Here is a 72,089-nt window from a genome sequence, read left to right on the forward strand (position 1 = left end):
AAACGTGCACCTGAAATGCAGCGAACCTGAAACTAGCCAATAGTGTGGAATTAAACATTTCGTTTCCAACAAATTTACTGCTTCAGCAGACAAGATTAATAAAAAGCATATTTCTTTAGCAAACCGACAAAAATAACTTCATTGTTCTGCAAAGCGATTAATGCTTGACTGTCAGAAAGGTGAAAATAAAATAAAATCAGAAACTAATAACATATTTTAGCCTTCCGTAATTATATGAATGTATTTTAATTCACTTCATAGCTCCCGGCCACATAAATCCGTTTTGTTTCCATTTGACGTGAGAGCAATAAACGAAGAGGAAACAGCAAACTCACTAAACGTAAACACAGATCACGTCGAGACTACCCACCTCCCCACTACAACTCAGACTGCTCTGTGCATCAGCCCGGATTTGCGGTATTTCCGAACCGGGGAAATACTAGGAAGTGCCCCCCCCCCCCACCCCCCACCCCTCGAACGTTTGACGTAGGACGCCAGAAATAAAAAATAAAACTACTTTTCAAAAGTAGTGATACATAAAACATTTGTGTTCGAGGAAATGTAAGACATGTTATTTTGTCATAAGTGTGCCAAAGCGCAGTGCCACGCCTCTTCACACAGCATCATTCTATCGCACGTCACTGTATTTCACTCTGTGGAATTGAAACGCGTATATTTTGTAATGGATGCCATCCAACTATATTCAGGACAGTGGAAATTAAAATGTCCTGTGGTGCCTCTCCTGCTCTCAATCGGCCCATTTGACATCCTGTCCCTCGTTTTTATATGAAAAAAAAACCCTCGCTATTAATACTGGATGGGATTATTTGTAACCGGTAGAACAAGAACTCTTCAGAAAATTTGCACTCTTTATTGACTATCAGCTAGTAAGTTGCTGTTTTGTTTAACATAAAATAAATTATAGGATACATAAAACTAGTAAAGACAAGAGACAAGCAAGACAGTACACATTTTTTTCAATCCTTTAAGTCCTAGCATTTTTTTCTCTCTAATCTTGCTACAGCTTTGCATGACGTGCTTTCCTTTCTGGCAAAAAATCGATTACCTCACCAAAGTTCAACATGCTACATGAAAAAACGAAATGTCATTGTCCAACACTGAAAAAGCTGTTGATACAAATAGTACGCAAGACTGGTGTGGTTTCTCAATCTGATTAAGCGTATTTTGTCACTGTCCGCTAGAAAAAACGAAATAGGACTGCCTAATATATGGCAATTGTAACACACCAAATAAACGAGGGTGGTTTGGCACAAATGGTTGTTTTAATAACGCAATAGAATATAATTCACAAAGTACCTATATCAAATGCCTGTTAGGCCTACTACAACCAAAAAGCTTTATGTTAGGAAATAGTTTCATATTTCATTCATACGCTCCAGGTTCTCAAGCATGAGATCGAAAAGCATTTGTACGAAATTTTTATATAAATTGGGAATCGTCATATTCGTCCATAATTTGTGTGATGTCCCCATTTCTTCTCATTCCTCGTTCTGACAATCATGTCATCAATTCTGTAACTATTTCTGCCAGTGTCAAAACTTACTCTCCGGTTAACTTCATTAACCCTGCCACAATCACCGGTTTAGTTACCACGCATTTATTCTCCGGTTAGGCGTTATTACGTGTTCGTTCAACGTGTTTTCTGCGCTACTCCCAGAATAGAAGCGGCTGCTAGCCAGGGACTGAACAACTGGCCCTTACTAGTGTAGCAATCCAGATAAAAATTTTCAGTCAAAATTTCATTTTCTTGGATAGACCGTTAGTTGTTTATTTCCAGTCTGATAGTCTGAATCTATGGATTTCGCTAATAATTATAACAACGTGATTATTCGAAACCCGGTCAACCACATAAACAGCGACTGGCATTCGCCCTTTCGGCGTTATTCCGCTCAGCTCGTATAGTCCCGCCCCTTTTGTCTGCAGGAAAGTTTATTTCTAGATGCGATGGGGATTCCCCTGGTAGTGACATCACGTACACTATGCATGCATTAAAAAAAAATCAACTTAATATTCATCCAGAAATCAACTTAGAATAGGTTCAAAAACCAACAGGGATGCGTTTCAGAATCAGATGAATAATCGATAAGATCAACGTGCGCTGGATGATAGGCGCTTTTTCCTCAAGAACATTAATTTGGCGCCCCCCGAAATTGCCGCTCGCGGCACATATCCCGGTTAGATCCCGCCTCCTAGAGCCGGGCTTGTTGCGCATGCGTGAATCTTGCAGCCTGCTGCTACTGCTTATACACCTAACTGCCACACTTCTGCAGCCAGAAGCGGGAGAAGGTATACTCACACGAGACTCCACTACGCCTGCGCATGAGCTAGCTCGCACCTGCTCGAACGAATCTGAACAGTTGTGACGTCACGCTCATCGGCGGCAATTTATTGTTATAAAGCATTGCATAGACTTCCTAAAGCTTTTGACACATTTTGCTGTTGGCAGACGCTTGTATGAGCACTGTGTTTTGGTGTTGTAAAGGCGCATTTCCTTTGAAAGTTTTATTTTCGTTTTTTCTTCTCGCTCATGTTTTATTGCAGCAGTAGCGAGATACAGTAAAATCCCTAGTTAGAGTATTGGTTCCTACCAGTGAAAATTACAAAACTAACTGAAAACTAAAACAATGAAAAATTCCCGGAATTCCAAAAATTTCCCGGATCGTATACACCCTATGCCTCTGCAGCAGCAATTTGAGCGAAGTTGGCATCACAGTGGCACAATGAACTGTTACACACTGGTTACTTAAAGGGCAGCTCTGACCCATACACCCTGTAGTGTGCATTCCTCTGATCCCTAATCATCGCCATTTGCTACTTCAGTGGTGTCAAGCGAAAGCTCGTAGGTCAGTGTAGAGATCTGTTGTGTTTTCTTATGAAAGCTGGTTCTGCCTTAGGGCTAGTGATGGCTGTCCATTGGTTAGGAGGCGGCTAGTTGAGGGCCTGCAACCAGCCTGTCTGTGCGCTAGACACACTGGACCTACACCTGGAGTTACAGTCTGGGGTGCAATTTTGTATGGCAGCAGGAGCACTCTTTCGGTTATCCCACACAGCCTGACTGGAGCAATATGTACGTAAATCTTATAATTCAACCCACAGTGCTGCCACTCCTGAAGAGAACTCCACAGGGTGTTTTTCAACAGGATAATGCTCGGCCACACACAGTTGTTGTAACTCAACATGCTCTACAGTATGTTGACATGTTACTTTCATCTGCTTGATCACCAGATCTGTCTCCAATCGAGCACATATGAGATATCGAGTGACAAATCCAGTGTCATCCACAAATGGCATTAACCGCACCTGTACTGGCATGCAACAGGCATCAAACTCCATCCCACAGACAGACATCTGGCACCTGTTCAACACAATGTTCCCCATTTGCATGCTTGCATTCAACATTGTAGCAGTTACATCTATCATTAATGTGCCAGCATTTCACATTTGCAATAGCATATATCTCACTTACATTAAACTTTGTTCTTGCAATATTAATCACTTAAATATGTTACCTAGACAAATGTTTTCCCAATATTTCATTACTCTATTTTTTGATGTTGTGATTCTTTTCCCCGTCAATGCACTTTTAGTAAGGTGTGTGTTACCGGATGACAATTTTCATCATCAGTACACTCTCTTGAGAACATCACTTAACAATTCGTGTGGTTTCCCTAAAACTGTGTTGTGTGTACTTTCCACTGTCTTATAGAAGCAGCGAGACAGTTACGGGTGACTTACTGTGTCAGGAAGGTATCATCTTACCTAAGATTTCCTACTGTTGATCTAAAAATTGCACTATCATCCTGTGTATTGTTCATTGTGTCTTCTCTCTTCTTATCTGCAAAGTTGTTTAGGCAGAGTGTATATACAGAAGGAATTAGTATACTGCACCAGCACTTTTCTTCACTATGGTTAAGGGCTACAGTATTTAAGTCTATATGGTGTCTTCATGGTCAAGCATTTTTGATAAAAAATAAATAGCCATTACTGACATCAAAGCATGTGTTACTCCCACAGGTACTTCAGCCACTGCTGACAATATTTTAAAACCAAGTGTACCTGTCAGCCAATTTTCTCAATGTTATCACAATTTCTATTTAAATAATACCAGCACACACTGATCAAAACTCAGGTGGTGCCATGTGAGTAACACCTAGAAACGGAATCAGTTTGTTGTTTGCTTACCACTCATGAAAGCTTTGTTATAAAAATCTGTTGTATATGATACAGCAACATTTGGAAGTTGAACTTTAAAGTATCTATCACTTGCAAATGGGAAGTATTTGATTACAAACTGCAAGACTTTTCACAGATGGCTCAGTGTCAGAGCTGAAACTTAACATTCTTATTGTTCATGGCACCTAGGTAGGGTCTACCACTTTCAAGACTTCCGAATTGCTGTGACAGTGACAGGTCACAGTTAATTATCAATGCATAATAGAGCAATGGAAGGAGGGGGTCAAGTGTGTTTTGTAACATATTTTGACTGTTTCTTGTGAACTGTGATACTGCTTTTTGAAACCACACCACTCTTAACATGACAGATTTGTGATCTTGCTGCTATGAGTTTCTCCTACAGCAGAACTTTCTTCAGTATTATTTCATTTGCATGTGTATGTAATGATGGGCATGCATGTCACGCAGGATTTGTTGTGGACTGCCAGTCTTGTAACCATGCACCTCAAGTTGTGCACCATGCACACTGTTCTTGCTTTGTTTTTGTGTTGTCGAATATCTGGGCTAAGCTACATACATTATAAATTTTTATGTCTATTAAAATATGAGCATGCTGAAAAATAATGCCTCCGGATTTTTTTTTCTGAAAACTCTTAAACCTTTTCATATAAAAGGTCTGTTCAAAAAATTCCAGAACTGTCCACAAAATTTCTCTATGCTTAGTTTTAACTTATTGTGCATGGTATACTTTGAAATACTTTTCTCCACAATTGATACATCACTCCCAATGCCGTTTCCACTTCTGCAAGCAGTCTTGGTATGCCTCTTGCTGGACCACATGAAGTGCCGTCTGTGAATTTTCTTTTATCTCGTCTGTTGTTGCAAATCTTCATCCTTTCACTGGGGTTTTCAAATTTGGAAGTAAAAAAAGTCCACAGCGAGCAGGTCTGATCAGTACGGAGGCTGAGGCAGCAAACTGATTATTTTTTTTTTGGGCAATAGTCATGCACCAAGAGGAATAAATGAGCACCTGTGTTATCGCAATGCAAGAGCCATTATTTGTCTCACCACATTTCAGGCCGTTTCCTTCTCACATTTTCTCGCACGCATCACAACACGTCCCCATAGTACCATCGATTAATAGTTTGTCCCTGTGGCACGAATTCGTGATGAACTAATCCTTTAGTCAAAGAAAACTATCAGCATGGCTTTGACATTTTACCTGACCGGGCGAGTTTTTTTTTTTGTCATGGAGAACCTTTCCCGACCCATTGTGAAGACTGAACCTTGATCTCAACATCATAACCACAGACCCACATCTCATCACAGTTGTGATGCTCTTAACGATCATCTTGTTCTCACTTGCACGACCCAAAAGCCCTTCGTAGATTGCAAGGCGAAGGTCTTCCTGGTCTTGAATCTTGAGCTGTGGGACGAACTTGGCAGCAAGACGATGCATTCCAAGATGCTGTGTCAGCATTTCCTGACATGATCCAACTAAAATGTGACATTCCTATGCAGTCTCTCTGACAGTCAGTCTTCCATTTGCAGACAATTTTTTTGACATTCCTGACATGGACATCATCTTTTTAAACCATGTGAACCATTTGTAACCTCGAGTTCGGCGTAAGCACTCATCACCATAGACTTCCTGCATCATTTGGTGCGTGCCTAATAAGGGTTTCTTGAGTTTCACACAAAATTTAATGCAAACTCATTGCTCCTCTAATTCCACCATCTTGAAATTCGCAAACTAAGTGAGACAATGTTCTACTCAATACACCACTGAACAATAACTAACAGACATACAACAATGAAACTTCTGGCAGTTACACATTAAACAAGGGCATGTGGAGGGACATCAACCATACTTCGCTCTAACACACCACTGGCAAGAAATTACGAATGTTGAGGATTTTACTGAACAGACCTCGTACTACAAATCTTATTATTAACGTGCTCCATCATTACACTTCACTTTATGCCTACATGTTTGCAGCCCTCTGCCACAACAGGGTTTCAAATTGTAGTGTGTAACATGTCTGTATGTAACTTAACTATGTAGTTGCATGAAGAACAATATGCTGTGATCACGTATCGAATTCTAAGAGTTTGTCCACACATGGAGCATCTTCTTCAGCATGACAACACCAGACAAAACACGAGCACTGCGACACTTGCAACAATCTGACACCTTGGGTTCGCTGCCAATGATCATGCACCATACAGCCCCAACTTGACCCCATTCAATTTTCATCTGTTTCCAAAACTTAAAGAGCACCTTCGAGGACTTCAAATTGATAGCTATAAAGTGGTGCATGCAGAGGTGAGATTATGGCTCTGTCAACAAAGTGAAACATTCTACAGTGATTGTATCAACAAACTGGTGTCTCATTGGGAGAAATGTGTTTGTCGCCAGGGTGACTACATTGAGAAATAAATATGTAGACATGAAAAATAAAGGTGCAGAATGTTAAAAACATTTGTTTTATTTGAAAAGATTAAAGAGTTTTCACTTAAAAATTTGGAGGTGTTACTTTTCAGCATGCCCTCATAACTGGTTTATACAAATGCAGTATCACGTTAATAATAATATGAGAAATCATATTCAATATGTGTAAGATGTTAACTTCGACTAGATACCATTTATCCACAAGGTATGTAACCCAACTTGTGCATCACCACAGTTACCCCAAACAAAGTCTGTTCATCCATTATAATGTTAGGTATTTACATCACAAATCCATCTGACGATGCTGTTAAAGCTAAGAATTTAGTGACCAAGATAAGAGTACATTGTACCAAACATGACTGCAGACTCAATGAAAGACTATGCCCAAAGTAATGAAATTTAATAACATTCTCAGTAAAGCACTTCCAGACAAAGATTCTAAATCTATAAACTTTAATAACATCACTTCTTTTGTATAACACAAATTAATTACAAAAAACTTTGCTGCTTTTCATCCAATGATTACAACATCCATCTCCCCTGCATCTCACAATAGCACTAGGAAACATGTCAGTCAAAGCTCCTGTTTACTTGCTCACTGATAGGATCCACTAACTAGATATACTCCGAGTAAATGAGTGCCCGTCCACTAGCTCCAGCCATGATCATATTGTTCGAGAGCTCGCATGTTATTACAAGATATAATCTGGGGAGTGTACTCCCCTGAAACCTGACTCACCAGGAAACCAGACATTTTTTACATCTTCAGACATGCTCTGAGCATATGAATGTGCAGAAATGGCTCAATCTCATCGAAAGACATTGCTGATCAGCTATTTTTAAACTATGGAATACCATAAGACATAATGTCATTTGGATGGTATGTATTCTCTACGGATACTCCTGCAGGACACTAACTGAATATATACTGCTCTTTTTTTTTTCTTTCTTCATTTTTTTTCATACTGCTCTGTTGTTTCTAGTATCAATATTCCAGTTTGGTCACCAATATGCTTAATGTGCTTCTAGTGCATAAAACGCTTCCAGACAATATAAATAATAGAAGTTTAACACACTTTCCTTTGCTGCTGTTTAAGATCTACAAAGACTTGTTAAAATTATCTTGCTTTTATTAACAATGTTGTAAAGTGACAGTCACACTGTAATGACATCCACCTCTAGCACTACTTTTCCTCAACAGTAGTAGTTGATACCAGTATTATTTTTCGAAGTTTGGACATGTTAATATTATCTCAGTTGCTTTTCTGATGATTTTCATATAATTTCATACACAGTATGCTATATTTCAAGCTAAAATTTATAGAAAGGAATACCTTTATTAATCAATAAGTACTAGTTCTCAATGTACAGTTAATTTTTTTTTTAGAAACATTTGAAATTATGAATTATTTGCACACTAAAAATTTCTGTTATTGATTTCACAAACCTGTACTGTTTACTAAGTTTATTTCTGGATTCATGTCTGAAATAATCAGAATTAATAATGTAATGAAAACTAGTAGGAATTCATTTGTCCAGAAAAATCGTAAACTCTTTTGAATATTGTTATTTCTGCAGAGTGTGAGAGTCATAAGCTTGCCTCTGATATGATTGGACATATTTTTGTATAATAGATGCGAACAATGTAATTTCTGCTTTGTTAATGCGAAAATTCAAAATACTGTATGATATACTAAAATGTGAGAAAATTCTGTGCAAATTTACATAAAAATTTTGCAACAACAATATTCCAATTTATTTAGTTCAAACCAACTATGAGGACCTAATGTTAGATTTTCAGCTTTGAGAATCAGACCCCTAGACAAGAACTGGAGCCATCTCAACATGACAGGATAAGTAAACTTGAAAGTTTATTGTAATCTTTGCTCCTCTCAAATCTTCATATAAAAGACTTTGCTTATTAATTACTCGGACTGGGCACTGTTTAATGTGGACAGTACATGGAAGAAGGAAGGAGAGAGAAGATTACAACACATATACCAAAGCAGTCTCATGCAGATATGACAGCATTTCCAATTTGCATAACCATACTAGGAAACTAATACAACAAAATCATAATGCAAACAGCAGTTAACTTGAAGCTATGTACTGCAGCTGCACTGAATCACATATAATACAAACAGCAAGATCTTCTTGTTCTCGTGCCAAGAAGCGGAAGCACCAAGTTATAATCAAGCACCTGATTTATCCATCTACTTTAAGTAATTCAAATATTATGCTTGGGGTGGGGGGGGTGGGGGTCTGATGACTAAGATGATAAGAGCCATTAAACACAAAGTTGTTTCCTTATTAATTATGACTAATTGTATAACAGAATTTGTGTTTATTGTACATTTGCTAATATCTCCAAAATGAGTTATTCCATAACTGCCCATTTCCAACTGCACCTCCACAGATACTGAAATCACAAACACCAACATTTGTCAATCATCTGAGTTTGCTCGGAAACAAACCCTACTTACCATCTTTTTATGACTTCTGATTCTCCAGTCAGTTTAAATCTGCGTGAAGATTGGTGCACTGAGGCAGAATTTGGATAGAAAGGTTTATGTAAGAATAAATGTAATTCAAGCTTTCTACATCTATTTCTTACAACACTTAAAACCACTGATATTTAGTAAATATTACAAATCACAATATATTCCTGTTACTGTCGCTATTATTTTTCTTCTCATCTTCTTATTCACCTTACTTTACAGGCACAAAATGAACTGTTGGAGACTACATGATGAAAACACATACAAAATAAAACCAGAAGTGCTACATGTTAGGCCCACAAACATACTTGGCAAGCAGATAAATAAGGAAATATTTCAATTAAATTAATTTCTAGCTCTTACAATCTGCTAAGAAACCCAGTACAAAATAAAATATTAAATAAGGTTCAATAGAGAATGGTCTGATTCTTATGGAGAGAAATGGATTGGTAACCATTTATGTTTGTGCCGAGTGCTGCTGGCACATTAATAAAACCATTGCTACCTGGAACTAGCTTTCTTCCTGGTGGTGGTGCAACTACAACTTCTATTTCTTGAAAGTCTTTCAATCTCCGTATGTCTTTATCCTTACGAAGAACTGTGTCTGGAAGCTTACGTAACCTCAACACTTGGGTAGCATTCACACCCAATTCATCACAGCACACACGTAAAAGTTTGTTGTATGTTAGCTCACTGTGTGGCAGCTCAATTTCTATGAAATCCAGTTCACCACTATTTGCAACACGGGCTTTGAGCACCAATTCTGGAAAAGTAAATATGTAAATGCTTGTAATCATTAATTAAACAAGATTCTCATGTTTGAGGCACCACTTTATGTAAGCATATTGCATACAATCACCTTCAAAATGCACCTGTAACTTATTTTCACAACTTTCATCAATTTTCACACTTTTTAATCTGTATATCTAGCAAAATCACATTTTCTGTAAAAATAAAAATTTATAAAATTACCTAAAGATTTTACATTTATTGAAAGTTATACAGAACGTACCTCAGGCACTATTTTACAGGGGAGTTTAAATAAGATTGTCAATATGTTTACAGCTGCAACTGAATGAAAAAATAGTAACATGCAAATCATGGTCACAGCTTTCTTACAACTTTTGCATTTTAACTAATGGCCTCAATATTTAGAATACAAAACATCTTTTCTGGAAGTGTTTTCTTTTTTTCTCTCTTGGTGGCTTACTACTACCGTTCAACACTGAATGGACCCATAGTAAGAGGACTGCTTCTAAATTGTGTGTCCTTGTGGGAGCAGGGGTAGGAGCACATCAATTAGCCAATTTCAACATGTAGTCATTTTTTAGGACTTCTCTATGTAACACACTTGCACGTGTATGAGGGGGAGACAACCCCCCCCCCCCCCAAAAAAAAATAGAAATTCATCATATCTTCTTTATTTCTTAATATTTCAACACCAAATTTTGATCACCTTCAAAGTATTCTCCATTGACCACAATGCACTTCTTCAAATGATCCTATTTTTCAAAACAGTTTTTAAATTTACTTATCGGGATGTTCTTTATGCCTTCCAGAGATTTTTGTTTTACCTCCTCCACAGTGGCAATACACTTTCCTTTCATGTCCCTTTTGAGTCTGGGGAAGACAAAGAAATCACATGGGGCTAGATCTGATAAGTAGGTGGGAGGGAGGGCTGGGGTGGGGTGGTTTTTTGCTCAAAAACTGCTTCACACAGAAGGCAGTTTGGGCCAGCGTGCTGTCATGATGGAAGAACAACTCGCCTATGCGCCAAAGATCTGCCCTTTTCTTCTGAATACTATCCCTCAATCTTTTCAAAGCCTCCAGGTAGAACTCCTGGTTGACAGTTTGACCCAGGGAAACAAACTCCATGTGCACAACACCTCTGCAAACAAAGAAACAAATGAGCATTGTCTTGATGTTGACTTCACTTGGTGAGCTTTTTTGGCACGAGGAGAGCCACTTGTCTTCCTCTGGCTTGATTGCAGCTTTGTTTTGGGGTTGTATCCATAGCACAATGATTCATCACCAGTAATCACCACGGAAAAAAATTTCAGGGTCCTCGAGCTGATTTTGAAGCTCAAAACATGCCTGAAGTTGACAATCCCTTTGCTCATCTGTGAGAAGGTGAGGGACAAATTTGACTGCAACTCTTCTCATGTGAAGATCTTCAAATAAAATCTTCTGAATTGAGCTCCATTATATTTCAGATATCTCACAGAGTTCATCAGTGGTTCAGTGTCGGTCTTCTCGAACGAGGGCATTGATTTTGGCGACGTTTTCATCACTTCTTGATGTTGAGTGGGGTCCTGAATGGGGTTGGTCTTCAACTGACATTTCTGCATTTTTGAAATGTGAAAACCACTCATCGACTCTGGTCTTACTTAGGGCAGCATCTCCATAAGCAGTCTTATGCATTATGACAGTTTCCGCAGCAGATTTCCCCAATAGGAAACCAAGTTTCACAGCCACATTTTGCTCTTGACATTCTGCCAGCATGTTTTTGCCGAAATGGAAAAAGTTGTTTTACTAAAAAAAAACTCTTATGGGTGAACCAATGCACTCACAGTTGCCCACCTTCGCACACTGACTCAGTTGGTGTAACCATAATGGATACATGGTCGAACATTGGGTTCTCCCATGCCCCCCTCCCCACCGCAGCCCAATTCCCGTTTCTTCAACCCCCCCCCCCGCATCCCCCCCCCCTCGTACATATTTTCTCCAATCTTCTATGTAACATCCTTACATGTTTACTCATTTTCTCCACTTTTTCACAATGATGTACACCCTGTCATATGCCAAGATAGTAAAAAGTTTTCCATTCTAGCAACCAACATGCTATCACTGGAGAAATAATATCCTTGCGTGGTCCCTTTCACTTCCAAAAAGAAGAAGAAAGTCCTGGGTGCTAGATTTGGTGAATAAGAAGGCATATGTGGTACAATTTCTTAGCCTAAGTGTGAAAGTTCCTTGAGTGGAGTGAATGGATGCTTTGTAAGGCAGACCAAATGCAATCATTCCCGATTTCTTCTGCTTCATTTCAGGATCCATGAAACTTCCTGACAGATTAAAACTGTGTGCCGGACCGAGACTCGAACTCGGGACCTTTGCCTTTCGTGGGCAAGTGCTCTACCATTCTCATTCAGGATCAATGATCGGTCAGAATATTTGGCTGACACCAGAGTCCAAGTCAATGAGTTATGAAACTTGCACTGTTTTTCAGCAAGTTCACTACTGGACCACTGCCAAGCAGCTGGTGTGTATGAAGACCACTGAAAAAGAATTGTGTATTGAAGAGACTGAGGGAAAAAAAGCCAAAAGTTGCATAATGAAGGTTTATTAGCCCTTGACCTAGGTTTCAAAAAACTGGTTACAAAATTATTTTTACCAACATAACAAAATATTAGTAATAGAAAAAATGTGTGAATAATTTTTTACCCAGAGTATAACAGTAAATCTATTGCATTTTCGTAGCCTTGTAGATGAAGTTTCTTTCTTACTTTAATGTAAAATGCTTTTATGTAACACAAGCAAGGCACAGTTCTTGCCTGCAAGTATTTAGTGCCCTCTGCAGACCAGTTTTTCCTAGTTTCTTGAACCTGTATATTTGAAGAGTTGGCCTTTGTCTCTGGCATGATGTACACTTAACTTATGTAAATATTTTAATCTTTGACTCCTGTAATAATTTTGACAACAGCCTCTTGCAGTTGGCAATTATTCTGAAGGATGCCAAATGTAATCTGACAGCTATCTAAAGCCATGGCATGTAATAATTCTTGTTTTTATGTCAATTTTATGCATGACAAGGGCCACTCGGCTTCAACTAATCTACCACCATGTGAGTACGCTAACCTCACAAATATTTTTCTGTTATTAATAGTTCGTTACGTTTGTAAAAATAATTTTAGTAACCAGTTATATATACTTTTATGGCCCACTCATTCTGAAGAAGATATTTTTGGAAATATTGAAACCTATGTCAAGGGTTTTGCAACTGATTACCTGATTTTTTCAACGTCTTCAGATTTATACAGCTGCTGAATTGTAGCTATATTTAAGATTTTGAAATTGTGTATTGTGCATATGGAGTGGAGAAGCATATTCAAAATGCAAGTGAAGCTGTACTTTGGAGCTTATTGTTGGGCTATAAATATGGAAATGTGTTAGTAATGTGTAATGACATAAAATGTTTTTCTGTGTTTAGGCAGTGTGGTATCAATAAGACAGTTATGAAAGCACATTCTCTTCAAAGCAAATTAGAATAGTCTTTACTAACATGTTTGTACAGGAAGTCTAAATCAGGAAAAGTTCAAACAGATATCACAGCCAATAATTCCAAATGATCACATCATTTTATTGTCACCACTGATGTTTACTTGTTATGCAAAAAGGGAATCAGGAAACTGAAGGACTGCTGCTGCTGCTGTTGTTGTTGTTGTTGTTGTTGTTGTTGTTCGTCAAGGACAGAAAATTATCATAATGCAATTTACTGATGATTTAACAGTTTTAGGCAATGTGAAAAGGAACTGGGTTTTGTGCTAAATGTAATGGAACATGTTCTAGCTGTAGAGAGATCATTCATGAGAATTAGCCAGTAATGCCCAAGAATGTAAAACTCGTGCCTAGTTTTGAATGTATTAATACGGGTCTGAAATTTGTAAAGAAACTCACAAAAGAATTACAATTAACTCAAAGCACCACACAATACGGGGCAAGTATTCATATATGTTCTTAAGAAGTTCTTTTTGAACTTAACCACATCAGGTCACAATTCATTTCTCATGTTAAAACTGGAAAAAATCACCACTCCATTTAGTGACCCGGGGGAGGGGGGAGAACCAATTCCCATTTGATATCATGCTATCCTGCTGTCACTTTTTGAGTCCTAGTATTGCTGCTGCTGTCAAAAGGCTGCATTTTTTTTTTTTTGCCCTATAGTGTTTAGTTTTACAGTGTTTCATGACTATTTATAATAGAATGTGATAACACTGCCACAATGATCTGTCCCTTTCTTACATATTTAATAAGGATGGCATCTTGAATACCAAACGACAGACAGCATAACCTTCCCATAAAAGATGGGTGGGGGTGTTTGTATTTTCATAGTTTGTTCCAACATTTTCCCCACTGTGATAAGATGTCTGAAAAACTCTTCTTCCTTGAACTTACACATTTTCAACATCTCTTTTGCTGATGTCATGTTGCTCCCTTTGAATGGACATTATAAATTACGGATCCACTGGAGCAACATGTTTCTCATCTTTAGTTCAACATGCACAACCCTACACTAATATGAACTACTCCGTAAACTATCTTGATGGTAATATACCTGTCAGAAAACAGCAAAGTTTCTATCTTTGTGATGGTTCTTCGTTCCTCTATCATAGATGATCTGCTACTTTTCAGTGTGTTTTCCAAACCTGTGATAAGTTTTCCTCTTCATCACAGTCTCATAAGCTGGAACATTATCCACACACATTATCACTATTTCATTGTCAAATTTATGCCACCAGTTTCCCTTCAACCTTCCAAATGCATATGACGAGTCTTTTCATATGCCTTGCTTCTTTGTTCCAGCAATGTCACCAAGAAGTGCAACTCAGATAGAGTTGCGCAAACAAAAGAAAAACACACCGTGCTTCCCATGCATATTCAAGTACTCGCACCTATTCCCCAACATAGGTTGGAATTTTGTTAACACCTCTTGTATATATGGCTTTGAGATCAAGGATTTAAATATAGATTTGACACTAAGTGTGGTTGTCCAATATTATGAATTATTCACATTTTACTGGGATCTCAACTAATTCAATCACAGTATTACCAAACCAATGTTTAGAGCGTATGTGAATATTTGTTATCTGCAGAAATTTGTTCCATCTTGCATATTTAAACATACAAGAGTGGTTTAAAAAGTTCTCTGAATCATCATGAGAGGTCAGCACTAGTGCAACGAGTTGTTCACATGATATTCGTAGGACTGTTGCCTGTAAACACATGCCACGTGAGTTGTAAACACATGACACGTCAGTGCTCTTTGAAGAGAGCTGTGGTGGTGACGTGGCTCTGTTGTTCCTGCTTGGTGATTTGCAAAGATGGGGAGAGGAAAAAAAATAAATAAATAAATAAAAAATAATTCGGGCAGTGATTAAGTACTTCGTAAAGAAAGGTATGAAAGCAAAGGACATTCAAGCCAATTTCCAGAATACACTGGGGGACTCTGCTCCTTCATATTCAACTGTTCCCAAGTGGACAAATTAATTTAAATTTCGTTGGGAGAGCTTAGATGGTGACCTGCACAGTGGTCGGCCAAGATCTGTCACTCCTCCAGAAATCATTGCAAAAGTGCACAAAATGGTCATGGAGGATCATTGATTGAAAGTGCATGAAACTGCTCACACTTGTCAGATGTCATCTGAAAGGGTATCTCACATTTTAACTGAAGAATTAGAAATTAAAAAATTATCTGCAAGATGGGTGCCAAGGCTCTTGACGCTGAATCAAAAGCGCATGAGAATGGACATATGGGAACAATGTTTGGCCTGTTTTAGGAGAAATGAACACTATTTTTTGTGCTGGTTTATGACCATAGATGAAACTTGGGTTCACTACTATACCCTATAGACAAAACAACAGTCAAAGCAATGGAAACATGCTGATTCTCTGCGATCACAGAAAGCAAAGACAATTCCTTCAGTGGGAAAGGTCAAGGCATCATCAGAGTTCTGGGATGTGAACGGGATTCTGTTTGTAAATTATCTCCCCACTGGGCAAACAACTGATGGAGAATACTATGCTAACCTCCTGGACAAATTGCAACAAAATATACATTAAAAAAAAAAACAAAAAAAGCCAGGCTTAGGAAGGAAGAAAGTCATCTTCCATCAAGACAATGCATGCTCGCATACTTGTGCCATCGCCATGGCAAAATTCCACAAACTAAGGTATGAATTGCCGCCGCACCTAACTTATTCATCTCTCTTCCCAAAACTGAAAATTTTTCTTGGTGGACGAAGATTCACTTCAAAAGAAGAATTGATAGCCGGAGTTGACAACTATTTTGCAGGCTTGGAGGAAACTCATTTTCGAGATGGGATCAAGGCCCTGGAACGCCTTAACAAATCTGTATTTGCAATTCGAGTGTTAGCAGACATAGGCGACATAAAAATGAAAAAGCTTGCATACTTTGCCTACTTTCATTCCATAATGTCATATGGTATAATATTTTGGGGTAATTCTTCAAGTCAAACAAAAGTTTTCTGAGTCCAAAAGCGTGTAATACATATTATTTGTGGAGTAAATTCATGGACGTCCTATAGAAACCTCTTCAAAGAACTGGGTATACTAACTACTGCCTCTCAGTATATTTACTCCTTAATGAAATTTGTCCTAAATAATATACCTCTTTTTTCCAACAAACAGCTCAGTTCATACATACAATACCAGGAACAAAAATGATCTGCACAAGGACTTAAAAGCACTTACTTTAGTTCAAAAAGGGGTCACTACTCAGGAACACGCATCTTCAATAATTTGCCAGCAAGCATAAAAAATTTAGTTACAAATAAAGATCAGTTTAAAAGAAGCCTGAAAGACTTACTAGTGGCCAACTCCTACTCCATTGACGAATTTTTTAATAGAAACAAATGATGTATTGTATACACTCATAGTATTAGTATTGTTATTTCAGCTTAAAAAAAAGTGACATGTTCCACATCCATGAGGATCTACTCAGTACGGATAAATGGAACGAAAAACTAATCTAATCTAATCATTGGACCAAGTGCATTAATCTACAAGGAGACTACATTGAACAATAAAACAAGTTTCAGTGATTTAAGTATCTTTTTTCTACTGTGTTCCGAGAACTTTTGAACCATCTTAGCACATAAAAAGAATCTACATGCCATGTCTAAAAAGTAATGTAATTTTTAGTAACATGTCATCTTTGTTGATAAATGTGACATGTGACAAAAACAGCAAGATATGAAGAATCACACATGAGGCAGCTCAGGTCTCATCTAATGACACAGCAGTGGACGTGTCTTATGAGCTGTGTTCATAAATGTGTTGACCCGTCATCTTTCCCACATAAAGCCATGAAGTGCAAGAGACTTGCTTTGTTGGAGATGTGATGGGGCACATTCATGAGCAGCTGTGGATTTTTTTTCTGGACAGCAGAAAGCATCAGTCGCTGGCAGTCAGCCTACAAGTGGGGAAGTGTAAAGACTGCTCGTCTGATTCCAGTAAGCTGTAAAATGATGGAAAAAAACTGAGTAATGACATTGCATCACCTTTTGCCTAACCCTTTACAATAACAAAATGGAAACCATTTGCAAGATTCAACAGGTTTCAGGTACAATGCTAACTCACAGAAAGCAATAGTACAACCACTCTAAGACAGGTGCACATCAGTGGACAGTGAATTGGGTACAGGCAGACCCTCCATAAGTCGAAATGAGTGTCACTGAGCAAGTGTTGGCTGTGGTCATTGAAGTCCATCGTATTACAGTACAAGAACTTGCAAATGAAACAGAGGTAATCAACACCAACTGGAAATAATCTCAGGGCATACTGGATAATGGCAAAGTAACCCCAATTTTAAGAACATAATGATCACAGGCCATGTGACGTAGATTTATGGGCATGACACAGAAACCAAGATCCAGTCATCACAGTACACAAATCTGACATCCCCAAAGCCAAAGAAAGCAAAGCAGGTCCACAGCAATCTCAAGGTCATATTAATCATTTTCTTTGGCTTGCATGAGGTGGTGCATCCTAAGTATGGACCGAAAGGCCAAAGCATCACAACAGAATACTACAAGCAGGTCCTTTGTCCCCCGTGACACTACGCGGCGCTAACAATCTGATATGTGGACAGCAAAAACTTGGCAGTTCCATCACAACAACGCACTTTAACATTCTGTGCATGTGGTTCCGATTTTCTTCACCAAATGCATCATTACTGTGGTTAGTCAGACTTCCCATACCCCTGACATGGCTCCATATGACTCCTGCCTATTTTCCGAGCTGAAAATGCCTCTGAATGGAACACAATTCCAGTTAAGACATAATGTTTGTTTGTTTTGTTTTGTTTTGTTTTAGGGTGCAAAAACAACTAATGTCATTTGCGCCCATGTCAGAACTGTAGAACACCAAGACAAAAAAGGAGTTAAAACAATACATGAAGCCTAGTTGACAGAAGGAAAGAAAGCTAAAAACAGGGACTTCCTCTTGGAGAAAAGTCCATAAAATACACCATAGAGAAAACAAAGTTCTTGAACTAAAGATTAAATATCCTTCTCCATATTGCTACGACGGATAAAAAGTAAAATGTAGTTGACAGCCCACGCATTTTTCAATAAAATGGCCAATAACTCCGATGGCAAATAACTTAGAACGTAAGTTGTTAAAAAAAAGGCGTTCAGTCAGGAAACGGCAAACTGTAAAATGTTGATGATAATGAGGACAAAGTGGTGGAGCAGCACCACTTAACAAGTGGCCGGCAGTGCCCAATACGCAACCTAGCTAAAATGATTTCCTTGTGGCGAGAGGGCTGAGAGGAGGTCAGCCAAGCTGCTGGGAGAGGTTTAATTCCCTGAAGCTTGTTTCCATGAAGGGCTTGTTTCCAGTAGTGATGCCAAAGTGACGCCACCTGCTGACAGATGGCAACGTAGGGGTCATTGTAAGGAATGGAAAGACTAGCATCCTTGGAAGTAGCCTTGTTTCCTGTCATACTGACATGACCAGTGACCACATAAACATCACAGCAGCTCCATCAAGAGTGAATGAGTGAAACCTTTCCTAGACCCGTTGCACTAGGGATGGATGGTGCACGGTGCACACAGGCTCTGAGAGGCACTGACAGAGTTGGAGCAAATGACATAACTGAAAAGCCTGTGCCACCAGAATTACTGCGTGGCCTGATACAGGGCAAAGAGTTCCACTGTAAATATTGAGCAGTGTTCCGGAAGCCGATACTGAAAATCATCAGCGCCAATAACAAAGGCACACCCGACACCACAGTCTGTCAGAGCCATCAATGTACACAATAGTATTATCACGAAGTTACGTGCGAAGGTTGAGAAACTTGTGGCAATAGAGCAATTGATTGATTGATTAATTGAGAGGGTTTATGGGGCAAACGGCGAGTTTCTCAGTCCTGCAATTCCGAAGTTACTCACAGAAGAAAGAGCGCCCACTAATAATGGACGGATCCAGTCAGGGGAGTCAAACTATAAAATAATGAAGTTAAAACACACATAGTAAATGTATAAAAGGTGAGACCAAATCTAAAAACTGGAAAAACAGATTGGCCTTTACATGGGGGAATGGTCATGGGGTCCCAGACCGAGAAGACATTAAGAGAGGTCCCAACCACAACCACCCTGCACCTGCTCCAGGAGAAAAGCAAAACTTTATATCTGGAAATAAAAACCATTTTCATGGAGGAAACTGAGTACTAGTTCAACCATCCGTCAATCGTCTGCTAATATTAAAATGAAGGAATCTGGAAGACTATACTTAGCACAACCGGCCAAAAGAAGCGGACATTCCGCCAATATGTCGAATACCGTCAGTCTGGCTCCACAACCACATTGTGGGGGTGGTGCATTAGGTATGACAATGGGCCTGGTATGACCAATACGTAAACGGCATAAAACAATGGACTCCTTCCGAGAGGAGTGGAAGGAAGAATGTCAAACTGCAGTAGACTCCTTGATTGTGTGGAATTTATTACTGTGAGCAGCAGCACACCAGAGAAATTTGACAGTTATCCGCATATCCACAACTGGAATCATGAAAGCGAATGGGAGGTAAGTATCTGCTTCTCTAGCCAAACAGTCAGCCAATTCATTCCCCAGGATGCCCTCATGACTTGGGACCCAGAGAAAGACCACTGAGCAGGTGGCATGGCCAAGGGCAGAGAGAAGGTCATGGATAGCAGAGACCAAAGGATGGCGAGAGTAGCATTGGTCAATAGCCTGCAGGCTGCTAATTTGAGTTGGTACAAATTAAAACATTGTGGAGGGAGGCCTGAGAAACAAAATGGAGGGTTCTGTGAATGGCAAGGTGGTCTGCTGTGCACACACTACATGATCCCAGCAATAAATGGTGTTCTAAGCCAATAGGAGAGGTAAGAGTGTATCCCACCCTATCTATTGTCTTAGAACCATCAGTGTAGAAGATGGTGGCACCCTGGAACTCTGCAAGGATGGCATGCAAAAGACATCAGGAAACCATAGGGGCGGAAGAGACCTTAGGACCCTGGAATAGGTTGGTCCTAATCCGTGGTCGAGGCACCATAAAAGGGGGGAGTGTGGGAGGAAATACATGGGACGCATTCCAGTGAGTGGAGATCCCGACAGACAGGACTGAAATGCATTCCAATCAGAAATCCCACCCGGGGGTAGTTGTTGCGAGGGAGACATACCTCGTTTGCGAAGAGGGCAGGGTACACGGGATGGTCATGAAATTAGCAAATAGCAATTGTGTAAGAAACAAGGAGATGGCTTCATTGTATTTGTAGAGGGGGAATCCCCAATTGTGCGAGGAGACTCAACAGGACTAGTGCGTAAGGCACCAATAGCCAGACACACCCGACAATGGTGAACAGGATCACGTATTTGCAGAATAGAAGAAGCTCTTGAGCCCGCAAACCTACCATAATCTATCTGGACGAGGCCAGAGCACAGTCAAGATGGAGAAGAGTTGTACGGCCTGCATCCCAATATGTGTGGACCAAAAGGTGGAGAGCGTTAAGATTCCGCATGCATGTAGTCTTTAGGTGGTGAATATGGGGCAGCCACATCAGCTTTTTATCAAAGATAAGGCCCAAGAAATGGGACTGTACTACAACATTGAGGAGTTGATCGCCTAAATGAAGTTCTGGATCAGGGTGTACTGTGGGTCTATGACAAAACTGCATAAACCGTGTTTTAGATGGAGAAAACTGGAAGCCAAGGGAGTGGCCCACACAGAGGCCCATCGGATGGCACCTTGGAGCTGGTGATCAGCAGATGCTACAGAGTGGGAGCTGCAACAGATGCAAAAATCATTGAGCACAACGCTGGGGTAACCACAGGACCAACAGAGGTAACAAACCCATTGATTCTATGAGGAAGAGTGTAACACAGAACCCTGTGGGATATCGTTTTCCTGAAGAGAAGAGCCAGTGAGATAAAAATTCATGGATAAAAATCTGAAGGGGGGCTACAGAGGCCTCAGTCATGGAGCGGAACTGAAATGTGATGGCACCAAGCCATTTCGTATGCTTTGTGTAAGTCAAAGAATATCGCGACAAAGTGCTGCGGTTAGTAGAAGCCTGTCGGATTGCTGGTTCCACTATGAGTAAATGGTCAGTTGGAGATCGTCCTTCCCAGAAGGGACGAAAGGTCCAAGGCGGCTGAAGCTAACCATCGTCTTGAGCAGTTTACAAAGTACATCCTTCAGGCTAATCGGGTGGTAGCTGTAGAGGTATGTTGGGTTCTTCCCGAACTTATAGACAGGAATAACTATACTGTCTCGCTATCGCAACGGGAAAGCACCTGTGAACCAAATGCGGTTGAAGACCCTGAGGAGATGTTGCCTCTAGGCAATGTCCAAGTGTTGGAGAATCTGGTTGTGGATGGAATCCAGGCCTGGGGCCGTGTCACATGAAGAGGTAAGAGCCTGCAAGAATTCCCATTCAGTGAAGGGTTTATTATAAGGTTCAGCGTGGTGCAGGTTGAAACAAAGGCTGGCTCTGTTCAACTCAGCATTTCTGCCGGAGAAAGGTAGCAGGATAGAAAGAGGAAGCCGAGGCCATCGTATGCTCTGCAAGGACCAATGGACCCGTGCACAGAGCATCTTGGAGCTTAAGTCCCTAGCCCAGAAGGCTACAGAGCTTGGACCAAATCTGCGATGAAAAGGCATACGTCCCCAGGGAGGAAAGTTAGCGCTCCCAGCATTCCTTTTTACTCAGGTTAATATGCTAACGAACCTTAGCATGGAGATGCTTAAAAGCAAGGACGTTAATCTGTGAAGTGTGTTGTTTAAATTGCTGCAGCAACTGTCGGCAGTCCTGGACAGCAACTGCTACATCCTTGGTCCACCCATGGTACCGGTCGACGATGACGGGGACATGAGGATAGCAGGTCAGCAGTGCCGGCAGCATGGAGAATAGTGGTAGAGACATCTTGCTCGACCACATCAATGCAATTCGAGAGGGAGGTGTTGAAGTGCACAGCAGATATATATAAAGGCCAATTGGCTCTGTGGAATGCCCAACATGGGGGTCCTGTCTGTCTGAGTCAGCAGGGGAACAACAGAATCACCAGAAAGCAGTCACTGTCACAACGATAATCATGGGATGACCAATGTAGAAAAGTTACAAGAGCAGGAGAGGAGATCATGAGATCGATAGTAGTAAAGGTGCCATGAGTGGCACTTAAGTGGGTAGCGGAACCACAATTGAGAATACACAAATCAAAGTCTGTACAAAATGGTCAATTAGGAGACCCCAACAAGTTGTGGCACTCCCCCCACAGTGGGTGGTGGGCACTAAGTCCCCAAGGAGGAGGAACAGGGGCAGGAGCTGCTGTATTAAGGTAGACAGTTAAACATATGGGAGTGGCCTACCTGGAGGGAGGTAGACATAGCAAACGGTGATTGCCAGGGTCATTTGCACTCTAACCACTATTGCTTCCAGTTTGGTACAAAGGGGGATGCAGTCACTAATGACATCAGGGTGAACCAAAGTGCAGATCCCGGCAGATGCTACCCCGGAGCCGGCGCGGTTCCGACAGAATGCCCGATAACCACGGAATGTCGCAGAGTGGTCATCATGGAATTGTGTTTCTTGAAGAGCAAGACAGAATGCGGAATAGGAGGAAACAAAATATTGTACTTCCGCCAGGTGATGATAGTAATTATTGCAATTCCACAGGATGATCATGTGGTGAGAGTTCAGGTTAGACATAAAGAAGCCGAGAGCAGGTCATGTCACTCGGTCAGTGGTCGTCACCAAGGATGGGGTGACATACATAAATAAGACATCAGACTCAGGTTGTGAGGGGGGAGAAGGCATCTGCAAAAACTGGAACCGAAAGAGGGCATGCAACCTTGTGGCGTACAGATGGTGTGTCTTGTGGCTGCGTTATATTAGAAGGCTTCTGGTCTGACAGATGCTGTGGAGAGCAGTCCTGGTGGGGAGTCCCATCACTGGCAGGGGCTGAAGAAGGGGGGGGGGGCACTTCTTCAGCTGGGGAGGTCATGGGAACTGCAGGGAAAGGGGAGGGGAGGGTGGGACAGGGCTGGTGTCAGGAAGAGGTAGGAGGAGGAAAAGATGTAACAAAGGCAGAAGTTGAAGAAAGTGACACTGGAAGCAGTCTCTCTCATTTTTGGCAAGCCCCAGCGTAATACAGACGATCCTGGGACTTGTTCTCTTGAATCTTCTTTTCTCTCTTGTAAGCAGGGCAATCCAACAAGTGAGAGGAGTGGTGGTCATGACAATTGACGCACACAGGTGGCGGAACACTGAGGCTTCCCTCATGGAGTGGGTGTCCAGCCACCAACCAGAGGGTCTGTTGAACAGCAGGAAGACCTATGCTCAAAACGCAAGCAACGAAAGACCTCATGGGTCATGAGATGTATGACTTCATGTTACATCTGTAGCATATAACCTTGACCTTCTCTGGGAGGATGTCCCTTTCAAAAGCCAGAATGAATGTGTTGGTATTGGTGACCACAGTTCCTCATCAGTTTGCAGGATGAGATCCCTATGAAAAATCACACCCTGGACCATATTTAGAGACTGGTGAGAGCTAACAGACACCAGGACATCACCAACATGATCACCAGAATGAAGAGCTGCAGACTGGGCAGCAGAAGAAGCTTTGATCAACAGGGAGCTCAACCGCATCTTACTAACACCACATGTTTTGGTAGGCTCTTTGTATGTACCAAAACATGTGGTGCGTGGTTGGAATGATCTCAGCGACAAATCTAAAGTGTACAGTGAGAACTATTACATGTGCAACAACGAGGATGCAGTGTGAATGCATTTACATCGATTGGATGAACGTTATGGAAACAAACACTCGAAACCGACGTTTCACGACAATTAATCTATAAAAACACACCAAATGTAGAAAGAAAGCGTGTAAACCGTCTGATGATGAATCGCAACAATTCCTTTGAATAAAGGAACTCAAAGTAAATTTGTGGCTGGTTGCTGTCCTAACACCATCAACATTTGTCTCTGATGGTTGCTCCCTGCAACTGGGATACCCCCCCCCCCCTCCTCCTCCTCCTCAGAGGGGTCTCGCCAACCTCAGGTGATTGCTCCTGACGGAGTGACCAATTGGCAATTTGGGAAGGTAACAGCTCAGACAATCATCCCTCCCTGGACCTGGCCTGTATCAGGGAGTTCGTACAAACCCTACCTGTCAACCCGAGGCTGGGAATTACGTGATATCCATCACCTGTTACACATCAAACATTTGGGCCAGCCTTCAGGAGCACACAGGACACAGGGAGGAAGAAGAAATAGAGGAACCTCGAACGCCAAAGTGGAGGAAGGATAGGAGAAGAGGGGGGAGGGAGGAACAAACAGTGCAGGAACTGTTGTGGTGTCAGAGTATTGAAATTCAGGACATATTCCCAAAAATATCTCAGACATGTTCCCCAACGGAGGGGAAAAAGAATAGCAGGGCAGACAGACATGGAGGATGGAGTGTTGCAAAGGCTGGGGCCCTGTGGTAGCCAAGCTTGACATCACCAAACAGAGGTGAGCTGCCCTGGGGGGAGTTAAGACGCGATGCGGAAAGCACGCTCACCATTTTGAAGAAACATTTTCCAGATTGGTTGGTTGATTTGGAGGAGGGGACCAAACAGTGAGGTCATCAGTCCCATCGGATGAGGGAAGAAATTCGGTCATGTCCTTTCAAAGGAACAATCCCAGCATTTTCCTGGAGCGATTTAGGGAAATTACGGAAAACCTAAATCAAGATGGCCAGATGCGGGTTTGAACCGTCATCCTCTCAAATGCAAGTCTAGTGTGCTAAACATAGCACAACATCGCTCACTCTTTTTCCAGGAGAGAGGTGCCCCACCAAACCTGCAAGCAGTCAATGAGGCCAAAAAGCCCTATCAATAAATTGATTCTGATTACTGTCCATAGTCAGGCCCGCCTCTTTAGCTGAGTGGTCAGCAAGGCAGACTGCCATACAGGTGACTCAGGTTCAATTCCTGGTACTGCCAGGGGTTTTTGCATGTGCAACATATTTAGTCAGATGAAGGTAGTTAGAGACAAGTGCAGATTTTCATACTCAAATTGTCCTTGCAAATCCTTTAGTCTCTGCAGTAATACAATAAACCCACTTAATTGTGTTACATGGCTATCATTCACTGAAACGAATGGAATAGCATTAGATGTAAAGACGACATGGGCCAGTTCGCTTCTTCCAGCCATTTGTGTGTTTTAAATCACTTCCCCAAATCAATTTAGGCAAATACTGAGAATTTTCGTATCATCAGGTCATAGCCAATCAGATACTCTTTACTGCCTGGATTCCTAAAATTTTTAAAGTGAAAATCCTAATAATATAAGCTCATAATTATTATTTTATACCTCATGTTTCATTGTTCCATATCTTTTCTTTTAATGAATTGTGGGCATGTTAAAACACTTTTCCTATTTCCATATAATAATGTTTTACTGCATTATCATACCCTGAGACAAGCTGCCACTGAGGAATAAATGTATGTTAAATGGGGCAGTGTAACAGGGATGATGTGTCAGAGCCCATTCTAGAACCTCCTGCAGACAGTTGGGTTTAGAATGTCCTGAACAAGCACTTCCAAGTATGAGGTCTCCTTAGTACTGAATCAGCTAATGCTGGTATGAGGTTGTTGTCAGAATACAACAGTAACATTCATGTGTAATACTGGAACTAGAAATAATTTACACTGTACATCATTCCGTTATAGTGTGGCAAAGAAAGAAGTGAGGCATTCCGCCATAGAAATCTTTGACCATCAGCCCATTATCAAAAAAATTTAATATATAATGAAATTAACTTCAAACAATAAGTAGGATCATATCTGCTTGACAAACTGCTACGCCACACGAAGAATTCCTGAAAGTGTACATGTGGATGTGCGTGTGTAGAGAGAGAGAGAGAGAGAGAGAGAGAGAGAGAGAGAGAGAGAGAATCACTGTCTGTGTGTTAAAAAAATAATGTACAATCACCTTCAGGAATCATGTAAGTGATCAGCATGGTGCATATTTTCCACTGTTGCACTTAAATTGTAGCATTGTCTCATTCCATATCATAATGAGAGATCCCAATTATAATCCATGAAACAGCTAAATAACTCTGCCATGTGGCTTGATGGCTCAGTACACTGTAGTCTAACTACAGATCCAAAGGGTCGGAGTTCATTCTTCAATCAATTCTAGAGTATTTTTCCTGTCCACTAACCACTCGTTCATCTCTGGCTCATTAATGCGAAAATCGCAAGTTGCACTGGGTTGGAGATCACGTTAAACTATAGGTCCCCTGTAACTGGCTGGGTACGTCAGTTCACAGGCCAAAGCCAAGAGTATACTACCTCCAAAAGAAGCTGACTTAGTAAAGAACTGTAGCTTCAAACCAACCTTCAAGTTAAGAGTCACATAACAGAAACATATAAAAGGAATACATTTCGTCAACTTACATTTGTTCGCAGTAACAAATGTCTGTGTGCAAAATTCTTTCATTTCAGTATATGTTTTCAGTTGCATGCACATTATTAAATTTTTTTGTAATTATAACTTGTCCATACAGCAAACTACTTAAGGATTCTAATGGAGTAGCTACAGGAGCAGACAACGTCCTGCTCCGTTGGATTATTGAAAAACGAACATGCCTTAAAAAACGTTGCGGAACATTGTGGACTAACACAGCAAGAAACCTGAGATTTTATTGTATCAACATCCAACAACCTTTATTTGCATATGCTATTGACAACTGCAACATTGTAAAATGAAATGCAGCCATCTGAAGATAAGCATAATGGCCAAATACCTGTCATGGCAACAAAGTAAAGCTTGTTAAATGTATTTATCGCTTCTTCTAGCCCCCCCCCCCCCCCCCCCCAAGAATCTTTAACATGACAGTTGTTAAAATCATGGTTAGCAAGCTGCTATAGAATTTCTATTTTTCAACATATACTCCACATAACACTACACAGTGTACTTCTCTTTGCATCATATATGAAGATTTCTTCCCCCTCCAATTCCTAAACACTTTGCACAAACTTCTTACTATTGCTACCAGGATCAATGCTACCAAATAGGCCTACTGTCTTCAGGTGTATTACCCCAATAGAATAAATGGTTGAGAAAGCAGACTATCTTGTTTTGTCTACATGTGAACACAGTAACATTATGCGGCTACATTCCAATTAGATTATCAATGGGATGACCCAATTTTAAGCAAATTATGCATCTCAGTTCCAAGAAACATTGGTATAACCATTACCATCTATTTGTGGTATTTTGATGTCACTGTCTTTTGATTGGAATTACATTTTGTGAGAGCTGATTTAAGATCAAAAGAGTCTGCTGTAAACCAAAGGTAGCCTGTTCTGGAATTCTCTTCGCAGTCTATTATGTCTGACAATTGCAAATTTGTCTTAATGTCAGTGTCTCTGACAAACATAACTATGCAGAGATATATTATTTCATGTCTGAAATGTGAACTTCAAACTTAATCACTTAGCTGTCAAAATGGAAACAGATATAAATTGTTTTTGTCATGATACCATTACTGACGAACATGTTGACAACTGCTGCAAAATCTAAAATGTGTTTAAACAACAGTAGGACCTAACTTAATACCAAAAAGAGTCAGTCGCCCTAATGATTTCTTTCAAAACTATGTCGTTCATAAGCTGTTCATACTGTAGCAAAATCTAAAGCATAACTCCTAACAATAATATAATTTGCGTTTACATCTTAATGCATTTATAGACTGGGAAGATAACCTTTGGCAAAAACAGAACCCAAATTGAAATGCGAAAAATGTGTCCTTAATATTATGGCAGATGTAAATCTTACCATCACAGATTGCACCACTATGCTGGGCAGACTTTGGAACAGCTGCATGCACTGGCACACTCGAATTTGAAAGCCCGGAGTCTGCAGCAGGAGGCTTCCTTGAATTCATGGTGATAAGTGTTGGGTTCTTCAGATAATTGGGTACTATTGGTAGCTGTTGGGTAGAATCTTGGGCATCAGTATTAGACGGCGTTTCCAATAGTTTACGAATTTCTGCGCTACTACATAAAGCTGCAGGTAGTTCGCCCTTGTTTGTCAAAATGTTCTTGTCAGCTCCATTTGCGAGCAACAGAAGTACTATATCTTTGTGACCTCTTTTGGCAGCCCAATGCAATGCTGTCCTAACCAAGAAACAGATAAGGAAATATCAAACACTGTTACGTCAACACTGACAGTTGTAACCTCACTGGGAAATAACATCTTACCAGCCGTTGATTTTATGTCGTGCGTTAACATCTAGGGTGCCATTACTCAGAAGCAATTCTACTGTTTCTATGTCACCTATACAGGATGCTTCCCTCAATGACTCTTCTCGCAAAGAATCATGCTGCACATTTTTCACTAGTTCAGTGTTATGATTTTCCGCTGTATGACTAGCATTCATCACATACACACAGCGACTCAAGTCACACAACACCTACTGTTGCACCAGCTGCACTAAATTTCTCCCCTGATTTTTCTTTCACAGATCTTGCCAACCTCTACCTACTACAGCATCCTCAGAGAAAAAAATCGCCGACAGGTTTTGTCGATAGGATTTGCTAAAGGCGAGAATTCATTATAATTCGTATAAATTAATGATCATATTTTAACAGTAACATACGATATCTCACAAATAAACTGTGACATTTATTAGCAGACCACGCATTGTGACTAACATCTGCATGATTGTGGGCTCATTAGCTTTATTTCGAGCGGCAGAAACCAGACGTTTGTGTCATTACCCTACGGTTTAACAAGATAAACCATTTGCTATGTAAGATTTTTATTGTATACAAACGTGGAAACGATGATCAAACTTAATTATTAAATCTTAGCAATTGTCAAAAAACCTCGCACGAACAAGGACTGAATATTACATACAGTGAAACGACTTACTTCTGTCATTTACAATCGACTCTCGATAGTTTGACACACGATAATTGGAAACTCTCAATAATTTGAAATTTTGTTACTGCTCCCTTGAAAAAATCTCGAAAAATCGAAAAATATCAATGTATTTTAATCCCCTCGGCAATCTGATGCTATAGTGGTGAAGGTACCTCACCAAAACTTTCTAATTTGAAGGCAGGACTTTCCCATCCTCTATACTTTGAAGTCCGCTTCTGGGATTTCCACTGAAGTCCTCCTCCTTCGGTGACTTCCCGTACAGGCTCGGACCATCTGTCGTTTGTTTCTCCGACCTATGTACTTTTCACTCACACTGTGTTCTAGTCAATCCGTGTTTCCTGAAACTGTGAAATGCCATGAACGTTAGAAGGAAGAAGGTAATTTAAAAAAAGCTTGTTGTTGTAGCTGTGGAGAGTGGAATTTAAAAAAAATTTCATGCAAAACAGATCGCTATTTTACCATCTACCTTGTCGATTATTTAAAAAATAATAATCGTGTAACTATAAGTGTATCAGGGACTGAAAGAAAAATGCCACGGCAGTGTGAATTTCCCCGTGTTGAACAGTACTTACTCAAGTGGATAAATCGGTGTAGGCCTAGAGGACAGAACGTTCCCATGGGTGGTTTCATGTTGAACGAAAAAAGTTAAGTGTCTTGTTCAGTCTCTCAGGAGTGAAGGATTAGCGTAAATGAAGGGTAGCTCTCAAATTTTAAGAAAAATCTGTGGAGATTGTGCCAGCGTGGACAGTTCCCTTAGTATTGCATGGACTGGTGAAGTAAAACTACTTCTGAATGGCTACGACACACCCAACATATTAAACACAGGTGAAATTACTCATTTCGTTTTATAAATGTCTTCTTGATAGCATCCTGGCATTCAAAGACGAAAAGTGTTATGGAGGAAAATTGAGCAAAGACGGAATAACTGTCCTTATAGCTTGTAACATCTGTGGATCTCAAGCACTGAAACCACTGATAGTAGTGAAATCTGCGAGGCCACGTTGTTTCAAAGGGGAGAAAACGGCTTCTCACAACTTATCACTGAAACAAAAGATCATTGATGACGACAGGACACAGAACACATACAGACAGACATGTGTAATGTATGTCTGTGTGACATAACTGCTTCATGAATGGCTATGAAAAAGGACAAACGCAAAATTTTACTCTTTTTGCACAACTGGGAAAACTGATTTTTGTCCCACCCAAAACATCAAGATAGCAATCATTGTACCAGGGCATAATACAATATTTTAAAACACCCTACCGTAGACAAATCACTTCACTGGTGCTGGATAGAACTGAAAAATGCGAGAAGGAAAACGTGATAGTTTTGACCGTTATAACCATGATTGATAAGGGCTGGAAAAATGTCAACCCTGTTACTCTGGTATAGTTCCTTCAGAAAGTGCTCATTTGTTTTGAAAAGAGAAAACGCGGAAAAAACAGCCATCAGAGGCGCGAGAATTAAGGAAGTTAGTCTCGCCAGACTCATGGTGGCAGCTTCCACCCAGCTGTGATTCTTTGAGGATTCTGGTCATGTTGATGATGACATCGGTATCCATGGTGTTCTAACATATGCTGAACTGTTGGCTTGTCACGATGAAGACGAGGAAGATAACGAAGAACGATGGTCACATTTACCAACGCAAAGTTACCTGTCCATACTCTATGCTCCTAAGCCGTCAGAACGGAAATGAGTGATAATTTCTGCTCAACTCTCATTATCACCGAAATTTTCTGGACAATGCTAGATGAGTCGCTCTCTCAAAAGAAAAACACTAACAATCTTTCAAAATGAGGTGTAACATTTTTGATTTGTTTGTTTCTCATATACTGTATGCATGTACCATTTGTATATATGCTTGTGTTATTTTGGACATAATTAACCCTTCAGACCCTGTAGCTACAATTGTATACATTAACTTTTACTGTGTCTTAACTGCAATGGAAGTATTTTTCCCAATTACAAGTGGAGGCAAAGATTTGTGAATTTTCAACCTTTTCATTTTGCATAAGTGCTGCCAACTGTTGTGCATCGCTATGAAAATATTAACTAGTAAATGTAGCAGTGCGCAACAGCTTGTGACCACCAGAGTACATGGATGTGGTTGATTCGCTGTATTCCACTGTATAAATGAATATCGTTAATGCTATTTTGTATGACAATTATTGAATGATAATTTTACTATTTAGAGAATTTTTCGTAATTAGTTATTTTAGTCCATAAAATGAAGTCAAGTGCACAAAGTATGTTTTGAAAGCTCGTACATATTTTTGTATAAATCTTACATCTGAAATCATTAACAGTTGAACAGGTGGGCTGGGGTATAGAGTACCCCACATGCAGTTTTCTGCTAGTGGCAACACTGCTTTTTGTCAGTGATTACTGGCACACTAACTATTCCTCTATTGTTGTCTCAGCTACCGACCATTGTATGCGGGTTGACTGCTAGGTAATGCCTCCATACTCATAACTCTTCAACAGTTGGCAGCATTGGTATGTGGCAGGTACTGCCTTGTTCCATAGCCTCTTCTCTGCAGCTGCAGTTGGCGGGCAGCCTTAGCACTGAACAGTTGTGTTGTTACAGTGCAGTGTGGAACCCTGCGCAGACGGTCGGTCAATGCGATTTAAGCAATGTGCAGTCATGGAATTCTTGACAGGAGAAGGTGTCACCCCAAAGGAGATTCATCAGAAAAAGAAAGAAGTTTGTGGGGATTGTGTTGATGTGAGTACTGTGCGTCGTTTGGTGAGTAAGTGTAAAGATATTGAGGTGGGAACATCAGACCTGCGTGACAAAGAGTTGAACATCCTGTGACAGCAACCACTGAGTTTCACAAGCAAAACGATGACAGATTGATTCAGAACGATCTTCGTATCACTCAGAGAGAAACTGCAAACACAATCGGCATTTCACAAGAACGTATGGGTCCAATTATTGCTTTGCTTGGCTATCAGAAGATCTGTGCACGATGGGTACCCCGGATGCTGACTCCTGAAATGAAAGTACACAGACTTGAAATTAGCCAGGAACTCCTCTCGCATTATGAGAATGAAGACTCACAATACTCACATCAACACAATCACCATAAACTGCTTTCATTCTCTGATGAATCTCCTTTGGGCTGACACCTCCTCCTGTCAAGAATTCAAAGACTGGACATTGCTTAAATCGCACTGACCAACCGTCTGTGCAGGATTCCATACTTTACACTGTAACAACACAACTGTTCAATGCTAAGACTTCCCGCCCACTGGAGCTGTAGAGAAGAGGCTACAGAACAAGCCAATACCTGCCACATATCAATGCTGCCAACTGTTGAAGAGTTACGAGTATGGAGGTATTACTTTTCAGTCAACCTTCGTAGTTAGTTTCACTCTGTCGCTTTCTGGGTGCCTGTGGTTCCGTGAATCTTTTGGAAGAACGCTACTCATGTACAAAGTATCCCATACACCTGGTCTTGTAAATAAATACATATTTGGTATGTACATGCAAAAGTGCACAGATATTTATACCAGATCAGTAGCCTGAAAGCACTAAATAGCTTGTTACTTTTTCAGGGAAATGACACCGGAAGAAATGCGCAAAATTCTGCACGAGTTGAAAAATATGACAGATGGATCAGATCATGAACTGTGCAGCAGTAGCAATGGGGAATCGCTCGAGGAGGTAGATGTAATTCAAGGAAGTGAGCTTGGCAGTGATTCTGAACAAGACATACTGTCTGTTACTGAAGGTGACAATAGTGATTTGAGTGAAAATCGAAATGTTGAATTTTTTATTGGAAGAGGTAATGTTACAAAGTGGAGAAAAACTGAATATTTCAACCAGAGTAAACTTAGAAATAAGAATATAGTGAAAGTGCTTCCTGGTCCTAGAAAGCAGTGCAGATGACCTGAGTAATGGAATTTCTGCTTTTCATAAAATAATAGACAACAGTATGATAGATAATATTGTCACTCATATATATATATATATATATATATATATATATATATATATATATATATATATATATATATATAAAGTGAATCATCACAGTACTCTCGTTATACAGATACAAAGGTGACAACACGAACCAAAATTCTTGCTTTATTCAGATGTTTATATCTGATTGGAATAAAGAAAAGACATCTCACTAATGCACTCAAACTATGGAACTCAGATGGGACTGGATCTCAGATGGGAGTTCTAAGATCATGTGTAAGTCACAAGAAACTTTTGTTTTTACTCCAATGTGAGCGGTCTGATGACAAGAACAAATGAGCTGAAGGAAGAAAAACGGAAAAACTAGCTGCTGTTTGCCCTTTCTTGCAGCTCTTTACTCTCAATTGCAGAAATTTGTAGAACCTCAGGCCCTATGTGACTATGATGAAAAAATTGGCAGCTTTTGGTTGGCGCTGCAGTTTCATATGATATATTCCCAATAAGCCCAGAAAATATGGAATCAAGATTTTTGCCATGACTGCCTCAAAAACATTTTCTATAAGTAATTTCGAAGTATACTGTGGAAAACAAGAGGATGGTCCATATCACACCTCAAACAAGCCAAGCGACATTGTGTTGCACTTGATTCCTGCCGTCGAAGGTAGCAATAAGAATGTCACATTTGGTAACTGATAAACCAGTTAACCTTTGGCGACATCTCTCCTAAAGAAGTAGCTCATTTGGATTGGTACACTGAAGAAGGACAAAGGAGGAGAAATACCTGTTCAATTTCAGACAAGCAAAAATCGAAAAGTTGTGTCTTCAATTTTTAGTTTTCAAAAAGATGTCACTTTTACATCAAATGTACCAAAGAAATACATGTCAGTGATATTGCTATCAAGGATGCATGAACTACCAAAACTTCACAATAAATCAAACAAGCCTGAAATAATAATATACTACAACATGACAAATGAAGGAGTTGACTCCATTGATCAAGTATGTGATGCATACAATGTCTTGAACATAATGTGGTAATGATCAATGTGTGTCTTTACTCATGACTGCCGCATGAATCAGTGCACAGATTTTGTATTCCTCAGATCCAAAAACACGCACATCATTCAAGAAGAATTTTTTTGAATAATGTAGCAGGGCACTGATGAAGCCCCATCTGACTGAAATATGCAAAAGAATTTGTCTGTCTGGTGACATTTCGGCATTCTTGATTAAATATCGTGAACCCTTGGAGAAGAAAGATGTATGTCCATCTATGCCTCAAGAATCAGTAAACGAGAAACATGGGAGGTGTGTAATTTGTGGACGAGCAAAAGTGTGACAAACATTCTATGTGATACATGCGAAAAGTCTGTTTGTAAGAAACATTTGACAGCTGCTTTCATTTGCAACAGCTGTAATTACTAAGTCATTTTCTCAGCTTAAGCTTATGTTCATGAGGCTTACATTGTAGGGGACATGTACAAAACTTAAAAATAAAGTACATAAATCTCAAGTGAAGCACTTTGTGTGAACTTTACATGAAATGTTTAAATTTTACTATTAAAAAGTTCACGTGATCAATCAGGTTCACAAACAATATAGAATTAAAATGATTAGTAACAATATTTACAAAACAATTATCATTTTCCCAAAGTTTGGGACCGTGTTATATAAATTATATACTAGGGTACAAAATACCCCACATTCCAGCTTGACTAATGAAAATCTGGCGTACCTGTTCCAGGATTAAAAAATCCTCCAGAAAAAAATCAGGTCTGAAAGGGTTAAGATAAAGATGTATGCATCTACTGCTACATACTTTCAATTTAACTCTAGTTTATATGAATTATTTACTTGGTCCTACTCAATTATTTAAACTCTCGGTAATTTCACCATTTTCCTTAGTTCGTTGAGCTTGAAATTATCGAGAGTTGACTATATTACTAAGTCTATGTCGTTCACAAGCCTTAGCTGGACAGAATGCATCATGATTGCAATAATGCTACCATAATGAAATGAATACAATATCGCAATTAAAACTACGATACTGTGTTGAAATTGATAGTATACAACATATTAAGGTTAATAATTAGAATACAATATACTTTAGAGCAATAATACAACATCAAAATCAATACTGGGAAGTAGTACAGTTGAATATCAGAGTTCCTGTTGTTGTCATGGTATTGAGTTTCATCTCAGAACTGTTCTATCGTCAAAAAGAATTTTTCAATGTTAATTTACACTAAAATCTAAATGGCTCCATTGTTAGGGGCTGAATAGCCTTAGGTATTGTTTTAAGTAATTTCAGAGACACCACTGGGAAGCTGTGTTCTCTATTAATCGTCGTCATGACATGTTTATTCTGACTTTATTGCAACTGCTGTGTTGATGAACTTTATTTCTCTTTCTGTAGGTCCTATGATTTAGCTTCATGTGAACAAGGCAGCTGAATATACACTGAAGCGCCAAAGAAACGGGTATAGGCATGCCAATTCAAATACAGACAAATGTAAAGAGGCAGAATACGGCATTGTAGTTGGCAATGCCTATGTAAGACAACAAGTGTATGGCGCAAAATTCTGCACGAGTTGAAAAATTGGTTACTGCTGCCACAATGCAAGGTTATCAAGATTTAAGTGAGTTTGAATGTGGTGTTATAGTCAGAGAACGAGTGATGGGTTCACAGCATCTCTGAGATAGCAATGAAGTGGGGATTTTCCCATACGATCATTTCACGAGTGTATTGTGAATATCAGGAGTCGCTGCAGTTGGAAAAAGACCCTGCAAGAACGGGACGAACGACGACTGAAGAGAATCGTTCAATGTGACAGAAGTGCAACCCTTCCACAGATTGCTTCAGATTTCAATGCTGGGTCATCAACAAGTGTCAGCGTGTGAACCATTCAACGAAACATCATTGATATCGGCTACTGGAGCGACATAGCATGCGAGGTAATCAGTGTTAACTATTAACCATCAGCTCCCATTGCCTCCTGGAAACTCCACAAGAGGTCTATTCGAATTTGTTAGAGTGGTCCTACTACAAGCAGGATTGATACCAGATACTAAACAGGTAATTGTGATATATGATTCTGTCATATGAATTCCTTACAATAGCTCAAAAAGTATGTAATGTACAGGAGGAGGCCTGGCCACTGATACCATCGTCCGATTTGGTCTATTCTTAGCGAATCCCAGGTGACCACATGTTGGAACGTCATAGAAATACTTCAGAATTTCTGGCTGCAGATGAGCTGGGAAGACTTGTAACCATTTCCGCCCAATTGGATCATACATAGTTCCTTTCATTAACTGGAATCCTCCTTTGATAAGTTTCTCATTCATCGAGCCTTCTATGAAGTTCAACAATGCTGGATCTTCATTCCGTTCAGCAGCAATGTCATTTTACTCAGCGATACTGCGACGAGTAACACTGACATACCGTCCATGCTGCAGAGTTAGCAAGTTAGCATTGGATCTTCTGGATGAAATAACGATCTTATAGTATCGAGAGTCATGTTACACATCTGGCATCAGGTTAACTCTTGGACGACTTACATTCAAAAGCACCCACACTCCCTCTCCCCTGAGGAACCAACAGAAATTGATCAATGTCACCCAGGGGAAATCCCACACACACATCTTCTCCTACTCCACCTCTCCTCCCCTCTCCCTGAACCAATGAGATTGAAGTACCCCTCCAGGTCTTCATCTTCTACAACTGGGACACTAGAGTGGGTGGAGTTCAGTCAGGAGCTAGGCAGCATAGTGGGAGGATCAGGCTATGTCCATTTGTTAGTAACAAATTATGTTACATCACATCAATTGAGTTCTAAGAGACTGCTATTTCTTAGTTGCAATGTAATATTACATAATTTGTGGCACCAGCAGAGATCATACACTGGCAGATGTGCAAGTACTCTTACTCTTCCGTAATTTTGTGTATTTATCCATGTTACCCTTATTTTTTATTTGCCTCAGTTTTAAATATTTGTCACCTGTTTTCGTATTTACATACATATTTTTCCAGATTTCCTGTATTTTATCGATTTACGCAAGATTAACCACATTATCACAGACGTTGTGGCAACATCGTGATTCCCTCAGCCAATCACAATGCAGCACATGTCCGAATTTCTTATCATTGTTACTGAATCACCTCCTTCCCATCTTCATCTTTTATAACTGGGGCACCTGAGTGGGCACCATGGGGAGAGGTTGTAGGCTGCATCTATTTGTTAATAACAAAACACATTAAATCATAGCACTAGAGGCATATTTGTTAATAACAACTTAATATTATGTCATTTGAGGCACCAGTGGAAGTCACACACATTTTCCATAATATTAAGTATTTTACCAGATTTTTCGTGTTTTATCCAGAAGCACAAGAAGTGCCATAAACTTTCCAACATCATGACACTGTGAGCCAATCAAAACGCAGCATGTGTCCGAATTATTTATCGTTCCTATTGAATCTACCCTCACACCTTCTTCACCTCTTTTAACTGTGATACTTGAGTGGGCACCATAGGGGCATGTTTTAGGTTGAGTCTGTTTGTTAGTGATAACAAATTAAGTCACTTGAAGTGTGCTTGTTAATAATAATTTAATATTTCGCCATTTAAAACACCAGTAGACACCAGACACTGGCAGATATGTAAGTACTTTCATTTTTCACAGATTTTACACAGTTTTACACATTGTACTCAATTACACAAGTTCTGACCCAGTGCTTTCGACAGTGCATCGCAGTACTGTCCCAATTCATGTAACATCGCTAAGCCACCACTGTGTTAACAGCAGGTGTGTGACGTCATACTGTATGTGTTGACACATTGATAGAAATAATGTCCTCACATCATATAAATATTGTCATAGCTAATTCTACATATAAGCACCATCAATTCCTAAGCAACGATACTATATGTATAAGAAATATCACATAGTGATAGAAAACTCCCTGATAAAACACCAGTACAGTACTAGATTGCATGACATCAGAGAAAACTCTGATGCCTCCAACCAAAGATACTGTGTATGTGAAGCACATCTCTACAAAAATTACAGTGCTAGAGATAGAGCTAACCAGTAACTGCAACAACTGCAACTACAGTGAAAAGTGTGTTGCCTGCAGGGTAGCCCAACCCTCAAACTCCGAAATGTGAGTTATAGCCACGAATGCTGCTCCCCAAACTACAAATGACCGAAAGTTACGTTATGGTAGGTGTAATCCTTTCCAAATTCATGGCTGACACAAATTATACTGCACTATATCAATTCTGGGTTATGAATCTACCACCAACGGTAATTATTGCAAACAGATCCAAAAATATTGGTGGAAATATCAAAGACAGTTACAAATATTGACCTAGATTACAAATAATTCTCCCCCAGCATTCACAAGATGATGCAAGTCAAATGAGCCAGCTGAGGTGCCAGTAGGGTATGAAACTCCTCGAGCAACCACGCCCACCACTGAATCAATGACCATGGACAAGGGAGCTCCACGCCTGCCCAACACTAAGCCAAACCATCTCCCAGGTATGGAGGAGAAAGTTGCGTAATTACAGGTACAATCATCACCATTGTGCTGGCTACTGCAAAAGACACTCAGTCATTCAGGGAGTCAGCATTCCACCACAGAAAATCAGTCACAACTCGGTAACACCTTTGCAGATAAATGTTGCAAACGTTTTAGGTGTCAAGCACTCCCCTCCTCCTCACATTTCCTCTCTGGACCACCTGGAAACAAGCTCGCCATCTTCCCCAACCAACATGCATTTAAAACTTACTTATGCTTAGGCGACTTCATTTTCAGCTGAACTGCACTACCAGATACAATGCAGACACATTATTATAATTACAATATACAAACAAAATAAACCCATTAGTATTATTAGTACATGTGACATTACTATAAGTCTCGTATATCAACTCAAAGAAGATCTGATTATGGTCATCACTATTAAGGTTATTTTGACATATTAATAGAATTCCAAAGACACATTCAACAGCTAGCACACTACAGTATTTAAAAAAATTAGTGCTACAAGAAGTAATCTGTGCTTTAATGTTGAGTGATATGTATATATCGGGTGCGTGTATATATTCAGGTGTGTATGCTGTAATAGTGGAAAGCTTAGTAATTACTACCAACAACCTTCCATAACATATTATTTATGCAAGTATTCATTAGGGCTCTGACCATCCTGGTCGAAGACTTTGACATTGATGACAAAACATGAATCAGGTAATATCAGAGTCAAGTTCAGAGTTTAATGTTTCTTTCACTGGAAGGTTGTAGAAATCTTATTACTAAATCTTTTATTGTTCTCTTCTAAGGTGGTAAATGCAACTAGTAATTTGGGAAAATGTCCACAATCCTTCCACATGATGTTTACCTTCTCTAAGATTCTACTGTGTAGTTTGTTTAGAAATAAAATCTGTGAGATGGGATGCACAATAGCTATATTCTACATGTATTAACTCAACATGATATGGGAGTAGAAGTATTGTGTAGGTTGTAGCTCACCTGGCTCTGTCCTGGCTCACGCCAGGTTACCTACAATCAACACAATACTTCTGCTGTACTCTCAATTCTAGATCAAAATCATATTTTCATTCAAAACGCCTATTTTAGTATAAATTACTTAGAAAAATTAATAAAAATGAATATTTTTTGTATCACATTCAGCTATTATAAAAAAATTATTTTTCTCAAAATAGGTCAATGCAAGAAAATAATTTTGATATTTTTTTTATAAAAGGTGGGCATAAAAAATCAAATGAAGTAAAAAAGAATATGAATAAATAAATTCATTATAAAAAAAGTGCAAAATCTTCGGCGCCATCTGAAGAAAATTCCCAGAGGGAATTTTTCAACTTCTCTATTTTCTCATCTTCTCATGCTCTGGGCTTTTTGTCCAAGTCCTTTTCAGCGACTTCCTAAGAGCTGCTCTTCTTCTACATCTCTCAGGCATCATCTTTAATTGAGGGGGCAGAGCTCCTTCAGCAGCACCTTGATGTTTGATGATCCTATTTCTTGGGTGGCCAGTCCACTCCTGACCTGGGGCTACTGGGAGCACAAACAGTTGTGTACAGTTTGCATAAATACTAGGTATTCGACAGACAGAGTTGGTTCTAATTTAGTCATTTTTGTACATTTATTTTCGTTGTAAATTTATTACTTTTAAAAAATTTCATATTTTATTTGCAGAAATATTTGTAAATAATGTGTCACGATAATAACAATATCCAAATTAACATTATAAAAATTCATATTTAAAATCAAGAATTTTCCCCTTTTAATTTAAATGGCACAAATATCAGTGCCATCTGTTGACAGAAGTTGCAATCTAGTGGATTTCTAGTGTAGTCTAGTAGATGTCTCTACCATATGTACAGTTTGATAAATGTAAAATGCACCTAGTGTACAGCTTGATACATGTAAAATGCATCTAGTGTACCATTTGATACATGGAAAATGCATGTAGTGTATAGTCATGGAGGACCCAAGTTTTTCATCAAATATGTCCGAATCACCACCATGGTAGGTTAGAGAACGAATTTCACTGAAATAAGTTAATAAACAAGAAAGTCGATTTTTATGACGCAGTACTTTAGGACTTGTGACTTTCTTAGACAAGTATAAATCGCCTTAAAAATTCAAAATGCTAACATTATCTACATAAAAAGAGCTATTTGAGAAAAATATAATGAATAAAATGGGATGTCATTTTCTAATAGACATAATAAATTTTTCAGTTTTTATTTTCTCTATCTTTCTGAAAATACTTCAAAATGAAATATAATCATGAAGTTTACACTTCTATAACTTTTTCTAATTTTTTATTCATTTGTATAATCAAAAAAAAATTTTTTTTTGGTCATCAGTCTACTGACTGGTTTGATGCGGCCCGCCACGAATTCCTTTCCTGTGCTAACCTCTTCATCTCAGAGTAGCACTTGCAACCTATGTCCTCAATTATTTGCTTGACGTATTCCAATCTCTTTCTTCCTCTAGAGTTTTTGCCCTCTACAGCTCCCTCTAGTACCATGGAAGTCATTCCCTCATGTCTTAGCAGATGTCCTATCATCCTGTCCCTTCTCCTTATCAGTGTTTTCCATGTATTTCTTTCCTCTCCGATTCTGCATAGAACCTCCTCATTCCTTACCTTATCAGTCCACCTAATTTTCAACATTCGTCTATAGCACCACATCTCAAATGCTTCGATTCTCTTCTGTTCCGGTTTTCCCATAGTCCATGTTTCACTACCATACAATGCTGTACTCCAGACGTACATCCTCAGAAATTTCTTCCTCAAATTAAGGCCGGTATTTGATATTAGTAGACATCTCTTGGCCAGAAATGCCTTTTTTGCCATAGCGAGTCTGCTTCTTATGTCCTCCTTGCTCCGTATGTCATTGGTTATTTTACTGCCTAGGTAGCAGAATTCCTTAACTTCATTGACTTCGTGAGCATCAATCCTGATGTTAAGTTTCTTGCTGTTCTCATTTCTACTACTTCTCATTACCTTCGTCTTTCTCCGATTTACTCTCAAACCATACTGTGTACTCATTAGACTGTTCATTCCGTTCAGCAGATCATTTAATTCTTCTTCACTTTCACTCAGGATAGCAATGTCATCAGCAAATCGTATCATTGATATCCTTTCACCTTGTATTTTAATACCACTCCTGAACCTTTCTTTTATTTCCTTCATTGCTTCCTCGATGTACAGATTGAAGAGTAGGGGCGAAAGGCTACAGCCTTGTCTTACACCCTTCTTAATACGAGCACTTCGTTCTTGATCGTCCACTCTTATTATTCCCTCTTGGTTGTTGTACATATTATATATGACCCGTCTCTCCCTATAGCTTACCCCTACTTTTTTCAGAATCTCGAACAACTTGCACCATTTTATATCGTCGAACGCTTTTTCCAGGTCGACAAATCCTATGAAAGTGTCTTGATTTTTCTTTAGCCTTGCTTCCATTATTAGCTGTAACGTCAGAATTGCCTCTCTCGTCCCTTTACTTTTCCTAAAGCCAAACTGATCGTCACCTAGCGCATTCTCAATTTTCTTTTCCATTCTTCTATATATTATTCTTGTAAGCAGCTTCGATGTATGAGCTGTTACGCTGATTGTGCGATAATTCTCGCACTTGTCAGCTCTTGCCGTCTTCGGAATTGTGTGGATGATGCTTTTCCGAATGTCAGATGGTATGTCGCCAGACTCATATATTCTACACACCAACGTGAATAGTCGTTTTGTTGCCACTTCCCCCAATGATTTTAGAAATTCTGATGGAATGTTATCTATTCCTTCTGCCTTATTTGACCGTAAGTCATCCAAAGCTCTTTTAAATTCCGATTCTAATACTGGATCCCCTATCTCTTCTAAATCGACTCCTGTTTCTTCTTCTATCACATCAGACAAATCTTCACCCTCATAGAGGCTTTCAATGTATTCTTTCCACCTATCTGCTCTCTCCTCTGCATTTAGCAGTGGAATTCCCGTTGCACTTTTAATGTTACCACCGTTGCTTTTAATGTCACCAAAAGTTGTTTTGACTTTCCTGTATGCTGAGTCTGTCCTTCCGACAATCAGATATTTTTCGATGTCTTCACATTTTTCCTGCAGCCATTTCGTCTTATCTTCCCTGCACTTCCTATTTATTTCATTCCTCAGCGACTTGTATTTCTGTATTCCTGATTTTCCCGGAACATGTTTGTACTTCCTCCTTTCATCAATCAACTGAAGTATTTCTTCTGTTACCCATGGTTTCTTCGCAGCTACCTTCTTTGTACCTATGTTTTCCTTCCCAACTTCTGTGATGACCCTTTTTAGAGATGTCCATTCCTCTTCAACTGTACTGCCTACTGCGCTATTCCTTATTGCTGTATCTATAGCGTTAGAGAACTTCAAACGTATCTCGTCATTCCTTAGTACTTCCGTATGGCACTTCTTTGCGTTTTGATTCTTCCTGACTAATGTCTTGAACTTCAGCCTACTCTTCATCACTACTATATTGTGATCTGAGTCTATATCTGCTCCTGGGTACGCCTTATAGTCCAGTATCTGATTTCGGAATCTCTGTCTGACCATGTGTAATCTAATTCAACTCTTCCCGTATCTCCCGGCCTTTTCCAAGTATACCTCCTCCTCTTGTGATTCTTGAACAGGGTATTCGCTATTACTAGCTGAAACTTGTTACAGAACTCAATTAGTCTTTCTCCTCTTTCATTCCTTGTCCCAAGCCCATATTTTCCTGTAACCTTTTCTTCTACTTCTTCCCCTACAACTGCATTCCAGTCGCCCATGACTATTAGATTTTCGTCCCCCTTTACATACTGCATTACCCTTTCAATATCCTCATACACTTTCTCTATCTGTTCATCTTCAGCTTGCGACGTCGGCATGTATACCTGAACTATCGTTGTCGGTGTTGGTCTGCTGTCGATTCTGATTAGAACAACCTGGTCACTGAACTGTTCACAGTAACACACCCTCTGCCCTACCTTCCTATTCATAAGGAATCCTACACCTGTTATACCATTTTCTGCTGCTGTTGATATTACCCGATACTCATCTGACCAGAAATCCTTTTCTTCCTTCCACTTCACTTCACTGACCCCTACTATATCTAGATTGAGCCTTTGCATTTTCCTTTTCAGATTTTCTAGTTTCCCTATCACGTTCAAGCTTCTGACATTCCACGCCCCAACTCATAGAACGTTATCCTTCCGTTGATTATTCAATCTTTTTCTCATGGTAACCTCCCCCTTGGCAGTCCCCTCCCGGAGATCCGAATGAGGGACTATTCCGGAGTCTTTTGCCAATGGAGAGATCATCATGCCACTTCTTCAATTACAGGCCACAGGTCCTGTGGATACACGTTACGTGTCTTTAATGCAGTGGTTTCCATTGCCTTCCGCATCCTCATGTCGTTGATCATTGCTGATTCTTCCGCCTTTAGGGGCAATTTCCCACCCCTAGGACAAGAGAGTGCCCTGAACCTCTATCCGCTCCTCCGCCCTCTTTGTCAAGGCCGTTGGCAGAATGAGGCTGTCTTCTTATGCCGGAAGTCTTCAGTCATCAATACTGATTATTTATCAAAATTTAGTCAGTGGCGAGGATCGAACCAGGGACTGAAGACGTTTTGATTATGAATCAAAGACGCTACCCCTAGACCACGGGTACAACTAAAAATTTTCAGTAAGTATTCCATGATGTGCAACATAAGTTACATTTATCTGAGCATACATAACTATATAAGCAAGTGTGTCATTTGGAAGTTCATTCTTGGAAGTCGCATGAAGTTGAATAGTGGTTTTCTGTGAAACTACGATATTCTTTCAATGCCATATTAATCACACAAATCGGATAATTCGTTATGAAATTACATGGACCAATATCTACATCTCATTTTAGTAGTGTAACTCGTTTAAAATGGAGAAATGCATCGTATACTTTGATAAAAGTATTTGGTGGATTAATATTACACATCTCCTGTGTGAAGATTTCGTTCCTTCCATTTCAGATATATATTCTGAAGTTTAACGTGATGAAATAATAAAGTCAGGTAACCGATTATTTTTACGATTTGTCTGAAATGTAACAAATAAAAAATATAGCATATCAAATTTCACTGAATTATAGTAATTTGAGTCACCTACTTCAAAATTATTCGTAAAAATTAATTCGGTAACTTCTACAGTTTGAAATTCATAACACGATATGGGAATTTTTGGATTTTTCAGAATATTTTCTCGTTGTTCTAACGCGTAATTTCGTACATATTTAACAGTAGGAACACGTATTTCCATCTTTCTATGACAGTTGTACCTTCCTTTGGAAGTGCACCTTTTATTTCAATCACAGTGCCTTTGTAGTTGGGCCAACTCTGAACTGAATCTCCAGAATTGAATTATTTATAAAAATTACAGTTAAATCTCCTTCCCACGTTATATCTTTTTAATCTTTAAGAAATTCGCCAAGAATTGATAATGGATAAAGTACTTCATTTTTCTTATCTTTTATTTTTCCATTATCAAGAATATGTTCTCCTAAGGTTATTTTATCAGCAAGAGATAAAGTCAAGTATAACATAGCTGTTGAGGAAATAAAAGGATGTTCGATTCTAGATAAAATATTATTTCCCTTCTTTATGTTCACAAAATGAAAGTTATATTACAAGATTGTCTACTAATTTTTTATTGGATTTTCTGTCATAAGTTGGATAATCTGATTCTGATCCATCACAATTAGTTATAACAATTCTATAGTTCACATATAATTTAGCCTGATTTGGATGAAGCCAACCATCACCAACATTTACTTCTATCTCTGTATCCTTGTTGGGTGCATTGAAAGTATTATTATTTTCTCATTCATAGAGAATGAATCAAACATAACTGTCGATTTTGTTCATGATTAATTTAGGATAAAATTTATTAAGACTTTCTTGAAACAACTATTACACAAGCACCAGTAAAGTCAATCAAATTGTCATTTTCATTGGTTCTAGTAATTTCTCAATCTTTAATAGGATAAAAAATAGGAATATCTACAGGATAATGAGCTTTATGAATTAATAGTCTTCCAAATTCAGTATTTCGTTTAAATGAAGAAATAATATAAGTTTCTCTATGAAAATGATCAGTTACTTTAACAAACATTCCAGCTGCTCAGGTTAACCATGTGGTCCAAGGTGCCTAGCAATGGTTCGCATGGCTCACCTTGTCGGAGGTTCGATTTCTCCCTCTGTTATAGCTGTGTGTGTTATCCTTAGTGTAAGTTAGTTTAATTTAGATTAAGTAGTGTGTAGGCCTAAGGACCGGTGGTCCCAAACGAACTTACCACCACCACCATACCACCAACTAAATTAAAATATATATTTATGAATTTGAAAGGAATGATTTTAGGAACACCATTACCTACATACTTTTTAGTAGCTTCTTTATTTTGGTTATTTAATCCTATCACGCTTACAATGTTCTCTTTTTTTATATCCACATACAACTTAACATCACTCACAAAAGTAGCTCTATTTAAAATATATGCAGCTTTCATGTGAATATTTGGATTTTTCGAATGAATAAATTCTTTACAGTTTTTAAATCATACTGCACAGGTGGAATTTCTATTGTTTCTCCGTCGCAATATAGTTTGTCATTTTTCTATGTAATATTTGGAGTTAAAAAGTTGCATAAGAACCAACTAATGTAACGTTTTTGCAAGTTTCTCTTACTGGTACAATTAGTCGTTTTTAAAAAATAGATGACTAACTACTTGATCGAAATAATTTACCCATTTATTTAGTAAAAATGTTTTTCAATAAATGACCGATTGGTAACCAAAAATAAGAATTTCAGAAAAGGAATAAAAAATAAACATGGTAAGCTTTTACTAAATTCTATTCAATGTGAAATCATAGGACGAAGAGGTTGTGGAAAAACTATATTATTGATTGACAAGTAAATTGAAGCTCCTAGATGGTTGATGTGGAACAAAATTAATTATTTGTATGTTTATTCAAAATGTTAGATCCACCAAAATATCAAGGATGTATGAAAAAGTGTAAAAATTGACATATGCATAACCAAACAATTGTTACTTTCATTGAAATTATTGCATTAAATCAGTGTCTAGATATTTATGTGGTAGTATTTTTAGAGTCAAAATCAAGATATAGTTAGAGAATATTTTACTAGATGTAGACACAAGGAATAGACAGTTTTTAGCTCAGAATTACTAAAAAATGCCAAAACAATTAGTAAGAGTAAATCTTAATTTTTTAAACGTTTTCAGAAAGATGGCAAAAATTTAAAACATATTTATCATGAGTTTGTTTGACATAATTTAAAATTTGATGATTTTAAAGAAATGTGTAGAAAATATTGGATCTGTTACAATACACATAAGCAGCAAGCCAAATGAAGAAAATTCAGAAATAAAATACAAAATTTCATTACAACCTAAGTGTTAAATATAGACATTAAAGATTTAAAATAATTGATTAATGTTTTTCTTCTGCAATAAATGTTTACAAAATACAAAGCAGAGGTTTTTAAAAATACTAAACGAAATAAAAAGAAAACTGAAGAGTTAAAAGACCAGTTCAAGCTTTGGAAGAAACAACCAAGAACAGAATATGAAAAACGTAAAAAAGAAAATTAAACTGTTATCGATGTTGTTAAAAAAGTGAAACAACAAAGCGAAGGTTTAGGTGATAATGTTTTGAAAGCAACTGAAGATAATAGAGAAGTTGGATAACAATTGATTCAGTACCATTATCATATAGAAGAATTTGCGACTTTATCACCAACTAGATGACTACACAATTGGTCAGAAGATGATACTGGCAAATATGACTATACATGTAGTGAATCAGAATTAGAAGATGCATTGAATAAATATGAAGAAGAGAAAAAGAATAAAAGATTTTATTAAAAAATAATGGAGATGGACCCTAAAGATATTCATAAACAAGTAAAAGATATTGATGTTAAAAAACAAATATATGTGAAAGAATGTTGAACAATATCAACAATGTGAAGGCACAACTTTTGGATTAAGTCCTGACGGTCAAGGTGAATATGTTGGTAATTTACCATTATATTCAATGATGACAAAATAACTTTTGGTCATAAACAATATGAAGCTACAAATGGATTAATGAATCTTGTAACTAAAAACCATATTACTATCGATGGTATGGGAAAAAAATTTGTTCCTGTTGATTTATCTAATTTTGCAGATATACTATACCATTCAGGAGGATTATATTGTAACACCAACCAAATAAAATAAAGTCAGGTACAGGTAAAAAATATAAATGTTTGATAAAAAAATTGTTGGTGACTATTTCCCAGACTTAAGAGAAAATATAGTTGATTCAGTTTATTCACATAATTCAGATTATTCAGATGCAAAAACATGTGAACCTTTAGTAAATAAATATACTGAAAAACCAATTAAATATATTTGGTTGAATGATGTTTGAGATTTAACCTATAGCTTAACAGTAATTTATGGAGAAGAATTAGCTGGAAATAAATATTTCCATAATAAGAAAGTTGGAATAACAAAAACGTTAATGAACAAGTTTATTGGCTTTGCATCAAGAATCCTAAAGGAATTCTATATTTAATTCGAATTTTAAATTATCTTCCTCAAAATTTTTAGAAAAGTGAAAAACATGGAAAAATGAATAGTAAACACATTAATTAATAAATCACCATTTTGAAATGCACCTCCTGGTTATAATTGTTGTGATCCTGGAACTAAATTAGTTGAAAGATTATCTAGAGGTGATTCAGGAATTAATCCACTAGATGAAGCATGTAAGAAACACAATATTGCCTGTAGAGATAATAAACAGTTAGAAAAATCCACGAATCTGATAAAGAACTTCCATTAGCTGTGAAAGAAAGCATGCCTGTTTCTAACACTTCAACTGGTGAAGCAATGGAAAATGAAAATTAGGAATAGGTTTAGAATGTGTTTGGAGTTTAGAAAAATTGCAATAGCAGTAAAACGCCACTCTTTAAAATTGTTACTTCTCTTTTAAATTTTAACTCTATGTAAATGAATAACTTTAGTATTTATTATACAAGGCTACTAAGTGGCAAAACTAAACCAAAATCTGCCCGCCCAGCTAGCCATGTGGTCTAATGCACTGCTTCCCAAGCAGGAAGGCAAGTCAGTCCCCAGCATGAATCTGCCTTAAGGATTAGTGTCGAGGTCCAGTGGGCTGGCCAGCCTGTTGATAATTTTTAAGGCAGTTTATCATCTGCCTCAGGGGATGTGGACTGGTTCCCATTATTCTGCCTCAATTGCACTATGTTGGCGATTTCTATGCAAACACTGTCTCCACATATGCGTACACCATAATTACTGCACCATGCAAACATTTTGTGTTAACTCGTCTGATTTAGACATTCCAGGGAGGTCCACTGGGGGCCAAACCACACCATAACCCTGAGTTCAGTGTGGGGCAGCGTTGGGGTAGGTGGATTGCTGTGGCCTGTTGTGGGGTTTTGAACCACCGAGGGCTCCAACAGAACAAAGGTTCTCTGTGGTCTCTAGGTCCCTGGTTTAATACACACAATACACAAGCTCAAACCAATTAAAATTAAAATAAGTAATGAACAGTTACACAGTACTGATTTATTTTTTACTGGTACACAAATAACAAAGAGAGATTAAAGAGCTGGTGGAATTTACTTATTGGATTAGGTATTCCAGTTGTGAAAAAATTGTAGAATATTTAACAAAAAATTAAGAAGTTTCTGGATTAACAAAACATGAAGGTTGATTTTTTGCATGACTATTAACTTCATTAACATATCTAACAACTATATGTTGACTTTCTGATGGCTCTGCAGCAATGAGGAATTAGAAAAACAAAAAGGACGCAAGTTAGGAATGATGAGAGAAAGTGGGTGCAGAAAAAAAATCAAAAAATAATCTACAGTATAATAATCATTTGTCTATTTTTGATATAGCATTACACTGATAAGGAATTAAATATTACAGAGGTGGTTTTACAATTGAAGAAGTACCTAATAAACCAAAAGATTTAGAATATGAAATAGTAAATTATAATACAAATGATCATCCTGTACACATTGGATTTGATACTATAAGAATAAAAGTATGAAATTTGTTTTTGATTCATTTGGAGGAAATATACCTGAACAACTAGTTAACTATTTGCGAAAAATACAAAACTTCTATGAAGTGATTTGTTGTCATTTGTGTCTGTTTCTTTTAAAACGTTTATCGGATAATTATAAATTTTATGATTTTTGAATGTAATAAATACACTTTATTGGAAAAGAGCTGCAGCCTACACGTCACATGATTAATGGTCAGATAAATTTAGAGAACATGAAAAATGAATTAGAGGCAAAAATTGATGCAAAAAAAGTTTAATCAAACAGTATCATAAAGGATTAGGTGCCATTTTTAAAGAATCTAAAGGATATATTGATTTTAATGGTAGAAGAATAGTACATATTAAGCATCCACCCTATGGTTATGATGCAGTTACAAAACATTACTTAGAAAATGAATTAATTAATCTTGTTACAAATCCTGGGTACACAAGTATACTAACACAATTCAGTAATTATGTCACTATTAATGTACTTACTGTAAAAAATTAATCAACTTAATAAAAATGAATTAACTCAATACTTCACAAAAAAGAACCCAAAAAAGGTTTTCCAGATTATTTCCCAAAAGCAGATTTAACTCCATATTTAAACAAGTTAAGTAATCTTAAAGATGTAGTACACGATAAACAAATAATTGAATTTACTATTTTGACTGGAGGTGAAGAAATAAGTACAATTTTTATTACAGGTTTATTTTTTAAAAATTACTATTATTGGTCCACATATAACTACAGAATTCATTATTTTGAAATTACAGTAAGCGTTCATGATAATCTTTATGAAATAACTCCTACTAATCAGTCAATAATACTACATCAAGTTGTTTAACTATCAGATTAAAAGGGTCTGTTAATAATGTTCCACTTGATGTGAAGTTAATTATATTTGGTGAAATAATTTAAATGTTATTAAATCTTTCATATCTATAACAGGATAATCACATTTATTGTTTGAAGTGTAAAAATTTACTGAAACACGTAATCCTCATAGATTAAAAACTTAAAATGGAAGACAAATATTCGAAGGTCTTTTTACATTATGTAAACCTAAGAAGAATAAAATTGTTAAATACCTTTTGTAAATTTACCAGGTAAAAATCTAAACAGCATCTTCAAGACGCCCTTAAAAAGGTTGCAGCTGGTGCTAATGTGAAAAATTCATTCGCCCTTCAAGAAATTATTAATGAATTACATAAACCAATTAGAAAAATTTTAAAAGATATAATGTTATTTCTCTCAGTATGGATGATATATGCCAATAAGATCTAGTAGAAACGGATTCAGGTAATTTGAAAGGATTTTCAAAAATCAATAAAGGCTGCTATTATTTATTAACTTTTACAATGTTTTTCAAAATTTCTTTGGGCTATTCCAGATAAAACAGGTAAGAATGTAGTTGATACTTTAAAAAAATATTTAGGGATAGAAATGTAAAAAATTTACAAACAGATAATGGTTAAAAATTTTATAATAAAGGTTTTCAAGAAGTGATGAAAAAATACAATATTAATTATTATTCAACTTTTACCGAATTTTCTGCAGCTTGTGGTCTAGTGGCCAGCATTGCTGCCTCTGGATCACAGTATCCCATGTTCGATTCCCAGCCAGGTTGGGGATTTTCTCTGCCCAGGACTGGGTGTTTGTGTTGTCAGCCTCTATTTCATTGTCATCATCATCATTTGTATAACAGTGTGGCAACAGGAAGGGCATCCACCAACCCTTAAATTAACCCTGCCACATCTGATCATAACCATACTGCCAGTGCGAATATATTGGACGAGTCCTGGTTTTACGAATTCTATGTGGAGCTCAAATCTCAAAGCAAGGAATGGAAACTAGCAGGAGAACTGAGAACAAAAAAGTCGCGAAAATCAAGGTCCAATGTGAAGACAATGTTGATTGTTTTCTTCGATTCTAGGGGCATTGTTCACAAGGAATTTGTCCCTCCCAGCCAGAGAGGGAACGGAAATTTTTACGTTGAAGTTCTGACACGTCTCAGAGCTCGTGTGGCTCGAGTTCGACCGAAGTTGGCAAAAGGCGGCAGGTGGATCCTTCATCACGACAATGCGCCCACTCACACGTCGCTCGTTGTACGCGAGTTTTTGCACCGAAGCTCAATCACCGTGACAGATCACCTGCCTTATTCACCCGATTTAGCCCCATGTGACTTCTTTATGTTCCCGAAATGCAAAATGGTGCTTCGGTGGCGGCACTTGGGAGATGTGGAAGCCATCAAGGTGGAAACAACACGGCAACTGGTATGAACAGTGGAAACGGCGTTGGCAGAAGTGTATCGCGTCTCAGGGCGAGTACTTTGAAGGAGACCATATTGTAATACCTGAATAATTGTAAAATAAAGTTATTATTCAACTTTTATACGTATTTTCCGGACAAACCTCATATAGCCATTTCTTTATAAATTTGTAGGTCTTCAATTTGTTGTTGTAAATATTCAATTGTTGATTGTAAATTATATTTTCTATGCTTTCTAATAGAAGGTAAAGCATCCTCAGTCACACAATCTTGAATATCGTCTGCTAATCTCATTTTTGATTTCATGATTAACAAATATAAAAATGATTCAATAATAAATACTGTGTTTGGTTTTGTATTTGAAGAAGTGAGCGATTCGCTCCACCTAGTTGTTGATAAATATTATTATGTTTTTTTGCTAGTATGCTTAGGAATTACTTGTTGAGGACTCATGCATTCTAAAATTTCAGCATCATCCACTAGCTTTAAACCAAGGATTATTCCCTTTATTTTTTATAACACAGCTGTTGTTATTTTGAATAAATTCAAATAGAGGATTCAGCTTTAGATGTGCTTGAAATAGGTTCCTTTTATTACAAATTATTTTTATTAGATTTTTCTTTTATTTGAAAAACTGCAGGGTCATAATTTGTTGACCCTGGAAATCAGTACTGAAAATTAAAAATAACACTAGCAATCAATATAATCTTATTACATCCGTTTATAAGTTTGCAGGGGTAAATTTTTACCACCTGGAACCCATACAGAAAAGTTGAAGCATCATTTGTTTTCAAAATATTTTTCTGTTTAAAAGTTTTACATTGTCTTTATAATGATGAAAATCTATATCACCATATGGAGGTAAAGATTTAGCTTTTTAGAAATGTTCTTCAATAAAATATAAAAATCATTTGTAATCAACATAATATTTTATCATTTTTCTTAAATGTTCCATAGCCTCAAATAATAACCTATGAGAATATTATATTAAAATAATAGAACATCATCAGTAATTAACACATTTTCTCTTTGAATAATGTAAACGAATAGTCTTTAAACCAAGAACCTTAATTTAATTGATATTTCTTATTTCAATGGTCATAATAATCGACTGCTGACTTTTTATTTAAATTATTTGTTTTTTAAGTTGTCAATTATTTGACAGTCTGAAAAAATATATTATTTCAGATGGCTAAAGTTGAGTTCCTGAAGAACTTCATAAACAAAGTGTAAAATTTAATTTGTTTAAAATTTACAGAATACCATAGTGAAAAACGTTTCAAATTTTCACAGGACTAATTGGATTCCTCCATAAAAATACATAAAAATTACTTAATTTTTTCTAATTTTTTCAGTTCCTTTCGTCCATATTGAGTAGTGTTTAAAATATCATTTGCAATCAAAACGTTTTTTTGTATAAGAGTTTTATTACATCTTCTGTGACTATGAAAATTTACATTATCATAAGAGGCAAAACTTAATGTCCACTAATAGACTACGTTATTCCAGGTTGGTAAATCTTTATGCACATGAAAATCTACATAATAATAAGGTCTCCAACATTTGGCCAGTTGGAAATCTTCATAAATTAAATATAAAATGTATTTTGTTTTATATTATCAGGGTACTTGACTGAGAGCACTGAAATTCCATGATAAATCAACTTTATGATAGAATAATCTATGTTGTCACAGGTAGCTAAATTATTAGTTACCTGAATATCTATGTTATTCCAAGACAGATAATTAAAATTTTAAGATTGATAAAAAAATATTTTATCAACAATGGGTGATTTTCACCCAAATGTATCAGGATGTGCATTAAATACAAATATTGGTTCACAACTAGGAATTAATAGCTATGCTCCTTTGAGAGGATCATCTTAATTGAATTTGCAGATAAAATAAAAAGTAAAAAAACAGTTATTAATATTAGAAATATAGAATAAAAATGTTTTCTGTGGACTATGAATTCTTCATTATATCCTACAGGCAAAAATTCAGAAGGAATACAAAATATGAAAATGCTCGTCTTGATCTCATTCAGAAATTTGAAAACTTTGATTATCCCATAGAAGTTGATCATACCGGAGAGTAAAATTAATATATCTATTAATGTTTATTCATTTGATGGAAAATATAAAGTTTTTCCATTAAAAATTACGATATGTTAGTAAGTCTCCTTTATGTCAATTAATAATTCAGTTTTCAGTGAAACAATGGAGAATTTGAGGAAACATCATGAAATTTTGTTTAGAGCTGAATGGGATGTGTGTTACGATGTAAGGAAATGCATTGCCAATCCAAATTTTAGATGGGTCACAATATTCAATGAAATCTTTGCTGCTATGGAGAGGGTCAAGCTTGCAGAAGAGTTTCCGAAATCTATCTATATGAGGTTGGGCATACTAGACCTATCCCATCCCATGTGTACCTCTTTCATTATTAGTTTACGAAACCCCATTTCTCTGATCCTAATTTACTGTACATGGATACAGATAACTTCATCTGTTGGGTGAACTATGATGTGTATGAAGTAATGAGGTACCATGATAATGAATTCGGCACATTCATATACAAGGCAACAGTCCTTACAGTATTGTTCCACAGGATGAGAAGGTTACCAGCCTTATGAAAGAAGAAGCGAATGGATTGCTGATTGTGGAGTTTGTAGGTCTCCAAGAAAAAACGTACATGTCCCGCACACTGGAACGTGCCACCCAGAGGTGGATTAAGTTTGTGAGTAGGGTGGCATTGAAAGTCCTCCCTGTCGAAGACTATTTGCAGTGTCTGTACATTTCGTGGTGCTCCACTGCAGCCACAGCACATGGTGAAGGAAACTAGTATTTGATAGGAAGCACACGGGTTTTCACTGTGCTGCAACGTAAAGTCGGCCTGTCGTCTCAACGATAAGAGGGTCATTTTTGATGATAGGGCTGAAACTCTCCTGTACTCACACTGTTCACTTGTTGAGAGAGAGTGGGTGGTGGACTCTGAGTGAAAGGGAGAGAATAAGACCAGATCTAAATGCTGCAGAATGGTATGACCCTTTTATCATAGTGTAAGTAATGTCTGCATGTATATGAGCAAGAATAATTCTGATGGACTGTGAACTATGTACACTTAAAAAACTAACCTGACTTGGATGGCTAGCGACAAGTGAAACTTAAAAACTATTCTATTTACAAACGTATATCACACACACTCACACACAGACACACACACACACACACACACACACACACAGACACACACACACACACACACACACACACACACACACACACATATATATATATATATATGTGTGTGTGTGTGTGTGTGTGTGTGTGTGTGTGTGTGTGTGTGTGATATACAATTGTAAATAGAATAATTTTTAAGTTTCACTTGTCGCTAGCCATCCAAGTCAGGTTAGTTTGTAAGTGTACATAGTTTACAGTCCATCAGAATTATTCTTGTTCATGCAAGTAACCTTTCCTATTGGAATTGTTGTAGTGCAAAAACAAAAGTGTCTCCATATTAGCTTTAGTGTAGATTTACATATATTTCCGAAAACTGTAAACATTTCAAACAGTGAATTTCTTTGTATTTGCGCGAAAAAAGTATTATGTGAAAAAGACTCAAACTGTTATCTCAAGAAGCAACTTGTAATCTCAATAACTGAACTGTATCTCAAAAACTAACTGTGTCTGTAGAACTCAATAAAAGAAAAAATTCGTTACCATACGTCTTTGTTGTTGTTCCTTACAAAAATTGTATATACATATAAAAGATGTACAGGACACAAATGAAGATGAAGTTCAACATAGAAGATAACAAAATATATAGAACAGTTGTATGGGATGACGCCTTTCATGCAGCACGAATTGGCTCATGGGAGCAGGAGGTACATGACCACATCCACTTCCAAAGACACATATCAAATATGGCTAAAATTATATCACCAGTACTTGAAGAAAACTAATAACATAGTATCTGTGAAACTGTGTATTAACGAAGTGGGAACAGGGTGAAGAGAATCATATGTAGCCTGTAAGATAAAAAAATCATTTATTTTTCATCCAACTTAAAAGTAATTTAACATTTTCATAAGCAACTATTTTCACAAATGTTCCTGACTCGATGGAGATCAGGGTACCCCACCCATGGAATTCCAGGTCTTGAATAGCAACAAACTTAAAGATTCCACATATCCTCCTCTGTGTTTTAGAACACTTCACATCCTTGAAAGACCTTGGTGATCTAATTCTTGCAGAGAATGCCTCTATTATTCCAGCATCTTCTGTGTATCCTATAAATGCAACATTTTAACTATGAACTATCTGCACTCTTCACCACAGAAATCTTGAACGTCTTCAGTGACATTCATACATTGAAATACAATATGGAACTGCTCTAGGCATGGCGCAGCGTTTGTTCATTTTACAGCTCATTGCACAACACCATCGAGCGTGCAGTAGTTAATCACACAGTCATGGAGAGCTAGACAACATGCTCCAGACTGTTCTGGGATATTTGCCGAAGATTCAAATTCAATGTGTATTTCTATAGGTGCAGATACTTATGTCAGAAAATATTTTGGCTACACTCTCAGTATATAATATGGACTGTCTTATTCTGAATACCGTGGAATTATTCACCCCCAGAAAACATGAGTTGCAAGTATTCTGTATCTCGAGTCATAAAAACATTTCGATAGAAAGAAGCAAGACACATTGATTGTATATTGACGTTAGTGCAGATGAAACAATGAGAGCTTTCCCGTTAGTGGATAAAAAGTGGCTTTGTAAAGATCATGGAGAACATAATTTTTATCTGCATGAATTAGAGTAGCTCATAAAACTATTACTTGGCGTGTGTATAATTTTTAAACCCATTTATCATACGTTTAACTTTTTTTATTGTTATCTCCAGTAGTACTAGCTGTGAGAAATTTACTGCTTTCGACTCACATAACATCGACTGTTTAGTAGCCGTGTCTTTGCTACTAATTAAAGCGTTTTTGTGAGATAACTGTATAGATAAATCCAGCAGCCTACAGAGTGTAATAAAAATTTATTTTTTACGTTATTTATCCATAGATCACCCGCTGGCTTTTTTGTGGTCTCGCCAGTGGCACGCCAGTAACCTTCTTTGATTCTTTGATAACAGACGCTGTCCCTAGTGTGTGGGCGTCACTCAAGTCACATTTCTTTATCGAGTGCAGAGCAGAGTAGTCTATGAACAGCGCGATGGAGATACGCACGCGGTGTTGGGGAGGAATTTCTTGAGCGTTACCGCTAGCGATACACACAGGTTAGTGATTCCTCTCTCTACTAGTTTGTGTAGGTCGTTTTCCCCGCTGTTACCATTAACCCATGTCCGCACTTTGAGGCTTTGGATTATGGGACTAGGTGGTCCATTTACGCTGAGAGCAATGTTCTGACTACAATTCTCAGCTGCCTGGAACTTTGTGGGAGTTTCTGGAATCGGGAAAAAATGGTGGTGATTCTACTACTATTAGGTATGTACAGCCCATTTTTGGGTTGGTTGGGGGGAAGAGACCAGACAACGAGGTCATCGGTCTCATTGGATTAGGGAAGGAAGGGGAAGGAAGTCGGCCGTGCCCTTTTAAAGGAACCATCCCGGCATTTACCTGGAGCGATTTAGGGAAATCGCGGAAAACCTAAATCTGGATGGCCGGACGCGGGATTGAACCGTCGTCCTCCCGAATGCGAGTCCAGTGTAACCCATTTTTCCAACATTTACTATTCTTGTGTTGTTCACAGTTTAAGTCACATTGGTGATATGTTAATAATATTAATTGGCCTTATAGAATATGCTTATCGACAGGCAGTACTTGCAGATCTCTAAGGTCACATTTTTATAGTATAGCAGGAGAAGTATCACGACCTCTGCGAGTCGTTGACTTCGTATATAGGAAGAGTTTGTTTTATCGCGACAAACTAATATATTGTAGGGTTTATCTGTATAAATATCGTGTTGTGGTCGGTTATTACTTGTAATTACTTGGCTTCCCACACACATACATGCTATGTCACTCATCATTAACTCTTTGTAGCATTAATTTTTAAAAATACTGTAGTGTGTTAGCTGTTCCATGTGTGCCTTTGGAATCCTATGGACCAGTTGAAATTACGTTAACAGTGATGACCACCTTCAGTTCTTCTTGGAGTTAATACAAGAGACTTACAGTAGTGTCATATATACCAATAATACTACTGCATTTGTCTTGTGTAGATGTTGTAATTATAATTACGTTTCTGCATTCTACTTGGGAGTGCAGCTCGGCTGAAAATGAGATCGCCTATATCCAAACAAGTATTAAATGCATAATGGTTGGGGGGATAGGGGGACCTTGTTTACTGTTGGTCCAGAAAGGAAATGTGGACTCTTAAACAGTTAGCAACATTTATCTGCAGAGTTATTACCGAGTTGCAACTGATTTTCTGTTACAGAGTGCTGCCTCCCTGAATGACTGAAAGTCTTTTGCAGTAGCCAGGATGTCGATGATGTTTGTACCTATAAATATACAACTTTATTTACCATGTCTGGGGAGATGGTCTGGCTTAGTGTCAGGCAGACATGTGGAGCTCCCCCGTTTATGGTCATGGATTCTGTGGTGGTCGTGGTTGCTAGGGGAGTTTCATACTTGGCTCGTTTGACTCTTTAATACTTCCATCGATTTATTGCGATCTTTTTGTCATTATTACCATTGGTGGTAGATGCCTCGCTCAGAACTGACGCAGTGGCAGTGCATTTTGTGTCATCCACGAGGCCAGAGAGGATTACACCTATAATAATGCAACTTTCAGCCATTGGTGGTTTTGGGAACAGCATTCGAGACTATACCTCACTCTTCGGAATGTGAGGTATTTCCTATACATACAGTATTTTTTATACATACATTATCTTTGGTTAGTAATCTGTAGAGCTTACAGAACTTGCTGTGATCTCATTTCCACCGATGTGTTCATTTCTGACACATACACTATGAGGTCCCACACATACTAGTTATGGAGTGGTGGCTTTGAAATGGTATATGCATCAGGAGCATACTGCATTGTGATTGGCTGAGAGCTTCATGACGTGAACAAGGGTAAGAAAATGGGGTGCACAATGTTTGAGTTTTCTGAGCAAATTGGAGTGGACTGTAGGGAGAGACAAGTAATATACGACATGTACAAGACACAAGAGGGAATGGTAAGAGTGGAAGAGCAAGTGGTCCGATTAAAAAGGCTGTAGGACAGGGATGTTATCTTTCGCCCCAAATGTTCAATCTATACATCGAAGAAGCAATGAGGTGAAATAAAAGAAAGGTTCAGGAGTTGAAATGAAATTCAGGGTGAAAGGATATCAGTAATATGATTCGCTGATAGCATTGCTTTCCTCAGCGAAAATGAAGAAGTACAGGATCTGCTGAATAGAATGAACAGTCTCATGAGCACAGAACATGGACTGGGAGTAAATCAAAGTAAAACGAAAGTAATGAGACATAGCAGAAATGAGAACAGCGAGAAACTTAACATCAAGATTGATGGTCATGAAGCAGATGAAGTTAAGGAGTTTTGGTACCTAGGCAACAAAATAACCAATGACAGATGGAGCAAGGAGGATGTCAAAAGCAGATTAGCATTGGCAAAAAGCGTCTTCCTGGTCAGGAGAAGTCTACAAGTATCAAATGTAGCGTTTGATTTGATGCAGAAATTTCTGAGAACATACGTTTGGGGTACAGAATTGTGTAATAGTGAAACATAGACTGTTGGGAAACGGAAATAGAAGAGAAGCAAAGCATTTGAGATGTGGTGCTGCAGACCAATGTTGAAAATTAAGTGGACTCATAAGATAAGGAGTGAGGAGGTTCTGCACAGAACCGGAGAGGAAAGGAAAATGTGGAAAATGCTGACAATAATAAGGGACAGGATGATGGGACATCTGTTAAGACGTTAGGGAACAACTTCCATGGTACTCAAGGGAGATGTAGAAGGTAAAAACAGTAGAGAAGGACAGAGACTGAAATACATCCAGCAGATAACTAAGGATGTAGGTTGCAAGCGGTAGTCTGAGATGAAGAGGTTGGCACAGGAGAAGAATTTGTGGTGGGCTGCATCAAACCACTCAGATGACTGGTGTCTCAGAAAAAGAACATCATCTGTGCTGTAATGGTGCTGTGGATGACAACCTGATTGTCGGTCTGTATGGCATGTGACATTCAGGTTGGTATCCCACATCTCCCTAGGGCTTCTCCAGACACGTATTTGCTGGTTTTCGGGGCTCACTTCGCAGCGGAAGTCATAACTGAAGACAGTTCTACTCTAGACGATGAGATTCCAGGCTAAATATGGCCAACATAATTGAAAACGGGGTTGTTGGTGTACAGAGGTCAATGGTAGACGGCATAAGAGCCGCTGTGACCGCAGCAACCTTCCTGTGAGCCGCCTATTACTGGTCCTTGTGGTCACTGAAACATTAGTTGCACGTCGGATCAATGATGATGATGAATCCAGAGCTCTGAGTGCCTCTCTGACCATAGCTCGGTCCTCACGTTTTGATGTCTGTCTAGGCCGACCATTTCCTTCTTGATGCTGTATGCGGACTTGGCTCACTGATTCCTAACAACATTGCTGAATAGTGATATTGCTCCTATTCAAATGTCGAGAAATTTGACGATGACTGTAACCAGCTTCTTTAAGCCCAACTGCATGTTCTCTCTCAAACGCTATCATCTGTATATATTGTTCACACACTCATCTGTGAGACATTGTCATTGTCCAACTGAGTACACGCAAAGAATTTATGCCCCGGTATCGATATGTCCCCTTTTTACTATCCTCTCCAGTTGTGTGGTGAAACTGCACTGTAGCATCACAAATTCATCCATCAGCCACCAAAGTTCACAATTTTGTATTTTCTGTCGATATTTGTATGAATATCCATTTGTAACCAATTTGCATAGCTCCAACATAGTGCGTTTTTTATGACTTAGTGTGTAATATTAAATTGTTACTGCCAAATAGTCATAGCCTAGAACTCAAGTGATTTGACTTAACGCAATTTGTTACTAACGAATAGACACAGCCTCACTCTCTCCCTATGCTGCCCAGCTCCTCAGTGAACTCCAGTTATAAAAGTTGAAAATGTGGATGAGATTCTTGAATCTCATGGGTCAAGGGGTAGAGGAGAGGATGGGAAATGGGAGAGGGAGGAGAGGAGGGGTTGGGCTCACTTGTCAGAAGAACATGCATAGAGTCGCCACAACTGGCTACGGCGGGCGAGTGTGTACGTAAACAATTGACTGCCGATCATTCAACACTGGCGAAGCGCTCGGTATTTTCCTGTAAAGAGCAGTTGTAATTTGTAAGTGAAAATGCCCTGAGGTAAATAGTATACAATCAGAATATTTCTGCTTGTCTGTGTTCTTCACAACACAGGCACTACACTATCGTATTTACAGGCTGATAACAGGCAGCGACTTTCAATTAAAGTATCCTCCCTTGTACTGGAATTACATGATACGTGAACGAGTACAGTTTGTGACGCAGAAACGACGACATTTGGAAGTCTGGATCTGGCCATAAGTCGTGCATGGATATCCAGATTGGTTAAGAAAGCCGGGATCGAGTTCCAGACCTGCATAAATTTTCATTCTAGTCATACCCTTACTCAGCTTATGGTTTTTCGTTCTCGCAACTGCGAATACATTTCCTGTTAACATATTAATGTCCCTCTATGGCTGAATGGTAGCGTTTATGATTTTCAAGCCGTATACCTTGTTTGATTGCTGATGACAACAAAAATTTACACACGAAATCTCGTCACTGAATTGGTACCAGGCGAAAACTTTTTCACCAAGGTCTAAGCAACACAAGATTTATTGTTTACTTAACTATAAGCTTTACAATAAAACCTTTGTTATTATATAATCTGTCTGGATGATAATTAATAATGAAAACTGAGCCGCGCGGGATTAGCCAAGCGGTCTAGGGCGCTGTAGTCATGGACTGTGCGGCTGGTCCCGGCACAGGTTTGAGTCCTCCCTTGGGCATGGGTGTGTGTGTTTGTCCTTGGGATAATGTAGGTTAAGTAGTGTGTAAGCTTAGGGACTGATGACCTTAGTAGTTAAGTCCCATAAGATTTCACTCACATTTGAACAATGAAAACTGACACATGTGGAGGAATATCACAACTGAAGCGACGAAGTTCCAATAAATGTGAGCAAGATAATTGCGAGCGTGTGGCTTCGAGATGGGGCATGAAGTATTGCCCTAGACAGTACAAAACTATTTGAAATGTAAGTCTCCCACTAATTAGGCTTAAATTTCAGCGAAGATCTACTTTACCTTCAGCCAGTTGGAGCATGTGTTACAGGCGTTACGGGGCACCGGTAAGTTTTGCATCTGACGTTAGAAGACACCAAATGCGCCACTGTGGCAAGGTGTATAGGTCGAGCACACCTTGTAACTTGCCCTCCAAGATCACCTGACCATAATATTCCGGATTTTTATATTTACTGTTATCTTAAAAGAGTGATACATTTGAAGCGGAATATTTTATAGTCTTGTCTATATTTACGAGATGACCTGGGATGTTTGAAACAATTCCAGTGTAGATGTGAGTGCAGTATCTGAATGGCGCAAGAAGTGGCAGTTGACTCTAAATAATGAAAAATGTGGAGTCATCCAGATGAGAAATTAAAGGAGTTTGCTAAATTTCGGTTACCTGATGAATCACACAAACCTAAAGGCTATGAATTCAATCAATAATAAAATAAGCTAAGATCAGAATCAGCAATTGTTCAGTTCTTGAAGGGATACTTGTAACTGTATGGAGGTTATACTTCAGTCTACAGTATTTCTGTTTGGGGAAATAACGTCCTTACAAGAAATCATTTCTTAAAAGTAGTAGTGAAGTAGCAATTCCAATGACATCTGTGTGAACACTTACCAGTCGTTGCTTACAACTACGTTTTTATCATTTGCAGTTGTTACAAGCTTTAAAGCCTAAAACCTACAGACTGGGGTTTATGCGCCAGCTTTGCAAACGAAATGTTGCTGCATAACAATGAATAGTACAATTATGAATTACACACATTGGACGACCATGTAGATAACATAGTGAGGAAAACAAAGCAAGATTGTGATATTGGCAGAAAACGTAGGTGGTTCACCAGGGCTACTAAAGGGACCAGTTATACTACGATTTCCCGCCCTCTTCTGGAGTATTACTTTGATGTGTAGGATCCACATCAGATAGGATTGATGGAGGACATCTAAAAAGTTCAAGCAAAGGCAGGTCGTTCTGTATTATAGCGAAACAGGGAAGAGAGTGTCACGGATATGATATGCGAACTGGTGTGGCAAACATTAAAAATAAGGCGTTTTTTATTGTGGTGTCATCGTCTCATGAAATTTCAGTCACCAACTTTCTCCTCAGAGTGTGAAAATATTTTGTTGGCGTCCACCTACATAGGCACAAATGATCATCATAAGAGATATTGCAGCTCCACCAGAAAGATTTAAATGTTCGATTTTCATTAGAGAAACAGCTTAGGAATGGTTCGATAAACCCTCTACCCACTTACCTCTGGACTGAAAAGTAATCATGGAGATGTAGATGCAGTATTGCCTAAATGTGAAGACAATGCATGGAACATCTCTTTTAACAGGTGCGAGTGCACAGTAAATGGTAACATGTAACATGCTGAAATAACATTGTATTTCTTATTAAACTATGAAGGCCTTGTGTGAAATCTAAGCCCAGTTAGCTGGGGAATTAAACCAAAATTTACATTTTTAATAACGGGTTTTTCAAAATGAATATATGGGTTTTAATTGTTTGTTGCATTTATTGTATTCAGCTTAAAATTATAAATATATCAAATGAAAGAGCAACTCGAATAGTTTTTTTTGTGTCTGTGTGTAAAGGGAAGAGTGTGGAATGACCAACATTGATTGAAGAAAGTGTTGAACAAGTGAGTGTCTTTCACACATACCCTCAAGAAATCATTTTAGTTGTGAATTAGGAAATGCATTGACATCTGTGTGGAGACTTTTAAGGGGACTCTTACAGCTACGTCCCTATCGTTTGGAACTGTTACATTCTCTGAAGCCCACGGGCAACAGTTTATGTGCCTACTTTTCAAATGAAATGTTGTTGCATAACGCTGAAGATTTTGTGGATCGTGTCATCTTCAGTGATGAATCGACATTTCACCTAAGTGGAAATGTGAACACACATATTGTGCGCACCAGGGTATCAGAAAATCCTCACGAGATGGTCCAGCTGCGATGAGACTTCCATAAAATGAATGTTTTTAGTGCCATATCGCAGTGGGAAGTTTATTGGCCTCTCTGTTTCGGTGAAGTAACTGTAACTGGCGTTTCTTGTCTTGATACACTAGAACTATGGCTCTTTCCTCAATAGGAAGAAGCTGAACCACAGAACTTTATTTGGCAGCAAGATGCTGTGCTGCCTCACTGGAATAACCCAATATGTGATTGGTTTGACAACGCTGGATTTGCCGCAAGCGACCACATGACAGAGCTTGTTTTGCATGACCATGTTCACACACAATCTGACGCCATGCGATTTTTACCTTTGGGGGTTCATAAATGATCATGTGTATGTGCCTCTGTTACCACACCTGCCTGTGGATCACAGGATCCTGGGCTCGATTTCCAGCTAGGTTGGGGATTTTCTCCACCTGGGGACTGTGTGTTTGTGTTGTCCTCATCATTTCATCACCATTCGTGAAAGTGGCGAGATTGGACTGTGTAAAGGTTGGGAATTCGTACGAGTGCTGATAACTGCACAATTGAGCGCCCCACATACCAAACGTCATCATCATCATCCGCCACCACATGGTCTAGCAAATTTTAGAAATACCATTGTTGCAATAATTACTGCAGGCAACTGATCAAGGTTCGGGAAGAACTCACCCAGGGACTTGAAGTGTGACAAATGGTGGTCACATTGAACGATTGTAACAAAACTGTTCGAGTTGCTCTTTTAGTTGATGTGTTATTTAGAACTGTAAGTTGAATGTAATAAATGCTACAAAGCCTTAAAACCTATGCATTCATTTTGAAACACCCTGTACATAAATACTAACTAAGACGGTATTTGATAATGAAGTTGGTTGTGCTCGTAACCACACATTTTATTTATTTATTGTTCCGTGGGACCAAATTAAGGAGAAGTCTCCATGGTCATGGAACGAGTCAGTACATGAAATTATAACACGATATTAGAAACAGATAAAATGAAATATAAAAAAACATATTCAGGTGACAAGTCGTAAGTTTAAATAAAGAAAGTCAACAATGTAACACTGGAATTTGCTTAATTTTTTAGCTCTTCCAGGAGCTCCTCGACAGAATAGAAGGAGTGAGCCTTGAGGAAACTCTTCAGTTTGGACTTAAAAGAGTTTGGGCTACTGCTAAGATTTTTGAGTTCTTGTGGTAGCTTATTGAAAATGGATGCAGCAGAATACTGCACTCCTTTCTGCACAAGAGTCAAGGAGGTGCATTCCACATGCGGATTGGATTTCTGCCTAGTATTAACTGAGTGAAAGCTGCTAACTCTTGGGAATAGGTTAATATTGCTTACAACAAACGACATTGAAGAAAATACACTCCTGGAAATGGAAAAAAGAACACATTGACACCGGTGTGTCAGACCCACCATACTTGCTCCGGACACTGCGAGAGGGCTGTACAAGCAATGATCACACGCACGGCACAGCGGACACACCAGGAACCGCGGTGTTGGCCGTCGAATGGCGCTAGCTGCGCAGCATTTGTGCACCGCCGCCGTCAGTGTCAGCCAGTTTGCCGTGGCATACGGAGCTCCATCGCAGTCTTTAACACTGGTAGCATGCCGCGACAGGGGCGTGAGGTCTCCACAGTACATCGATGTTGTCGCCAGTGGTCGGCGGAAGGTGCACGTGCCCGTCGACCTGGGACCGGACCGCAGCGACGCACGGATGCACGCCAAGACCGTAGGATACTACGCAGTGCCGTAGGGGACCGCACCGCCACTTCCCAGCAAATTAGGGACACTGTTGCTCCTGGGGTATCGGCGAGGACCATTCGCAACCGTCTCCATGAAGCTGGGCTACGGTCCCGCACACCGTTAGGCCGTCTTCCGCTCACGCCCCAACATCGTGCAGCCCGCCTCCAGTGGTGTCGCGACAGGCGTGAATGGAGGGACGAATGGAGACGTGTCGTCTTCAGCGATGAGAGTCGCTTCTGCCTTGGTGCCAATGATGGTCGTATGCGTGTTTGGCGCCGTGCAGGTGAGCGCCACAATCAGGACTGCATACGACCGAGGCACACAGGGCCAACACCCGGCATCATGGTGTGGGGAGCGATCTCCTACACTGGCCGTACACCACTGGTGATCGTCGAGGGGACACTGAATAGTGCACGGTACATCCAAACCGTCATCGAACCCATCGTTCTACCATTCCTAGACCGGCAAGGGAACTTGCTGTTCCAACAGGACAATGCACGTCCGCATGTATCCCGTGCCACCCAACGTGCTCTAGAAGGTGTAAGTCAACTACCCTGGCCAGCAAGATCTCCGGATCTGTCCCCCATTGAGCATGTTTGGGACTGGATGAAGCGTCGTCTCACGCGGTCTGCACGTCCAGCACGAACGCTGGTCCAACTGAGGCGCCAGGTGGAAATGGCATGGCAAGCCGTTCCACAGGACTACATCCAGCATCTCTACGATCGTCTCCATGGGAGAATAGCAGCCTGCATTGCTGCGAAAGGTGGATATACACTGTACTAGTGTCGACATTGTGCATGCTCTGTTGCCTGTGTCTATGTGCCTGTGGTTCTGTCAGTGTGATCATGTGATGTATCTGACCCCAGGAATGTGTCAATAAAGTTTCCCCTTCCTGGGACAATGAATTCACGGTGTTCTTATTTCAATTTCCAGGAGTGTATATACTGTGAGGGCAATGTCAGAATTCCCAGACTATTGAATAGGGGTCGACAAGAGGTTCTCGAACTTGCACCACATATAGCTCGAAGAGCCCATTTTTGAGCCAAAAATACCCTTTTTGAATCAGAAGAATTACCCCAAAAAATAATACCATATGACATAAGCGTATGAAAATATGCGAAGTAGACTACTTTTCGTGTTGAAGTGTCACTTATTTCAGATACTGTTCTAATGGTAAACAAAGCAGCATTTAGTTTCTGAACAAGATCCTGGACATGGGCTTTCCACAACAGCTTACTATCTATCCGAACGCCTAGGAATTTGAAGTGTTCCGTCTCGCTTATAATATGCCCATTCTGTCTGATCAAAATATCGGTTCTTGTTGAATTGTGAGTTAGAAACTGTAAAAACTGAGTCTTACTGTGATTTAGCATCAAATTATTTTCCACAAGCCATGAACTTATTTCATGAACTACATTATTTGATACTGTTTCAATATTACACACAAGATCCTTCACTATCAAGCTGGTGTCATCAGCAAACAGAAATATTTTTGAATCACCTGTAACACTAGAAGCATATAATTATACAAATAAGAAACAGCAGTGGCTCCAGCACCGACACTTGGGGAACGCCCCATTTAACAGCGCCCCATTGGGACTGAACATCACTACCACTCTCAATATTGCGGAGAATTACCTTCTGCTTTCTGTTCTTAAAGTGAGAGGTCAACCAATTGTAAGCTACTCCCCTTACTCCGTAATGGTCCAACTTCTGCAGTAATATTTTGTGGTCAACACAGTCAAAAGCCTTTGTTAAATCAAAGAAAACACCTAGCGTTCGCAACCTTTTATTTAATCCGTCCAAAACCTCACAGAGAAAAGAGAATATAGCATTTTCAGTTGTTAAACCATTTCTAAAACCAAACTGAACATTTGACAGCAAATTATGTGAATTTAAATGCTCCAGTAACCTTGTATATACAACCTTCTCGATAACGTTAGCAAACACCGATGGCATAGAAATAGGTCTAAAATTGTCAACATTATCAATGTCTCCCTTTTTATAAAGTGGCTTCACTACCAAGTACTTTAATCGGTCAGGAAATCGACCATTCCTAAAGGAAAAGTTACAGACATGGCCAAGTACTGGGCTAACATACATAGAACAATACTTCAGTATTCTGCTAGATACCCCGTCATATCCATGAGAGTTCTTGGTTTTTAGTGATTTAATTATTAACTCAATCTCCCTCTTGACAGTAACATGGAGGAGCATTTCACGTAACAGTCTCGGAACACTTTTTTCTAAGAGCACTATATGATTCCCTGTTGGGACTACGTTTCTATTTAGTTCACCTGCTATATTCAGAAAGTGATTATTAAATACTGTACATATATGCGACTTATCAGTAAAACGGACATTCCCACTACGCACTGATTCTATATCCTCGACCTGTCTCTGCAGACCAGCCACTTCCTTTACGACTGACCATATGGTTTTATTTTTATCCTTTGACTTAGCTATTCTATCTGCATACCACATACTTTTTGCCTTCCTAATACCATTTTTAAGCACCTTACAATACTGTTTGTAATGGGCTGCTGCATTTAGATTTTGACTGTTTCTAACGTTTTGATATAATTGCCACTTTGTTCTACAAGATATTCGTATCCCTCTAGTCAGCCACCCAGGCTGCCTGTTTGTGCTAGTACCCTGTTTTGAACGTTCTAACGGAAAGCAACTTTCAAAGAGCACGAGAAAAGTCTTGAGAAAAGCATTATATTTATCGTCTACTGTATCAGTGCTATAAACATCTTGCCGCTCTTGCTCCTTTATAAAGTTTACAAAGGTCTCTACAGCAACTGGATCAGCTTTCCTAAACAGCTGATGACTATATTTAACACGTGCTGGAGCACAAAAATCTTTTAGAGTTAAAATTTGTGCATCATGATCTGAAAGGCCATTCACCTTTTTGCTAACGGAATGCCCTTCTAGTAATGAGGAATGAACAAAAATGTTGTCTACGGTTGTTCTACTGTTCCCTTGCACTCTCCTTGGAAAGAATACGGTTTGCATTAGATTATATGCATTAAGGAGGTCTACCAGCATCCTTTTCCTTGCACAATCACTTATACAATTAATATTGAAGTGACCACATATAAATAACTTTTTGTATTTCCTATAAAGTGAACCAAGAACCTCCTGTAGCCTCAGCAAAAATGTTGTGAAATCGGAGTCTCGGGATCTATAAATAACAACAGTTAGAAGTTAAGCTCCGTTAAATTTAACCATACCTGCACAACATTCAAACACCTTTTCAGTGCAGTACTTTGAAACATCAATTGACTCAAATGGGATGCCGTTTTTCACATATATGGCTACTCCCCCACATCGCAAAGAGTTCCTCGAAAAGCTGCCAGCCAACCTGTATTCTGGTAAAGGAAGCCTCTGAATTATCTCCTTATTTAAGAAGTGTTCAGATATACCAATAATTTCAGAGTCAACATCTATAAGCAGTTCACTAACTTTATCTCTAATACCGTGTATATTTTGATGAAATATACTAATTCGCTCATTACTCGGATACCTAAGCTTTGTCGAAAGTGGTTCCTTTGTTAGAGAGACTTCCCTTAAGCAGGAATACCTATCAGCTGACTTCAATCTAAAAAAGGTGCAGCTCTAACACCCACTACTGCAGGAATTTTCCCATGAGTGATCCCACCAACCCCACCTATGCTGTCACCTTATAAGCTTTGCCAACCTCCCCTTCCCATACCTGTTGAGGTGCAGGCCATGTCTAGTGAAACCCGTCCTGCTGATAGACTCCACCGACACCACTGAAATGTGACCCTTATCTTGCAAAACAATCGTTTGTGGACGCTGGTTTTCTGGTATGTTTTTGCTTCTGTCATAATATATTTTCACCGTTATCTGTTTTTTCTACTAACTATAATAAACATTAAATAAAAAATTTGCAAATGAGCACTACTTGCGCCCCTCTCAGCTTGGCGCTCAAAGCAACTACTTGTGTTGCCCAGGCCTTAAACCAGCCCTAAAGTTTGTACTACAGTCTCACTGCTGCATGCCACCCTAACTCCCGGATGACTATGATAAACAAACCCACAGCCCAATAGCTTTCGACACAGGCGCATTTAACCTGAAGGTGCAACTTGATCACTGAAACAATATGCATGCTTCTAGGTAGAATAGATTCTCTCAAGTGCACATGTTGAGGAAGAGACATGCATCTCCAGTTATAACAACAAACCAAGGCATCCTACTGCACCTATCACACCTCCTTTTATACTTTCACAGATCCATGATGTCTGCACATGATGATCCCAGTTCCACTATTTTGGGTGTTACACGTCTGTTGGAAGGAGAGAGAGAGTCCTTTTTGAGTATTATTCTTACGTACAACATAGAATGGCACACTAGTCAGACGATATAGTATAATACTGTACTCGAATGCACCCAGTCACTTACAACCACATATTCTACAGATGCAGAGCATTTCCTTTACGTTCTGTATGTCTTGATCGCGCTATCAACTGCAATGATTATTACAAAACATCATCCCATATCGACTGTGTCTATTCCATCCCACCTATCCACTGGTATGCTGTTGATTACCACATAATGACTGAATGACACCACTTGAGATGGAGTGAGTTTGGTGGAATATTAGACATTTGCTGCTTGTCACTATGGTACATGGAATTACATGTAGAAGTCATCATCTGCACACAGTTGTTTGGAGATGTTCCTCGATGCTGCAGACTCGTCCTGTTTCCTTATGCTGCGATGCCCTCCACAGCTTTTTTTCACCAGTAAGATAACAGTACCTCTTCTTATTTCTACTACCCCATACATGTTGGAACAGCACCTTCTGCCGATGGCCAACACCAGAACAGTGATAGTGAACACGAGTGCAAAATGAAGAAACAATACTCTCAATCTCTTTGAAATGGAATACTGAGACATCTGCTACCCTGTCACTGCAGAGGATGAGATTAACTGTATAGGTCATCACCATTGTACAAATGTTTGGAAACGCTCCAAAGTGCCGTAAACTCTTCCAGTTTCCATATGTTGCAATCTCTTCCATATTTGTGTCAATAAGAAACATTACCTCTGTGTTTTATTTCTACCATTATGTGTGTTTTGAGTGCAGCATAGTTTACACCATGCGACGTCCAGCTTTCTGTGAGAGTCAATGGATCGAATTGTGTTAATATCGGTTTAGCACCTGTCACAGTTCTCGACGTCATGGTAGAAAAACAAAGTGCATGGCTGTGTACAAAGTTTTCTTTATCTACTCTGGATGTTACAAAACAGCTCGTTGCGGAACCTAGGAATGATAATGTTTTTCCCGACTTGTGAGCAGACTGAGTGAAACGGTTGGTTGTTCTGCGATGATCAAATTGCTTACGAAACTACAAAGCAAGTACCTACTTCTATTGCGAATGATGGTCCGTTGTGTGACAGAAACTTTACTCACAGGTCGCTAGAGACGAGCTATGGAGCAAAAAGTCAGATGTCAGCTCGCAGAAGGTATTTATTTTCGATGTATCGGGGGAATCTTATAGGGTTCTGTAAGCTTAGGAGGTTCTTTACAAGGCATGATCTCAAGATTTGATTTTTACATTTCATATACGCCACTGTGATATAGCATCACACTGGTAAAATGGGACCTGCAGTAGTGTACAAAATAACATCTTCTTGAATTGTAGACTGTTGTTGCCGAATGCAAAATGATTGCTTTTTTCCCGACGTGGGAACATACGGCGTGAAAGACTGTATTCTGTAACGCTATTTCATCTGTCTGAAATGTTTGTAATACACACGTGCATGACAATTTATGTACAAACACTTATGTGAATGCCAGAGACGATCTCAAACCACGTACTTTGGAGT

At 38.8% G+C, this 72,089-nt stretch overlaps 2 protein-coding genes across 3 annotated transcripts; one reads left to right on the forward strand and one right to left on the reverse strand.

Moving 5' to 3' along the window:
• Positions 1–7,030: 7,030 nt before the first annotated feature.
• Positions 7,031–28,957, reverse strand: LOC126236276 (ankyrin repeat domain-containing protein 40-like). 2 transcript variants are annotated; one of them, XM_049945436.1, is made up of 3 exons: positions 28,660–28,957; positions 28,235–28,575; positions 7,031–9,907 (listed from the first exon to the last, which is right to left on the reverse strand). In XM_049945436.1, the coding sequence occupies exons 1-3, from the start codon at positions 28,836–28,838 to the stop codon at positions 9,552–9,554; spliced, it is 876 nt and encodes a 291-aa protein (XP_049801393.1). In that variant the 5' UTR covers positions 28,839–28,957; the 3' UTR covers positions 7,031–9,551. The 2 variants fall into 2 exon arrangements, with proteins under 2 accessions (XP_049801393.1, XP_049801394.1); XM_049945437.1 differs by having other exon boundaries at positions 28,235–28,570; positions 28,660–28,836.
• Positions 28,958–30,033: 1,076 nt separating this feature from the next.
• On the forward strand, positions 30,034–31,044 carry LOC126235058 (uncharacterized). The gene is made up of 4 exons (XM_049943794.1): positions 30,034–30,169; positions 30,228–30,447; positions 30,617–30,734; positions 30,874–31,044. Exons 1-4 carry the CDS (start codon positions 30,034–30,036, stop codon positions 31,042–31,044), a joined length of 645 nt encoding a protein of 214 aa, XP_049799751.1.
• The last annotated feature ends 41,045 nt before the right edge of the window (positions 31,045–72,089 follow it).

The sequence above is a fragment of the Schistocerca nitens genome, chromosome 2 (genome assembly GCF_023898315.1).
Source record: "Schistocerca nitens isolate TAMUIC-IGC-003100 chromosome 2, iqSchNite1.1, whole genome shotgun sequence".
Lineage (NCBI taxonomy): Eukaryota > Metazoa > Arthropoda > Insecta > Orthoptera > Acrididae > Schistocerca > Schistocerca nitens.

Bases quoted from the DNA above. Each gene is read 5' to 3' on its own strand.
- LOC126235058 (XM_049943794.1), top strand. From the start codon at position 30,034: ATGAAGGGTAGCTCTCAAATTTTAAGAAAAATCTGTGGAGATTGTGCC. The intron at 30,170-30,227 runs GTGAAATTACTC...TGGCATTCAAAG, and splicing joins ACCCAACATATTAAACACAG to ACGAAAAGTGTTATGGAGGA. The intron at 30,735-30,873 runs GTATAGTTCCTT...TGATTCTTTGAG, and splicing joins ATGTCAACCCTGTTACTCTG to GATTCTGGTCATGTTGATGA.
- LOC126236276 (XM_049945436.1), bottom strand. From the start codon at position 28,838: ATGAATGCTAGTCATACAGCGGAAAATCATAACACTGAACTAGTGAAA. The intron at 28,576-28,659 runs GTAAGATGTTAT...TTTCTTGGTTAG, and splicing joins CGACATAAAATCAACGGCTG to GACAGCATTGCATTGGGCTG. The intron at 9,908-28,234 runs GTAAGATTTACA...TTACTTTTCCAG, and splicing joins TAGTGGTGCAATCTGTGATG to AATTGGTGCTCAAAGCCCGT.